We start from the raw sequence: 72089 nt of genomic DNA, 5'->3' as shown, positions 1-72089 counted from the left end.
AGTCACTATGCTTACTAACAAAGTTGTGTTCCTAAGATAGCTTTCTTAAGATAAAATAATGTTATATCTTCAGTATTTCTTAACTTTCAAGTCTACATGACATAGAAGAAAAAATAAACACAAAAACAATTCAGTGAGTCATTGAGAGGTATAAATAAGTATTTTAGAAAATAGATCAGGGAATAAAATTATAAATTATCTAATCAGATTATCACTGCAAAATATAAATAAAACAGAATTTACTGACATTAAATGACCAGATTTAAGAGTACTTGCTTCTTTTTCTGCTACCATTGTTGTTTATAACTTACATACTTTTAGATTGATACTGTAAATATCCTGATGATAAGGGATAAACCAGATATATGAATAATTTAATACAAACCCTAACCCATCTAATTTTAAAAAAATATGATCTGTTAGTAAGGCTAACATATCTAGACCAATTATCTATACTAAAAAGTTTCTATTTTCAAGTTTATATTACCACAAATTTATTCTATGTAGTAGAAACTGAATAAAATATAATGACAACTACTAGGAAAGGTGAAAATGAATATGTAAAATCCAGAATGCATGTATAGCAGGTACTGAGGCAGTGCTAATAATACATTAATCTTTTTTTCTTTTTTTAAGAAGATGTTGGGGTAGGAGTTTATTAATTAATTAATTAATTTTTGCTGTGTTGGGTCTTCGTTTCTGTGCGAGGGCTTTCTCTAGTTGTGGCAAGCGGGGGCCACTCTTCATCGTGGTGCGCGGGCCTCTCACTATCGCGGCCTCACTTGTTGCGGAGCACAGGCTCCAGACACGCAGGCTTAGTAGTTGTGGCTCATGGGCCTAGTTGCTCTGCGTCATGTGGGATCCTCCCAGACCAGGGCTCGAACCTGTGTCCCCTGCATTAGCAGGCAGATTCTCAACCACTGCGCCACCAAGGAAGCCCCACATTAATCTTCTTAATCCCATTTGTTTAAGAAGAATATTGGAGATTTAAAGTAATTATTTCAAGTCCTTAAAAGAGAAAACTTTCATTCTGTGTCTATTAAGGTAAAAGCTACATAGGATACTTATGTTAATAACACAGACTACTGAAACTCATATCAATAATACATTGTGTATTTCTGTAATTAAGAACCTGACTTCATAAAATTAATTTGCTTTTATAGCATTTCATTGGGACTTTTCTCAAATATGTAGTCATTTTGCATGGTTTAGAGGAATAACTAAAGTTTAATTTCTTGAGTTTAGACATACTCCTGATGCTTTTCTTCTGGAGAATGTTTTCTGGGATCTATTAATATACAAAGTAATAGCTGTAGTTTAATATTTATTACTACTATGGTTTCACAATTATATATTTTTAAGTTTTTATCATTGATACATTTTAATTTTTTCCCTTTTCCCCATAAGAGTACTATATCAATATCTCAAAATAGAATTCTGAGTATATATTTAATTAGTCATGAAGTGCTTGAGATGTTTCTGAAAACTTACTGAACATACAGCAAAATATTTAATTGTGCCAAGGAAAATTATGTTTCATCAAACTATTAATTTTGAATCAAGAGTCATTATATGTGCTGTTAGGTGAAACCTTTCTCTTTCATTCTTTTTTAACCTATATATGTCAGGGCCCCATTTCAAAATTATATGTGGCTCAGTCATGTAATGCTATTTCAATCCTAAATTTACTCTATAGCACTATCCTACTTGCAACAGCTGATCCAACCAAACTATAAGGAAATTAAGTCATTAAGAAAAAACAAACAAACAAAAAAAATTAAATATTCACATGAATAACATAATAGATCCATGCACTATTTGTAACAATATTTCTAAAACTTTCTATATATACTTTATGAAATTTTTGACATTATCCCATTTGATTTTAGAATTAATGCTTCAAAGTATATTTGTTAAGAATATGTAACCTCAGTAGTGTCTAAGCTATAACATTTAGTAAAGATATAGTATTATTATCTAAACTGAGTTGACATTCAAACTTCAAATTGTCCCAATAAGACTCTTTGAGTCTACACTCCACCATTCTGGCCCATTGTCCAAATTGTAATCATGTTATACTTATTTGCCATATCACTTTATTCTCCTTCAATTTGAAACAATTTCTCAATATTTCTTTGTCTTTCATGACTTTCATTTTTAAAGAGGTTAGGAAATTTACTGGGTAGAATGTCAAATTTAGGTTAGTCTATATTTTCCTCATAATAAGATTCAAGCTATACATTTGTAGCAAGAATACCACAGAAGTGGTGGTGTGCCCTTCTATGTGCAGTGTGTTAGGACCTCATCATGTCAGCCATTTCATTATTGGTAATGTTAACTTTGACCACTTGGTTAGGATGTTGTCTGTAAGGTTTTTTCCACTGTAAATTACAATTTTCCACTCTATAAACAATAAATTGTGGAGGGATACTTTGAAACAAATATTCTGTTTCTCATTACATTTTAATATCCATTGATGCTAAATCAAATCTAACTATTATGGTTGACATGTATTTTTTCACTAACACCGTAATTTCTTCCACAATTATTACACTGTTTATATAATACCCTTATATAACAGTTATACATATCCCTATATATAAAATAGATTTCACTTCCTATTACTTTATCATTTTATTACTCAATTTATTTATATCATGGTAGACTCAGAGACACCTATTTTATTTAATGGGTATATTATATTATCATCATTATTTATTTTTGATGATTTTATTATTCTATATTTGGCCAATATGAGTAACTTCAAGCTACTTCCACAGACCATATAGGGGTATCTGCTGTTTTCAATCAGCAATACGTTCTGGATATAAGTTGATATAAATTAACAAGATCGTTACTGTATTTTAGAACTACAGTGTACTTTATTGTCTGCCAGTAGCATGGCTTATTCAATCAATTAATTACACATAAAATATAGATTGTTTCTAATATTTTATAAATGGAAACAGTGTGCTAGTGAACAAGTATTACATTTAAGGTAATGTACTGCTGAATGTGTATTTTCAAAGTAATTTCCTAGAAGTGGGATTGCAGTTTCAAAGGTAAACATATGTATTTCTGTTACATATTGGCAAATTTCCCTCACTAAGGGTTGTACCAAGTAACAATCTCGGAAGCAATTCAGGAGAGTAACTGTTTCCCCACAGACTTTCTAAAATAAGCCTTTAATTTTTTAGTCAAGCTTTTAATCATTTAGAAGGACAAAATAGGTGCATCACTAGTTTTCATCTGTGTTCTTCTTATCCTTTTGTGAATTGCCTCTTCATGCAATTACTTATTTTGTATCTTAGTTGTTTTCCCTCGTTTCTAGCATTTATTTATATATTTGCTAATATTAAACCTAAATTAGCTCTGATTATCTTTTCCATGTGACAGTGCAACTTTAACATAGATGTTTTATAATATGTTTTAATTCCTTGTATGCTCTTCACCCCTCATAGGTTCTCCTAGATATTTATGGTTATTATTTTCAAAGAACTTTAGTATGAACTTTTGTAGCTACATAAACTGTTTGTATTTTTATCAGAATTATATTAAATATAAAAATTACCTTAGAGAAAATTGACATTTTTTGGAATGTTTAACTCCCTATCTAAGAATAAGAGATGCCTTTCTATTTGCTGAAATCTACTTTTTGTCATATATATATATATATATATATACACATACATATACATATATATATTTCACTCGTATAGATCTTGCCCATTTATTTTAGGTTTATTTCTGAGAATTTTATTTTCTCACTGGCTATCACAAATAGAGTTTTTATTTCAATGATTTTATCTTCAAACCGGTTATTGTGTGTCTATGTGAAGGTTATTTATTTCTGTATGTTAATTTTTGAGTTTCTACCTTATCAAATTGCTTATTACTTGAGTCAGATATATAACTGGTTTTCTGTTTCACTTATGCTATCATATCATCTGAAAATAGAGAGTGTTACCTCTTTTTGCTTAGTCTAAAATCTCTGACTTCTCTTGTCTAGTTGCATTGACTAAAACCTCCAGTACAATGTTTATAGTAGTAGAAGTAAGGGATATCCTTGTCTTATTCCTAATCTTAGTGGAGATATCTCTGTGTTTCAACTAAAATCAAGATTCATGCTTGAGGAATATGTTTAAGAACATATTTCCTATTAAGAAACAATCCTTCAATTACTATTCCCTGAGTGTTACTATAAACAATGTTTATTGAATTTGCTTACAGTCTTTTTTCTGTATCTATGAGAAAAATAATAAGTTGTCTCTTTTTTTTGGTGATTTTTTACTGTGGTAAAATATACATTACATACAATTTACCATTTTAACCATTTTTAAGTGCACATTCAGTGGCATTAAAAAATTCACATTATTGTGATACCACCACCACCATGCATCTCCAGAAGTTCTTCAACTTCCCCAGCTGAAACTCTGTACCTACTAAACAGTAATATCCCATTCCCTTATCCTTCCAGACCCTGAAAACCATCATTATACTTCCTGTCTCTAGAATTTGACTACACTATATACCTCATATGAGTGTATAAGTGGGATTATACAATATCTGTCCTTTTATGAAAGGCTAATTTTACTTAGTATAATGTCTCGAAAGTTCATCCATGTTGTAGCATATGTCCGAATTCCCTTCCTGTTCTAAGACTGAATAATATTCCACTGTATGCATATACCACATTTTTTAAATGCCATTAATCCACTGATGGACACTTGGTGTCTTCCAACTTTTAGCTGTTATGAAAATATGAGTACAAATATTTGTTTAAGTTTCTAACTTTATTTCTTCAGGGAACATACATGGAAGTAGAATTACTGGATCACACGGAAATTCTAGGTTACTTTTTTGAGAAATTGCCGTCCTGTTTTCCACAGTGGCTACAGCATTTTACATTCCCTACAACAATGGCAAATATTTCAATATCTCAACAACCTTACCAACACTTATTTTTTTTGTGTGTTCTTTTTAATTTTGTTTTTGCTTTTGTTTTTTGTATCCTGATGAGTGTAAAATATATCTCATTGTGGTTTTGAAGATGTCTTTCTTTAAATCTACTATTATGATGTATAATAGTAATGGATTTACTAACAGTAAAACGACCTTGAACTGCTGGAGTAAATTCCACCTTATCATGGTTAAAGACTTTTTAATGTGGTATTAGGTATTAGATCCTGTTTAATAATGTTTTATTTACTAATTTTATATTCTTTTAACTATGTTTTGGCTGAAAATTGAATTCAGCCACTGCAGCTGAGGTAAAGAGATGTTTCTGGAGGGCAAATGGCAGGAAAAATAAGCAAAACAAGAAGAATCAAATCTTTTCTCTCATCTGTTTACACCTAGTTTCTCCCTCATCTCCCTATTGATATAACCACATAGGAAACCATCTCAGGCAACATCCCAGCCCCAGTGTCACAGAACAGAATACAGAAGCTTGGTTTGGGAAGCCTTTTCTTAAATTATATATTTATTTTGCTAAGTTGCTTAATATTAATTGTACTTAATCATAAAGGTTATTATTAGTATCTGTATTTCTTCTCTAAGTTATCAAAGTGCTCTAATTGCGGTAAAAATAATGTTTACATGTCTGGTGGGAGGTGAGGAGGCAGTAGACTTCACAGTACTGAAGTGAAAAACCTGAATTTTACAAAGTTTACACTCAATAATATCTTATTAGTTGTTCATTACCTTCACTGGCACTGAAAACTTTATTCAAATTATTTTGATGGGGTTTTTTCGAGACTTTTTTTTATTGTATGTTCAAATACATTCCTATTATTTCACTGCTATTATATTGAAAAAAGAAGACTTCTCTGCTTGAAGAAATAATGATGTTACAATTTACTTCATGGAGGAAAAAAGAAATAGCCTGCTTTTATCAACTGCAGATATCCTATCTATGTTCCTTTTGATGTTATTTCTTTTACTAAGCAATTTTCATTTAATTCTTTAAAAAATCAGTTTTCTTCCATTCCCTTATTGAAGGTCAAAATGTTTACCTGAATTTCTCACAAATTTTAAATAGCAGCTCAATTTTAGTCATTTTCAGTGGGCAGAGTAAAGAATACTGTGAAATATCTTCAACTATGGATATTTAGAGTTAAATTATACTCTAACTGTAATTTAACAGGTTTTAGCCTTTTGGCATGACTTAACCTGTATAAAAACAATTCTCCATATTGTCCTCATGGCTGTGGCATTTCTGACTCTATTCTAGTATTCCAAAAATTACATCTACATTCTCAAAGGTAAAAATGAAAAGGTTTTCGGTTTTTCTCCAGGAGTAAAAACACCCCAACATTTTGCGTTTCTTTCTTAATTAAAATAGCCTAAAATAACATAATAATAAACACACACAAATATACAAGGCATGTGACTCACACTTAGTCTTACATTTAAGGAAAATATTCAGGTTAAAATTACCTTATTTTCAAGTTTCTTATATGCCAATATGGCTATACAAATAACTACTTTATAATGAGTGTCAATTAGAATTGTCAGACACAGAGAATGATTAACCTAAAGGATTCACTTGAGAGTTTAATGAAAGCAGAGTTTAAGCAGCTGTGTACAGGTTTAAAGAACCTCAAGGGTTTGATGAAACACTCAGGTGCCAGCTACAGTAAGAAACCATTACACCCATAGTCCTGAAGGGGAAAGGGGAGAAAATGGTGTTACCCAGACTTCACGGCTCCAAGGAAAAGTGACCATCTGACATAAACTGAAACTGTAGAATAAACTGAAATTGCTAGAATGATGGTAATGCAGGGAGCAAGAAGGGGAATACATATCTAATGTGTTTCTCTATTTGTCTTTTAATATCCTGTTGAGGCTTTCTACATGTTGAACCCAGGGAAAATCAAAGGGAAAGGAAACCTACCTTGGTGATGTAATATGTAGCGATCCGATTCAAACCTAAGTACTTCATTTTGGGGGATGCTAATGTAAATGGTATTGCGTTTTTAAATTCAAAGTCCACTTGTTCATTGTTAGTATATAGGAGAGTGATTAACTTGATTCAAATAGCCCTTCAAAGCTATGCATTTACTATTCTATTATATAATAAAGCCACCTCAAAACAAAAACCAAATAATAAAGCCACCTGGACCAGAATCTAGCATATAGGAAAACTATGAAACAATGTAAATGAGTGAGGTTCAGCTACCAGCAACAGTAATGAATAAATCTCACAAACAATACTGAATGAAAAAAGCAACACAAAAAATCGTATACTGCATGATACATTTACATAAATTTCAAACCCAGGCAAAATTAGCACATAATGTTAAAAAGTGAAGATTATGCTTACCTCTTGGAAAGATACTTTAGAGAGCAACTAGTTGCACATGTGGGGCACCCTCTGAGATATGAATATTCTGTTTGTTCATTTAGGTGGTGAAAGCAAGTTTGTATCTATATATGATACATGTAATTTAACGTATGTATATTATGTACATTTTAAAGAGGAATTCCATTTGATTTTATTCAACATTTCTGATATTTTTTAGTATAAGGGATTTTCAGCATATTTACCCATGGCATTTACCCATTTGATAAGATGATATAGACCTTAAAAGCAATGCATTTTTATTATAACCCGGAAGGTAAAATTCCTTCATATGTTTATCCCCAGCTCTCTTTCTCTCCATCTTTCTGTCTCTTTCCACCCTTCTCTCTGTATCTCTTTTACACACACATACATACACACACACTCCACAATTTCTTGTCTATTCCCTTCCAATAAAGGATTATTTTTCCTCATCTTTGTTTATTGTAAAATGTAAATTCTCTTTCAAGATAGGAGTGAAAAGAACCGTTTGAGGGAGTAATTATAGTAAAAAAAAAGAAATCTTAATTTTGCAGTGAGGTAATTTATAATCTTAATTAACTCATATTTTCATAATGTTTCTATTGACTTCTTCTGGACTCTCAGGAGCATAACACATAATAGTATTTCTAATTCACTTGCACATTTGCATTTAATAAAAATATACCTCTCCTTATATCACTAGGTAAATAGTCATGTTTGATTTTTATTTCAATGCACTACACTTTTCCAGGTAAAAATTGATGAAATGGGCTTGCTTGTATCAATTATCCTGATATGCACTAAACTGAAGTAACGTTTAATTTTTTTTCTTGCTGGCTTTTCATTTACTTTTAAAAACACGAAACATGAAATGGGGAAATGTATTCTTGAGATGTTATTCAGAATAATTTAACAAACATAGAATATTATTTTATGCTTATAAGGCACTACAAACACATGTAAATTCATTTTTAACATAGCATAATGCAGTTTAATCGCTGTAGTTAGAACTAGAAAGACGATAGAGAAAAGAAACAGCAAACAATTTAAAGTGTTAAATGACACACAAAATCACAGAGGCTTTTAAAAAGCATGATTCTCTCCGTGCCTGAATCTCTGGGGTAGGTTAACTTACCTACCCCAGGAAAACAAAATTTTAGAAGCATAAGAACTGCTAGTTTTACTGAAAAAATTTTTATGGGCCAGAATTTTTTATGTTATTTCCTCCCCTCTCCACCCCCAACCTGCCACAACTGTTTGAGGTTAGTATGTACTATCCTCTGTTCATGGAAAGGCAACCAAGACATCAAAGTATAAATTTTAAGTATGGCAGCACCAAGTCTGTCAGCTGGAATTCCAACCTCAGTATATTTTATCTTGAACCCACGCATTTTTTGTTTTTTGGTAAGCTATTAACAAATTCCCAATTTGTCCCGATTTCTGTCTTTGTCTGAAATTTGAAAGAGGTTAATTAATGACAGCGGCTTGCCTACCTCAAATTCCTGGAGAGCTCAGGAACGGCGCAGCATCCTCAAGAGGGAACGGAGAGCCTGACACCTGATGGAGGCCATTGCCTCAGACCTGAGACGTGAAGGACAGCGGAGGAAGGGCAGCGGATGGGGCCAAGGCCGGGAGAGGCCTGCCAGCACCGCCTCCTCTGCCCCGAGGCAGCAAGTCCCTCTAAAAAGTGTCCTTGTTCTTCGTGGCAGCATGTTTCTTTCACTGTCTCTGGTGCGGAGAAAGGCAGCTGGGAACCTCCGTGGCCCTGCCTACAAACGAGCGCTGAGCACCTTTCACGCGGTCGTGGCTCCTGGCCCTGCGCTCACCCAGGCTTGCCGGGCTGGGGGGCGGGGCCCAGGTCAGCTCCGCTCCCGCCCTCCAGGCCCCACAATCCCCCGCGTCTGCGAGAAGGCTCCGCTGCCAGTCTCAGCAGCGTGGGAATTGCCGGAGGAGGTCATGGCGGCACGTGACCGCAGGTCCACCAGGGAACTGGCCGGGACTGTGGAAGGCTCCTCACCGCCTCCCTGTCCTTGCAATATGCGTTCCGCCCACTATTCCCATAGCCTGGGCCTGTTCAGGGTCTAAGCCTAGGGAGAGCAGTGTGTGGTTGAGACCTTCCAGAAGGTAGAGGTGACTGAAACTCGTTAAGGCCTCTATATACGATGAGATGCTGGCGGGCAGGGGCAGACAGCTGCTAGTCTTGCAGCTGCTGAAGACAAGCCTGGTAAGTTCCTTTGCTGATTTAAGCTGCCACCTACCAACCTGCAGTGGGCTGCCTCTTTCTTAGGCCTCTCGCTGCCCTGGAAGCCAGTTTGTGAACCGAGTCCCCTCAGCTGTTCTCTCTTTCCGCCGGGGCCCAGGCCATGCAAGTGGCGCAGGCGCCCGCGGCCTCCTTTTTACCCTCAGAGCGCACCCTAGTGGCCTGTGACTGTCAATACAGGTTGTTTCGGTAAAGTTTCCAAAACAACAACAAAATTAAATTTAAAAAAATAAACTTTTTCAAACTGTTACTGTTTTCACAGAAAAAAATGAAAAAAAATATCAGTTACTTCAGAAGTGTGCAGAGGCCCAATGAAATAGGGTTAGTGATAAAATATAAATATTAAATTTATGGATCCTAAAGAAAAAAACAAATAACCAAAAAGCCCTTGCCGTAGGCCTGCTGAGGAAGGATGTGGACACAGGAGTCCCGTTCACACCCTTGTTCTGCTGCTAACAAGACCCGTGACACTGGATGAGATGTTTAACTTCTCTGGCGAAAGCATTTAATGATAGGGTTTTAAAAGCATGATATTAGTTAATATTTGCAACTTAAATTAGTGCCTGTAACAAGATAAGTGCTATATATTGCAGTTATTATTATAATTAGTTTGCTGTCCAAATATCCTATAAAGTAGGAGGAAAATAAACCTTGTTCTGTTCAGAAAGAGAAAAAAAATCATGAAAAAGACCTGAAATCAGGGTTCTTTAATCTATTTGTGCTGCTCTGTGACCTTGGTAAAGGCATAAATTCTCTGAGGCCTATTCTGTATCTATTTGAAAAGTGTAATTTCAGGGGGACTTTAAGATAATTATATTTAATAATAATATTTTTAAAAATGAAAGAATTAGAATGTTATTGAATTTCATCTCTAGTATCAATTTGCTAATTTTCTACATGTAAAAAGTTTTAAAAAATGGAAAAAATAAATGTTTAGTTATCCTATCAGAATGCTATTACACTCAATTTTCAGTTACTTTCCTAATTAAACCCTAATTTAATATAAAAGGGGAGAAATATAATTCTCATTATTTTATAAAATTCAGGAAACAGCCCAACAGTGATAATCAGTAAATTAATTATATTGGTTGTAACAAAAAGTGATAGTGAATCATAGCAAAATCATAGATTAAATACAGGCATACCTTGTTTTGTTGTGTTTCACTTTATTCAGATATTGTGTTTTTTTACAAATTGAAGGTTTGTGGTAACCTTGTGTAAAGGAAGTTTATTTTTCCATTTTTCCAACAACATTATTTTTTAGTTAAGGTATGCATATTGTCTTTTTAGTCATAACACTGTTGTACAGTTGATAGACTTCTATAGTGTAAATACAGTTTTATATGCACTGGGAAACCAACAATAACAACAAAAATCTGTGACTCACTTTATTGTGATGGTCTAGAACCAAACCTGCAATATCTCTGATGTATGCCTGTAATTAAAATCTGCCCGTAGAAAAAAGCGAAATATCTATAGATACACTAGTAGGAATGATATAAACTGTTGTTGGTTAGGCAGCTATAGTCAATTCTCATTTTTGGTAGTAGTCACCTTCTGTAATAGTGCCATAACACTGACAATGAATACTGAAACAATTCTCATACAGGAAATACCAGGGTAGGTTCCTGTGAGCCTCAGGTCACAGCATTTTATCAACTGATCAATACATAACCTGGTTTTATGTATGTTTCTCTTTACAAACACCTTATTTAATACATATTTTTATTCATTAACTTTGAATTAACTTCCAACAGCTCTATAACTCATGTCTGAACAAAACTTATTATAGACATCTATCTTCTCTGTAAGGCACATCACAGCCTTCTTAGGAACACTAGACAGCGCTTCAGCACTATGCTTGGGGACCATTTTAAAAAGTGAAATCATTTAAAAAGAAGCACAAAAATGTAAAAATATGTCATTTAATCGAGCACCAAAGGGACACTTGTGTACAATGTGAGAACTGAAACAAAAGACAGAGTACCACCTTGTTCCACCTCACCTGGGAACAGGTGACTCAAATTTTTCAGTACTGAGCATCTCTGAACAACTGTGAAAGTGCAGTAAGAACTGATTTTGGGGTTACCAAGACAGTTTTAACAAGTGGGCAGATTTGTAAATATGGAATCTGCTAATAAAGAGGTTCAACTATATTTTATGACATGTTTCAGGTTCTGACTTCAAAGATGCAGTTTTACCCATATTTCTGGCAGTTTTTGGCACACTCATAAACATAAAGCTGAGCCATAAACATAATATATAAACATATAAGCATGACTATAATACATACACATAAAGCTAAGTCAACAAAATACTCATTATCCTTATGAGCCATTTCTGCCCAGACCTTCAGACTTATTATTTGGCCATTTTACTAGGGTGAGCTATGACGCTCATCCATGAATTTGTTTTGGTTCACCCCTCGGAATTTCAGGATCTCAAGCTGCTTTCTATAGAATAACCCACCTGAGCTTTGACACCACTTTAGCTGAAGCCATGTGGTGACTTCCCAAAAGGCACAGCTTCTTTATAGCTGTTCCATTCAATATTCAGATGGTGGGATTTATATGATACTCATGTAGGCATTCATGCCATAGATTCCCCCTTGTCACTTATACCTTATATTATTTCCTGCATAATGCACTTGACCCTTCAGATTTACCATTATGAATCTGGAAAATAAACCCATTAGGCAGAGCACTCTGTTCATCCTCTGCCCACTTCTCTGACCTTGATTATTCTTGTGTATTATTACCCAGGAGAAATAAATAACACAAAGAGCCTGTATACACACTGAGAATTTCATGAGTCATTTTAATTATTAAAATTTTGTTATCTTGATTGATAAGGTTAAGTAAAAGGCTCTAGTCATCAATATCATTGAAGTGATATCATAAACTTTATGATTAGTTTTGTCTTAGAAAAGAAAAAACAAAAACAACAAAAAAATTTTCATTGAAAAGGCCTGAAAATAATCACCAACTCTATAAAAATAATATTCTTAGTGCCAAGATTATGGTTTCCAAAATGACATTGCAAGAAGAGATTTGCTTACCTCAAGTTACTGAGAATATCGTACTGTCTTAAGTTAGAGAATCTGTATCCATTTATGTCTTATATTTAGGCCTACAATCCTACTGAAATTGCTTTTTGTGTATGGTGTCAACTAAGGGTAATGGCATATTATGTTCTCATGTCAGTATTTAATTGACCATGCACAAGTTAATGAAAACACCAGCAGTCAAAAAGATGTGGTCAACAAGCCAAATCTCTTTTTGTATGACCTATGAGCTAAGAAAAATTCTACATTTTTAAATTATTGGAAAAAGTAAAAAACAAGGTAATATTTTGCGACATGAATATTGTATGACTCAATTTCTTTATTCATTAATACAGTTTTATTAGCGTATAGCCATGCTCTTTTGTGGACATCTTCTCTTTTGATATTTTCAGATGGAATAGAATTGTCATAGAGACGGTGTGGTGTGCAAAGCCTAAAATGTTTATTATTTGGCACCTCATAGAAAAAGTTTTGCTGGTTCCTTAGAAAGATTCACTTTACTATTGTGCTGCAGTGTCACCTCTGACAAAAATAAGTGACCATATATGGTCAGGTATATTTTTCAACTCTCTGAGTGACCTATTATTCTACGTGCCTATCTTTGCACCAAAAATACACTTAGCAAATTACTGTAACTTAATAATATATCTTGATATATCAAAGTATAATTTCTCCAGTTGTGTTGATGTAGTTATTTTTGGTTCTTCTTTCCATTTCGTATTTTTTATATCAATTTTAGTACAAATGTGTTATTTTTCCACAATATAGCTCCTGGATTTTTACTAGAATTGCATTAAAGTATAGATCAATTTGGGGAGAGTTTATATATATATATATATATATATACACACACATAATGAGACTTCCAACACATGAACATTAAATATTCTTTATTAAATTAGTTTTCCTTTTCAATTTATCTCAATGTTTAGAAATTTTGGTGTAGATATCTTTCACATCCTTAATTGTATTAGTCTATCTATTTGATTTTATCCTATTGTGAGAATATGTTAAATAATTTTTTTTTCTGCTGCTGGAGTAGTTCGGAAATTATTTTGAATTCCTGATGTACACAATATTATTGCCTGCAATATTGACCCTTTTTATTTCCTGACTCCAACACACATAATTTTAATTTTGTTTCCTTGCCTTTGTTGAAATAACTTTCTAGGCCCAAGACTGAGCTGCTCCTGCCTTGGGTACCACGTCAACAAAACAAAACTTAGATAACATTTATGTTCCTATAAATGCTTGCCTTGACCAGAAACACAGTATATCCAGTCAGCCCATCCCCAAACACCAAGCCAACTCTGGGCCTTCTCACCTGAGCAAGGCTGACTATGTGGCCCCAGCCAATCAGATATTTTCTATTTGTCTCTTCATTTTTCTTTAGCCTTTATCCTATAATAACTTCGTGCCTTCCATCCCATTTTGCAGTGCTTCCAAAGGAGACTGTCCACTTCATGATGTGTTAAGTAAAATTTGTTTGTATCACCTAAACTGTTTACTTTAATCATTTTTAACAGTTTTTGGAGATAAGAAGTGGGATCTGCAGCTGAGTATCAGTGGCTTGCAAGATAAGACACACAGGCCAGGTGCCACGGAACCCTTTGAGTTCACTGATCCTCTAGACCTTACTGAGGACCTTGGGTAAGTCACTCTTAGATTTGAGTTCTTCCTTGCATGCAACTCTGTGATTCAAAAAAACTTTATTTTAAAAACATATATATATATATATATATATATAGAGAGAGAGAGAGAGAGAGAGAGAGAGGGAGAGGGAGAGAGAGAGAGAGAGAGAGAGAGAGGGAGAGAGAGAGAGAGAGAGGGAGAGGGAGAGATTTTTTCCAGAAAGGTTCTGGGGTAGTTTTAGTGGGGTCCCCTGGGTGGCAGCCATTAGGGGACTCACAAAGCTTCGAGGTAAATCCACAGCATAAACAGCTGGGAAACTTGGGAAAATAAGACAAGAGATTCTCACTATTTTGACCATCAAAACTAAAATCTAAATAGTCACACAGTTAAAATACATTAGGGCTTCTGTCGCTATAAAGAAATCTTCAAGTGAAAGGAGCAATAGATCTATTCTATTGGGAATCTTGGAAGCCAAAGCCACAGAATTGGTGGGCACAGTTGGTAGTATGCTCTCCACCTGACTGAGAGACTCTTGTGCTAGGATACATTGGTCACGGCAGAAAGGAAGGTAAAATTTCATTTGTTCATTCCATTCCAAATCCAGACTCTTGTGAATCTGGCTTTGGGCTGCCTATTGGTTATCAATCCATAAATTACTTTCCCAAGGACAGCTATTGCCTTCTTTTTCGTCTGCTTTTATGTCCTGGGAACTTGCCTTGGCTTTCTGCTTGCATGGGGCACTCACGTTGTTGGTTCTTGTGTACACAGGTAGCTCAGCCCTCAGGTTGGGGGCCCAAAAATATGGTCGGACAGAAATGTGGGCTGTATTCTATTTGTGGCTAGGGTCTTACTATCTGTTGCCAGCTCTTAGTGGAGTCGTCTAAGTCCTTCTTTCTTTTGGGTATCTTTGAGAGTGTGTCTGGATCTTGGGAGGGATGGCATCTTTTTCACCCTCTTACAGTAAACCTCTTCCACCCATGGGGTTGTTCAATACTGCCAAAAACAGCCTCATAGAAACCTTGTTTTTAGGTTTTCTCCTCTAACCTAAGTGAGACTATGTACCCAGAGGGAAAGAAAAACATTTGAAAGACAAACAGCTTTAAATAAAGAACATAGGAATCATGTAATTTTAGTCAGCAAACTGAAAGTTAGATAACTTTTATGTTCCTGTAAATGCTCCCCTTGACCAGAAATGTAGTCTATCCAGTCAGCCCAACCCCAAACACCAGGTCAACTCTGCGCTTTCTCATTCAAACCAGATTGACTATTTTGCCCCAGACAATCAGATATTTTCTATTTGTCTCTTCCTTGTTCTTTTTTTATTATTATTATTTTTTATTTTATTTTATTTTTTTAGCTGAAAATCTTTTTTTTTTAACATCTTTATTGGAGTATAATTGCTTTACAATGGTGTGTTAGGTTCTGCTTTATAACAAAGTGAATCAGCTATACACATACATATATCCCCATATCTCTTTCCTCTTGTGTCTCCCTCCCTCCCACCCTCCCTATCCCACCCCTCTAGGTGGTCACAAAGCACCGAGCTGATCTCCCTGTGCTATGTGGCTGCTTCCCACTAGCTATCGGTTTTACATTTGGTAGTGTATGTATGTACATGGCACTCTCTCACTTCTTCCTTGTTCTGTAACCTTTATCCTATTAAAGCTTCCTGCCTTCCACTCCACTTTGCAGTTCTCCAAAAGAACATTGTCCATGTCAAGAAGTGTTAAAGTTTGTTTGTATCACCTAAATTATTTTGTTTAATCATTTTTAACACTTGATTATTCTGACTAATATCTCCAGGACATCATGGATATAGTGAGTATCCCTTTCTCATTCCTAATAAAGCTTTCAATATCTTGATATTTGTTTTGTTGTAGAGATCATTTTTGCAATTGAGAGGTATCCTTTCTATTCTTGTCTTTCTAGGAGCTTTAATCATAAATTGATGTTGATTTTAATATTATATTTCATCTATTTCTATTTCATATATTTCATCTATTGCTATGCTCATATGATTTTTCTCCTTTTTTACATTAATGTTGTGAATTATGTTTCTAAATATCACATACATTTCATGCAAGCTAACTTAACTAAACAAAAAAAACAAGCTTATAAAATAGTCAAGTAGGGCTTCCCTGGTGGCGCAGTGGTTGAGTCCGCCTGCCGATGCAGGGGACACGCGTTCGTGCCCCGGTCCGGGAAGATCCCACATGCCGCGGAGCGGCTGGGCCCGTGAGCCATGGCCGCTGAGCCTGCGCGTCCGGAGCCTGTGCTCCGCAATGGGAGAGGCCACAACAGTGAGAGGCCCGCGTATCGCAAAAAAAAAAAAAAAAGAAAAAATAGTCAAGTCAATGAGTGAAGAGAAATCTCTTAAATACTTCTAACCATTGGTACCTCATTGCATTACACCTTAGGAATAGTTTCCTGAAAAGATAGGAAGGTACCTAAGGTTTCAATATATACTCATTTTAGGTCTTCCAAAGGGAATACCCAACCTATGTGGCTAGATCTATCTCTTTCTCTTGTGTACTAAAGGTCACTTTTGCCATATTAGAGGGATGGAACTGTAAGCCCCACCCATCAACCTCCAGGAGGGGGAAGGGGGAAGGGAACTGGAGATTCAAGTCTGTAAACACTCTGGACTGACTGAAATTCAGAGAGCTTCTAGATTGGTGGACACATCAAAGTACTACCCCTGTACCTCACCCTATGCAGCTCTTCAGTTAGCTGTTCCTGAGTTGTGTCCTTTGCAATAAAATGGTAAACAGAAGTAAAGTGTTTCCTGAGTTCTCTGAGTCATTCTAGCAAATTATCGAACCTGAGGAGGGAGTTGTGGGAACAGCTGAATTTATAGCCAGTCAGTCAAAATATGGATGGTCCCTGGGACTTACTGTTGGAGTCTGAAGTGAGGCAGTTTTTTGGGACTGAATCCATACGCTGTGGAGTCTGTGCTAACTCCAGATATTGTCAGAATTGAATGCAATTGTTGGATATCCCATTGTTGTTACAGAATCGGAGAGTTAGTATGAAAAACCCACACAATGTGGTGTCAGAAGTGGTGTCAAGAAAAAAGACACCTCAGTATTAAATAATAATTAGCCTTACTGTTTTTTTTAAATTTCACTGTAAATGCACAATTGACAAAAGAGCTTTTAATATTTTGAGAAATATTTTAAAGGTTGTTGAACAATCATAATTTTTCTCCGGTGACTATTAATCTAGCTTTGTATGGTTTCGGCTTGCATAGTCATGTTTATATTCTGCCACTACCATGCAAAGTGAGGACAACCTATATAAAGTTTGTTTAGATTTTTTATTTGTTTGTCTTTGCCCTTTTATAGCAAGGCAATAAGCCTTAACGCACGTGTGATTTGGATGAAAAAAGAGTATACAAAGAAGAAGCAAAAGTAAAATCTGAAGCTTCTTAGACATTCCTCAGTATTTTATTATTCCAGCTATAGTGGAGAAAGAGGAAAGAAAATGTCATTCCCATCTTGTGCTGAGAAGTTTAGGCCCTGAAGCCCTGGGCTCTGGTTTTATTTTGTTTCCTTTTTGGTCTTGAGGGACTTAGCATTTAACTAGTATTTCAGTTTATAAGTGAATAGCTGAAAAATACAAATGTTCCTTCTAAAACTATGTTAATTACCAGATAAAGAACTAATTGCATATAATCAGTGGAACAAACCCAGTGTGTCCTATCAGATAATTAGTGTGAGATCTAGTAAAAATATTTCCAAGTTTTAGCTATATGGATTATTATCAGCAGACAACTTGAAATATATTCATGGGGGGGGGTGGGTAGGTACTCCAGAAATAGCATAAAAATTGCTATGTCATTTAAATAGATTAATATGCTTAAATACCCCCTACCCCATTAACTACTGAAGAGCTGAAGTAGTCTAGAAAATAATTGTGCATATGTTTAAATTAATAAAAATTCACATATAATAAAATAGAGATATTGTTTTCAGTCCTTATACAGTAACTAGCATTTCATATCACATATGATTCCAGGACATAGTCAAATAGTCAAATTGTCTCTTCAAGGACAATGATAGTATCAAAGTCTTTTTGACATATCATACTCAGTGTCTAGTATAAAATAATAAAATAAAATAGAAATAAATAAAGCATAATAAATATACATGAAAAGAAACATGAATTATAGCCCAGGCAATGGAAAAATGGCAAAAAAGACAACCTAAATGACTCAGATAATGAAATTAGCATAAAATACATTAAGCTAGTTATAATAATTTTTTTTAATACAGAGGAAAATATGATCATAAGGAAAGAATAGGTTGGGAATCTCAGTAGAAAAATAAACACTTAGAAAATTAACATTTTTATAAATGAAAGTTACAATATATGAAATGAAAAATTCACTGGATAGACTTAGCAGATTGTATATGATAGAAGATAAGGCCATTAAACTTAAAGATAGATAAAATTAAATTATTGAGCTGAAGACCAGAAAGTAAAATTTTGACAAAAAAGAAAAAGAGCCTCATTGTTAATTGGGCAGTATGAACCTGTCTAACATACATGGAATTTGACTACCACAAGGAGATGACAGAGAATGCAGAAGAAAAAAAGTATTTGAAGTAATAATGATGTACAATTTTCAAAATTGATTAATACAAGCTTGCTGATCCCAGAAGCTTAGTGAACTTCAAGCAAAATACATACAAAGAAAACCATACCTAAGCACAACATAGTCAAACTGCTCAAAACTAAAAACAAAGAGTAAATCTTAAAATGCTCGGATGATAAAACAAATTACACACAAAAAAACAAAAATATGCATGATGACTGGCATCTCATCAGAAGCAATGAAGACAAGAAGTCAGTTGAAAAACAGCTTTAAAGCACTAAAATAAAAATAAATATCAAACAATTCTGTATTCTTGAGAGTACAACTTGAAAATGAAGGTGACATAAAGATATTTCTAAATAAGTAACAACTGAGAGAATTTGTTGTCAGCTGCTTAAACATTGGTCTGGTTGTCAGCTCTCCTCACACATTTGACACTCTATCTTAGACATGCCCATCATAACAATTCGTTTGAAAACGTATTCTGCTTAAAGGAAAGTTTCATCCCCTTTCAGACAATAGTTACTGAGACAACTACAAAAACTGAGAGTGAAAGGAAGAAATGTGTGAGCATAATGGAAACTAGGCCATGCCTTAGAACTTTGACTGATTTACTTGGGAGATAAGAGTGTTCAGATGTGTAATGCTTATTAGTTAAGATTAAGCCTGGCTGTCTTAAGGCTTAACCTGCCCTGCAGTCTTTCATGCCAACTTTGATCCATTTGGAGATGATAGTAAAAGTTCTGTAAGTTGTTTGGAGTGTTTGGAGTGAGTTCTGCTTGCTACAGTGGAGCTTTAGTCTTCTTGAAGTGATTTCCTTTATGTCAGGTTCACGTGGGAAAACTTAGAAGAGACGTTGAAAACTTAGAAGAGGTTTGAAGGATCTTCCTGTTCTGGAAAGGAATTACAATATTAATGAAGGTCAACCATCAGAGACTGGCAAAATGACCCAAAGAAAGCCAGCTAAATTCTTGCAGTCAGCCCACCCCTTAAAAACAACCCTATGTCTTGTATTGAAATGGGGTGAAAAAAATTTCGGAGATGTAATCTTGATAATGGAATATTGGATACCCCATGTTAAAGTGCACACCTCAACAAAGATTGAGCCTGCATCAGAGGGCTCAAACCTGCTGAGTTAAAGAGTTCCCAAGCCTGAAATAGACTTACATCACTGCATGATATAGAGCATTGGGTGGGCTGAAAGTATTAGAAAATGGTCTGGTTGATCTGTGAGCTTCTGCCACACAAGTAACAACTGAATATATAACCAAAGCCTTGTTTAATGGCATGGAGCAATTCTCTCCCTTCATGCCTCCTGATTCCTTCCTCCCTTTCTATCTATATAACCTCCTATCATTTTTGTCCTCATTATTCTGCTTCTTGAGTATCCCTTTGGAGAATTAGCTCTTCAATTGATGCTAAATGAAGTAAATTTAATTTCCCTGCTTGGTTCATGAACATGGGATTCAAACTTAGTCCCTCAGACTCTGCCTTTTGATATTTAACTCATGAGGAATAATGTAAAAATAAGTCATTATGCTATTTATCCTGCAAACTGTTCAAGGACATCTCCATTAATTCTCGCTAATTAGGTCACATCTTAGATTTCATGTCCTTGTTCCCATTCTGAGACTTGAATATTCAGCTTTACTTTGAAATCTCTAGTCTTCTCTTGGTCTTTTCTGTGGCTTCTGAAATTAACCAGAGTTAGTGTCTTTCTTTATAATCAGAGCTAACTGAAACAAAATTCTTACCATCATTTTTTTCAAAGCAAAACTTATTTAATGACATAACCTAGAATACAATGATGTGCTAACATCAAATTATCTAATTATTCATAATTACTCATTCTGTATGGTATATTGTTTCATGAAAATATCAATTTGCCAAAATTATACAGTCTGAATAAAATTCTATTCCTTACACTCATTTTTGTCCTTTCCTATAAGAATATATTACATCATCATGAAACTCAAATAAATTCTTAATAGAAGGTGATTCATTCAATATTTACACTTTAAGAAAAACATTAAAATTAACTCTGAAAGAGCAGTGTGTTACAATTATATCATCATCACAGTGGTACAAAGGAGATATACAATGTATTTTCAGAACTAGAAAGTCCTGGGTTTGACTAATAACTAACCCATTCACTTACTATGTAACATTAGTCATTGAAATTAGGGTCTCAAATTTCTCAGCTACTAAAATGGGTAATTACAAGACTTACCCTTGTAGGATTATCATGTGAAAATTAAAATTATGTATTTAAAGAGCACTTTCTTTGATGCCTAGGCAATCATGAATAGACACTATAGATTGACTGCTTTTATTAAGAAGATAGGGCATTCCCCTTAATATCTCCATGTCATATGGACAGTGTGATTGATATCAACTTTATTACAATAAAATATACATGGAAAATGCAAATACCATGAGGTTGAGGCTACAAAATAAAACAACAGAAAATTGCTGACCAATTGTAGTTCCCTCATAGTCTACTCAATTTATACCACTCTTAATATTGAAATTAATTATAGATCTTCCTATTTCTCACTTTTTACTAATCCTGGGAATATGTGATATGATTAAATAAATTCCTTCCCTCACAAACTTTTCCTCTTGCTCCAGAGACAGTATGATTACTAAAAGTAGTCATTAGTGACTTTGGATATATATGTGGTGAAATGCTGATTATGAAAACCATATGACCCCTAACGTTAGTCACTTGGTTGCTATAGATTCTATATTTATATGTGGAGACTCTTTTGAAAAAAACAAATGTTTAGGCTCTATTTAAAGCAGAAAAAGTGTTTTTGTTCTTACTTTGATTTGTTTTTGTTATTTTTTAAAAATATTTATAACCATAGAAGAAAGTCAAATTTCTCATTAATACAATATCATACATTAATTCAGTTGATTCAGAGGCTGACTGCTATTACATATATTACAAGATAATTACATCAAAAGTGCTAAAATTCTCAAGGAATATAGTTTTTATTTCGAAATAAATAAAATAAAATTTATTTTTAGTGTTTTAGTATGAATATTTATATTTGTTTTTAACTGATGACTCGTAACTGAACATATATTTTATGAAACCTAGTTTATTTTGTTTACTTTTTAGAAATACTTCTTAAACACATTATAAAATAATATAAAATGTTTCACAATAAATTCCATGTTTGATATGTCAGCTTATTCCGTTTTATATGATAGCATTCCTGCTTAACATAACAATACTGTATTATCTTCATTCTACAAACAGCAAATATTAGCAGGAGGATTAAGTAATTTTCCAAAGGCAAAAAAGGGGGTCAATGTCAGCAATCGGATTAGAGCTAAGTACGCTTTGATTCCCAAGACTAGCCTAAGAGATTAAAAATGCCTCTTTCGGTCTGACTTCAATAATTAGTTAGAAGTTAGGTTTTTCAATTGAAACCTTAAAACCTGATGTTCTATTCATTTTAAGAAATACTAAGAATTCACTAAATATTCGGAAAACCAAATGGGAATTTTGAAAGATAAGTTAATGTTTTTATGCGTTTAAATATTTTATATCTGTATTTGTCTTTTCTCTACTTTTACTTTATCAACAAATCTTACATCCATCATCAAAATATTTTCTGAATAGTTTCACTTCATTCTTCTTCATGTTACCATCTTCACCCAAGCTTACATGCATCACTTACCTAACCTTCACTTTTGCCGCATTTAACAACAGCATGGGCTTTTCAAAAATTGTGCAACTTTCTACCATTTTAGACCTTGAAACACTCTAATTCTTCCCAGAGCAATTTGAATACTCTCACTTTAGGATTTATACTTGTGTCCTATTTAAATTGAACTTCCTCAGACTTAGCTGATGATTCTTTATTAACCCAGTGCCACCCTGAAATGCCATCTATTTAGAGAGACTTTCCACATTCATTCAATATCATTAGCATGCTTATTCACTTCCATCCTGTGTTACTGCTTTACTTGCCTCATAATTTATCACTATGTGAAATAACTGGTGTGTTTATTTCCTTGTTGATTCCTGTGCCCTCCATTCACACAGCAGAGCCAGAAATCAGAAATCATACCTGTATTCATACCAGTATGTACCATCTACATACCAGTATGTAGATGAGTATATGAGAAACATAATTATCCAAATAAATATTTTGATGAAAGTATAGATACAATCTGAGAAACACTAAGAAAATATATATTTTATCCACAGAAAAGTGTTTTCTGAGTATTAATCTCACTTTTATTTATTTTATACCACCCTTGACTATCTATCTTTTAAAATATTTAATGTTACATTAGAGAAACTGAGAGAAAAAAATAAATTGATAGATACCACAAGGAAAAATATATCAGCATATAAATTTAATCTTTTTTTTGAAATTAAATACCAAATCTGATAATCAGGCATATTTAAATAATGAAAAAGATAAGTTGTTTTCTACAACTCTGCTCTGGTGAACACATTTAAATTCTAAATGGTACTTTTACTAGACACATAGAAATATTTTTTTTAAAATAAAGTGTGAAGAAAGCTGGACATCATATATATTGAGGAAATACTGAGTAATAAGACACCACCGTTTTCTGACCAAGATGTGGTCACAAAAGATTATGATTATCAGCTTCTTTAGAACTAAGTTCTTTCACAATGCTATGGATTGTATAAGAGGTCAATATATATTTGACAAGTGAGATGCTTTATAATTCCCCCAAACACTTGTGGTTTCTTTGGAAGGAAACTTTGAAGTACGGAGAAAATTGAAGATATTAGTTAACACTTGGTTATTGTATGTATTAATCAAATATTTATTATTCTGAGATATGTAGTTGGTATGTTTTATTAAATAAAAGTAGTGTACTATGATGTAATATGGAAAATATATAATAATATTTCCACCCCCAAATTCAATACCAAAGTAATCACAGTATTCAACTTTATAACAGAATATTAGTAATAAATTGTTTGGAACAAAGAAAATTTTCCTAGACTCTAAAGTCATGTTTCCGTAAGAAAAAAAAAAAACAACAGATTGCCAATTTTCTTCTTTCATTTCTACCTGTATATCTAACTGAGATATTAATTGGTTTCCTATTCTTGTTTTAGAAGAGGTTTATATTAAATTTCAATAATAAACATTTTAGAGAGTAATTTTGAAATATCAAGGAGATATTTTGAAATATACCACAGAGAGTCTAAAATTTATTTTACCTCAGAAAATATAAATTTAGTGTGATGTTTCTATATAGATAACCTCAAAATTGTCTAAATTAATCATTACCAAAGGAGTATTTAAAACCCACCAGGGATTTTAAAATAAAATGTTATTATAACAACTATATAGTTCCTTCTAAATGTTTTCTCCCCCTTTGCTCATTTCTTTCAAACATATTTTTAAATTAAGTCATCTTTCTGGACATTTAAATATCTATTTATATTTCCAATTATGTATCAAGTAGATTCATCAGAGAGACTGATAGTTGCCAAGTTGAGAAATTAAATTTCTGCTTCCACGAAACTGCAGACAAAATTGACGTTGTTTGTCTTTTCAGTCACAAAAATAGCTGATTCTTTGGGGGAAAACAAAAGGAAACCTTTATTGTACGTTATGCCTTCAAGGTATTATTCTAATCTCTGTAAAATGGAAATTATAATACACATTACAGATGATAAAATTATGTTTTAGATGTTAAATAATTTGTCCAAAACTGAAATTTAAACTCATATTATTCTAACTCCAAAGGTTCTATTTTCACTCAGAAAGCTGCCTGGCTTTTCCTCATTAACACAGTCACAAAAAGAAGACATTTATGAAATTCCCAGTAAGAAAAGGGTAATATAGTGGGCCTTTAGTAATTAGATATAAGAGATTACTACCTCATTTCCAGAAAATGGATAGCAAAATCTCTCCCAGGTCCCAAACTGAGTCCTGTCTAGAGCCGTGCTACCTCTGAAAAGTTCAAGATCCTATAAAAATATTGTCAGAATAAACATTAGGAATGGGTTGACTGGATAAATAAATATTTAAAGAAATGACAAACTGGTTTTCAAACTGTGTTTACCCTTTGCTTCTTGTTTAATTGTAAACCTTTTTTCCATTCTTCCCTAGTTTCCATTGTCATACAATTCTTAGAATAAACTTGTCAGATTCTACCAAAAAGCCTGCTAGTACATATTTTTTTCCTTTGGGGGAGCAGAGATTGTGTTGCATTTATACACCAATTTGTGAAAAATTAAGGTCACAACAATATTGAATCTTCCAGTTTCTGAACAAGGCATATCTCTCCATTTATTTAGGTCTTCGTGAATATCTCCTATCTATGCTTTCTAATTTTTAATATGAAACTCTTGGCACCTTGCACATATTTTTGTTAAGTTTTTCCTGCATATTTTATTGGCTTTTGACATTGATATAAAATGAATTTTCTTTAGTATAAAAAATAATTGATTTTTTTTTATTGATTTGTATTCTGTATCCTTGTTACTGTAGTTATTAATTCTAGGAGATTGTTTTTATAGATTCCTTAGGATTTCCCATGTAAGCAATCATATCATCTGAAAATAGTCAGTTGTACTACTTTCTGAGCTATATGGGTTTTTTAATAGCCTTATTTAATGGTTAGGACTTCTACTACAATAGTGAATAAAGAAATGAGAATGAATGTCCTTGCCTTGTGCTAATATTAAGGGGAAAGTGGTCTACTTTTCACCACTAAGTACAATGCTAGAGGAGTCCACAGGCAAACATGAATTTTCCTTAGCAGAAAACAAAAATAATTTGGTAAATAATAAAGATATGCAGAGTTCAAAATAATTCATATAAATATAGCACATAATCCTAATTTTGTAAAGTAAATATACACTAAGATACTTATTTCAAACACACACACACAAAGGTACAGGAATATAAAAATATATACAAAATTTTCCAATAGGTTATGTATAAGTGATAATATTTGTGTTAATTTTTATTCATTTTTATTTGATAGTCTGTATTCCTGTGTTTTACTCCAATAATCAAGTAAAATATAGATACAGTTATAAAATATAGATTTTAAATGTTTATATGAAGATATTTCCTCTCTAGTCTGCCTTTTTTCCATTCTTCCCCAGACAGATCCAAAAGTGTTTCTACCAAGGTAGTATTTTCTAAAATATCTACATCTAAAACATTTGATATTGTTCCTCCTCATTTTGACAGTACTTCTTGTTTTGAAAACAAAATTGTTTATTGCTGGAGCAGAGATGGTTAAACTCCATCTCCAAGTTTGGTGGGTTTCATGGGAGACTATGAATTCTTAGAAAAACTGCAAGATTATATGGGCAGATGGATGCAAATAGTCAATTTCTTTAATTTTTGCCTTTTGGTAAGTTTAATGAAGATTAATTATGATTATTTTTATATATTTAATTTAAATTAATTAATAAGATTAATTCTTACTGAAGAATCTTCAATAAGATTCTTAAGGATACATTTATACTTTACACATTTATACTTGTGTCTGCTCGTATATATAGGTACACAGACAACTGATTATTTAAATGTAGCCTACTATGTACTCACCATGCACTTACTAAACTAAATGCTTGTTTAAGACTCGTTTCCTCACATCTTTGTGAATCTGAAGCGTCTATTTAGAGAATGATTTTTAAAAAAATTAAATAACACATTTTCTACAAAGTCTTCTTTGACTTCCTGTAGTAGAACTCTTTCCTTTTCTGTAGTGGAATTGAATGCTCTTTTTTATCCCTAGTTATCAGATTTAAAAAAACCCTCTTCCATCAAATAAATAAAGGTCTGTGCTACAAAGAGTAATTCTGTTTTATCGACTTTCTTTAGAGCAAAGTAAATGTCATTTTTAGAACAAAGTAAACTATTTTGTCAAACTTTGATCATATCACAAGAGGTAAAACAAAGCCTATACAGAAACATATACCTTATCTGATAACGTTTATCAAAATATTAGTAAAAGTAAAAACTCATATTTTATATTTTAAAACCAGGACATTGAAGGAGTAAGACTATACCCATCTCAATTAAATAGTTGGACACAGGAATAAGGATGCATAGTTAAAGGGTGATAGAAATGAAATATAAGCTATCACTTCTAGATAAAGCTCTGGACAATATTTTTAGTATTGTCTTTCTTGTACAAATAGCTGCGTTATGATATTTTAATCTATTTTTGATAAAGTAAGAATAGTGTAATTTTAAAATTTTTAACATGGATTTAACCACAGTTTCAAAAAAGAAAAATATATTTACTTATTTAAAATCTTCTTTTCTCCCTATCATCAGAAGAAAATAACTTCTTTGTCAAAATGTAAAAGTATCTTGTTTCATAAAAAACTCAGTTACAATTTGAAAGCATACCTGGTTTGATTTTCTTCACTTATGTGCACAATTAAATAGAATTTTACATAGGAGAAGCCACTGCTACTTTACACATCATGCTAAGTATTTGTCCTGTAAGGCTGAGTATATTTGATTGACCTCTCTGGCAACTTCTCTAAAATAGTATAAAACATCCAGGAAAGTACCCTATCATGTTAAAATGTACTACTTTAGAAAAACTTTACAAATGGCTGGAATAGTATAAAAGCTTATACATACATATATTTGTCAGAGAATTCAGGGACAGAGCAAATCAGTCTTTTTAACATTTCAAAATTATTTGCCAAAGCATGGAGAAGCAACAATGTCTTGCCAAAGCTACATTCATTTTGATCGACTTCACAGTAACATTGGAAAGCTGGCCTCACATTAAGTTATTTATTTATTTATTATTATTTTTTAAATTGGAGTATTGTTGCTTTAAATTGGAGTATTGTTGCAACTAACAATGTTGTGTTAGTTTCTGCTGTACAGCAAAGTGAATCAGCCACACGTATACATACATCCCCGCTTCCTTGGATTCCATCCCATTTAGGTCACCACAGAGCATTGAGTAGAGTTCCCTGTGCAATACAGTCTGTTCTCATTAGTTATCTAGTTTATACATAGTAGTGTATATATGTCAATCCCAATCTCCCAATCCATCCCACCCCCCTTCCCCCCTTGGTATCTATACGTTTGTTCTCTACATCTGTGTCTCTATTTCTGCTTTGCAAATCAGTTCATCTATACCATTTTTTGTAGATTCTACATATGAGGTTTTAATGGAGCCAAGACATTCAGTTTGCCAGATAAAGAATGTGAAATTAACAATCATGTCATCAGCCACTGTGTTAGATGTAGAGTTCTTTGACTTGTAATGATATGATAAATGCCTCTAGGACTTTTAGTTCTGGTAATAGGGCAGACTAGACATCTATAGAAACTTTACTTGTAGACACCAAAATAATGATAAAAATATTTTTTAGAAGAGAACGGAAGAGAAAAGTCTTACTTGAAATCATAGCTTAGCTTGTGGCAATATAAAAGAAACCCCAGATTTCAGTAATGACCTGAAAGCATGGACTGAAAAAATATATTGAAAACACATATTACAATTTTCTAGAGCTAGAAGACTTACAGGAGAAGAAATGCAACCATCAGTTTTTAGAAATGGACAAATTATTCAAGGAGTATGACCATGAGTGACCAATGCACATTAAAGAAGATACCTAATCTCATTAGTGATCAAAAACATACAAATTATAACAAAAATGAGATACCATTTTATGTCCACCAGATTTACAAAAATATATTTCTAGCTTAAATCTCTAATTGTGAGGTTTAGAAAAAAATGGGAATTCTCAATGTAATGTATTATATGATTCACTTTAAATTTGGAAATGCTCAGTGAAATTGAAATTTTTCTTAGTGCTAACAAAATGAAACATACTATAAAATGGACAAATAAAATGTTTTTGTACATCTAGATTCTATACAGTATTGAAAATTAATTTTACTCTAGCATCCACCTGGAGGAATCTAAAAAATTTAATTTGAGCAAAAGAAATAGAAGTCACAAAAATGCAATCAGAATGCATGCCTTTATGTAAGGGTCAAAAGTAGGCAACATTGTATTTGTTTTAGGGTTATACACATGTGTGGTAATATAAGGAGTAGTAAAAGAAAGTTTTAAAGCTGGAAGAGGGTAGGGGTTATGATATAGGAGGGATAAATAAATTTTTCCGAGTTTTTAATGTGCAGTACCTTATGTTGGCTGGGAGGTACATTATTATACTTAGAGTTTTGAAAACTGTATATATATGCTATCTCTTTCTCATTCATTGTATTTATATTTGTTGTACATAAGCAAAGAGAGATTTCAAATTATTTTTGTCAAAAATTATCTATGATGTACCAGTTACCTCCCAGTAATAGTGAAGGAGCTGGCAATTTTCATATAAATGGACACAGCTGGAATGATGTATCCACAAGACATTAATATCTTGCAATGTAAAACTAATGATTCTTGTTCAGTGGGTATCTCTCTCATGGGTCTCTTATATTTTTAATCCACGATGAGTTATGAAGTTGGAAATTCCTCAATTTTGACCTAATCCAGAATCTTAAATCTGGGTCCAGGTTCAGGGACTGTGTGCCATGCTGGTATAAGAAGCTTATTTGCTAGGTGTATCTGAAATCTTTATCATCTTTACATCATTGATCACCAAGAGGTTTTTGCCAAGTTTTATCTAACATGATATCATAGTAGAGAATTGCCCAGGGGTGAAACCTCCAGGGAAGATATTACCAAGTCCACAGCTCACTTCATACCTTTTATGTAGCTGTGTTTTGTATGGACGTTGCATGATTACTTTAATGTCTGTTTCACCCACTAAACTATCATCTTTTAGAGACTTAGCTTTATCTTAATCTTTGTAGTACTGGCTCATAAAAATGGTTGGCAGATTATATTTTTTTCTGAATGAAGATGTATACTGGATACATATTAATCAAACAGTATAATAAGCTTGGAAGAAGTCCATCTATTGACAATTGAATTCAAACTATATTTACTCCTTATACTATCTAATTGTATGCATTTACTGACCATTTTCATAAAGATAATATTATTTCATATAATAATATATGTCTAAAGCAAGATATGGTATAATAAGAGTAATAAAGCTTGCCTTCCACCTTCCTAGTTGAGAAGTTTAATTCTTTTTAAGAAGGAGTTAATTTTTCAATCAACCAGACAATATATCACATAGAGTTTTCTCTCCCTGTATATTTTTATTAGCTAAAAACTCAAGTATATGACTTGGACTTTGCCTTGTTGCAAATTGTAAACCAACCAGAAATAATATTGCCCTGTATTTAGGCTAACACTCATTTTTCTTTTCATGGGAATTTAAAGTAGGGATAATGACATTAATGAAACAATTTTAAAAGTAAAATTTTCAGTAGTAATTGAAGTCTACAAGTATCATAATAAGGTTTTAATTATAGCAAATGGAAAAATTACCGATGTTGCAAAATTGTAAAACCTTGCAAATACATAAATCATAGAAATAGGATTTTCTGTTGTATAGGGTTGTCAGTGATAAGTATGTTAATGCATTGGAAGTGTGTTTACTATCGGTGCTGAAATCTCATGAAAATTCAAGAATTAAATTGTAACTTTTAATTTCAAATTTTATTACAAAATCATAGAGGATATCAGTTATGTTTAATATATAATATACATAAAATTGAGAATAAGTGCATAGTGTAATGATAAGAAAACAAATATACACTTATGAGAGTTCTAACACAGTATATGCATAGGTAGTATATTTGTATAAGATAGTAGTAAAATAACCAGAAATTATGAATACCAGGGTATTTATATAATAAAGGTGAAAATATAGGCCTGTAACTCATGACTTTATTCCTCAGTAATATGTGGATTTATTGTGCTGACTTTGGAATTTGTATTACTTTGACTATTTCACTTCTATACTATTCCAAAGGTAATGATGCTTATCTATTATCTATTTTCTTAAAATACCATTTTCTGACCTAATTCAATTTGATATTTAAATATAAAAAGACATACTCTAGGAATGGTAAGTGCAAAAATTTATGCCCTTCATATTTATTTAGTCATTTATTTAACCAGTGTCATTAAGCATGTAATAAACACCAGCTGTAAGTTTAAATAAGAAATTGAAATGAACCATCTTTTGTTTTTATATATATAATGGAAGAAAAAAGAAACATTTACTTTCATTGTAATCTCTAGTCTATATCACAGTGTTTACTGTAAATACAAAGTTGGATACAAATAGGCAATAGAATGAGTACAGTTCTATGACACAATTTCATTAATGTGTTGCAGAAAGATATCACATTTTAAATGGTTAAATGCTTGGATGTAAAGTAGAGCTAAAATATGTAAAATTGTTTTTCTGTTATTTTGGATGAGAAATTAAAGATGTTGCATAGTAAAACCAGGCACATGGTTTTCTTTTTAATTCATGTAATAGATAAACAAGGATTGATGATAGGACTAATTAAAATATAATTAAGGCATATAGTGAAGATAAAACACAAATATTAGAAGTAGAGAGCACTATGTGGATACAATGGAGAGAAATATAAAGTACTTTTAAATAATCTAAATGCCTTCAGAAAGAGTAACTTTTGGGTTAACGAATGGCAGATGAGTAATGTTCTTAAAAGAGGACAAAAATGAGGTATGGGTATGATTCTGCACAAATGACTATATCTATCACTTAGAAATATTTTTTCCATCTGTTCATTCATTCACCAAATATTTGTTGAAAACTATTGATAAAATGAAATGGAGACATGATAAAGAATGAAACAAAGATGGTTTCTGACTTCATAGCAGCATCTTCTAGTGAAGAAATTAAGTAATAAACAAAAATGTAAGGATTAGAGATATTATATGGGCTAGGAAGGAAATGAAACATGGATGCTATGACAGGGAGTGAGGTAGACGTTAGGAAGTAACATAAGTAATTCAATTAATTAGGGAGAGCCTTTCTACGGAGGGAGGGTTTTAATTGAAAGATGCTGTAGGAAATGATGCCAGCCAAATAAAATCAGAAGGAAAACATTTTCATCAGAGGGAGTTGCAGATTCAAAGCCCAAACAATTAAATAAATGGTTGGTGGATGGTGGGAGCAAGCTTTCTCACTGTTGGAATGGTAATTTGTCAATAAGAGAGACTAAAATTATCCATGTGGTCATTAGAATTATGAGTTCATATTTAGCTTAATATGGATGCAAGAGTTACATATAGAAATATTTATACATCTGTGTATATCAGCAAGTTAGCTGATATATTGCCTTGCTATATGAGCTGGGTGGGCTTAAACAAAACAACATCCCTTTAACAGTGAGCACACCTAGCATCCAGATCTTGGTTTCTAATATCATTACCCGATGAAAGCGAAAAGACTCCTTGGTAAGTGATTGATTCTAATAATGGAACAAGAAATATCCAAGGTGAGCCTGGAACATCTTGTAGTGTCAGAAATTGTCAAGAAAGGAAGGAAAGAAGGAAGGGAGGGAGGAAAGAAGGAAGGGAGGGAGGGAGGAAAGAGAAAGGGGAAAAAAATCTACAATGATGCTGATACGTTAAAGGAAGGGACACAGAGCCAATGAGTTTCCAATAGCAAAAGCTGGAAAAATTTGAGCAGCAAAACAAATTAACATTGTTTTATTACTCAAAATACAAAATAAATATCCATGAGTCCATGCTGATTATAAATAAATTACTGAATAAATAATAAGTGGAAGAGAAAAAAACCCTGAATCATTCTTGTTGGAAAATTCCAAATTTGTGTAGATATTTCAGGGTGGAACTTTCTTCTAAAGAGTACAGCATGGATATTAGGAAAAAAGAGTAAGTTTACAGTGGAGAAGACTGACAAACACTCCCTCAGTCAGGTGATCAAGGTCAATATCAGCAGCAATAAAATCCTATTGATAGTATGTATTTATGATATAATTGATGAAGATCACACTTTACCTCTTTGGTCTTTGTCCTGAAAAAACATAAAGCCACTCTAAATGTGGGGGGAAAAATAGACAAATTTCATTAGAGGGACATCCTTCAGAATACTTGACCTATGTACTCTCCAAAATTTTCAAGGTTAATAAAAAAACAAGGATTCTGAGAAATTGTCACAGCTAAGAGGAGCATGAGACATGATAACCAAATTTAAAACAGTGTCCTAGAATAGAAAAAGACATTAAGCAGACTGAATAATCTGATTTAATATTTGATTTAGTTTTTAATAAATATTGGTTTTAATACTGATTCATTAATAGTAATAAGTTCACCATACTAATGTAAGGTGTTAATAATAGGGGAAACTGTGTGAGTGGGTTTATGAAAGTTCACTGTACAATCTTGTAAACTTTTCCATAAATCTAAACCTATTCTAAAATATAAAGACAATTAAAAGAAAATTCACATGCTCTGCAGCCTCCATTGCAGTTAGTGGCAAGTATGTGGCGTTGTTCTTGCCAGAGATGAAAACTAAGGATTTGCAGGAAAACTTGTTTCTCTAAAACAGATGCTACCCTTTCCTGCTTCCCTTCCATTTCCATTCTTCACTCTGCCTGGAACAAGGCTACAGTGCCTGGAAGAGCAGTGGTTACATCACATATGAACGTGAGGTGACATGCTTGAAGACAGGATGATATTGCTGAGCATGGCAGTGTAGAAAGAATAAAAAGGAAAATATGTGTTAAACTACCATGGAATCACTGTATGCTTAGACTGCCACTGCAAACATTCCTTTGCACTGAATTCTTAGATATAAAAAAGAAGTAATGAGAAACAATTGCCTTGACTAAAAATTTCTATTTTAATAAGGGATGTATCTCAACATATATTGAATGGTATATATTTTCTTCTGGTTCATGTATTTACTTTATAAAATATGCCATAATACTGATATGTCATACTACAGCACCACATTTTTCACTAAAGCACTTTAATATTGATTATATTAATTAGCATACCAACACACAATTTGGCCAACAGATCATAGTGCTTGTGAAACACACATTTTCATACTTACGACTTCAATTATTAAAGCAGAGAATCATCAGCAAATAAACAAGATTGGTGGCGTAACTACAGACTCAAATACCCTAGTATGCAACTGGATTATGAAAACAAGCAGCTGTACCAACAAGATAGGCAATCAAATTGACAGAGTGTGTCTCTGAATTAATGGAATATGTGCCACTTGACAAATTTAAATAAGTGCTGAAATGGTGAAACAAGTTGATTTGGATTATCACATTCGTTCAGAGTAGACATAATTTAAATGAGATAATTATGCATCTACATCAGGCAAATACATAGTTTTATAAGTAACAGAGCATAAAAATTGATCTAGAAATGTATAAAAAGCAAACTATTAAATATAATTAAATACAGCAAATAAAAATTGATATTTAAAGATAATACAAGAGTTAGACTACAAATTAGCTGATATTTCAAACTTAACTGTTAGAATGTATTAAAAATACGTAATTCTCAGTAAAGATACAATCCAGTTCACTTTAATTTTATGATCAAGCCCAGGTGAAAGCCAATACACTACAACAATTATCAGTAAGTATATGACCTTATTTGATTATTACTTTGCTTGATCTATTACAGAATGTACGTGATGGGACTTTTAACATATGATCATGAAAGAAAGCAAGGCGACTCCAAATAAATTATTTTATTTTTAATAGCTATTCAACAAGTTTGACATAGATTAGCAAAAGCAATATAAGTAAATGGGCTTGCCTTTATCATATCTAGTACTGCTCAAATGGAGTATGTATAAGTGTGTGTGTGTGCTATTAATAGTCAATTAAGGACCCATCATAATTATTTACTATTCAGTTAACAGAATAGTCACTTATATTTATTATATTTCACCTACTGTAAGATTAAAAAAAAACTTGAAATAATTTTAAGACTACAGAAATATGACTGAGAATGAACCACAAAGAGAACTGCATGTTTCTTATCTTTACCCCTAGTAGTTCGAGAAATACTACCATCTCTTACCTGTTCAATGCATAGCTTTCAAATCCATCTTTTGGCCTTCATGTTTTTCTTCTCTCCAGTAAATATTACCAAAATTGTTATCTAAAACACAACACATATAATTCTCCTGAAAAACTTTTTAATGTTTCCCCACTATGAAGTTATTTTTTATCCTTTTCATAGTATAATCTTTGGAAGAAAGTCACTGTGCACAGCTCAGATAGGAGGAGTGTGGAGTTATGCCCCACCTCCTTGAGGAAGGATCTACTTAAATTACTTTAATTCTTCAGCACAGGAGATTTGCTCATTCTCCCTGATTTACTTATTTATTCAATCATTTATTTATATGAGTATGGACTTATACTGTCTTCATGGTAAGGATTAAAATCCAATACTACTTTATTTATTTTGTTGCTTATATTTATTTTCAGGTTTGGCCATTGGCCATTGTTTCTCTTTGCTCCTGTCTCCCCTTAACATACCCCATTTAGGAGATAGTTTGTTTGCTTGCTTGCTTGCTTGTTTTTGAGCACTTCTTTACTTTCTGGCAATACATGATGCTTCAAGCTTATCTTGTATATTTCTTCTTCTACTCTAAGAATAAGCCATTTCTCCAAGGAGCCCTGATTCCTTTTACTGAATAATGGTATTAGGAACCAAGATCAGGGTTCTGTGTGTGCTCATTACTATTGAGGTGTCTTTGCTTCCAGGCACTCTCAGTTGACAGAGCAACAAAATATATGAGGTATACCAATCTGTGCATATATACCTATTTATAATTATTTCTATATTCCTGCATCTATATCTATATTAAGATAACATAAATTCATTCTTATCTCCCCAACTCTAAAATACTGCTGCTTGGATAGTTATTGCCTTCTCCACTTGCTTGTCTACAATATCTCACTGCAAGAGTGAGAAATCTTGCTTCCAATCATGAGACATCCATTTACTAATTTTTCAGTTCCAGTATACATGTATAGTGAGTTCTGAATTATTAACCCATATACTCATAGAAACAACTATCAACTAAAGTACAGCTCTTATGTGCAGCTGCTTTCCCACTCATATCCAAAGTTACTTATAGCAGCACCTCCCTTCCCCACAGAACCCTCGTAGATGAGTTTGTTTTATACATTTAAAAACTGTTAAATTTTATTGTCACATTATGAATTCTATCCTGGGATTTCCAAACTCTTAAATATATTTTTAAATTTGTATACATTTATTTTCATTTTCTGTGCTTTATAGTTCTATAAGTTTTAACAACCTCGTAGTGTTATCTACCATTATAGTATCATATAAGATAGTGTTATCACCCTAAAAAAATCCTCTTTGTACACACATACACATATTAAAAACACATAATACTTTTAAGGAAATACAACTTATGCTCTCATCCCATTAGAATGTTGCAGTGAAAGTAAAATTTTTATTTTGCCATCTCATTTATACTTAAAAATTAAAAGCAAACGTATGCTTTTTTTCTTGTTTTCCTGCTACCTCACTATGTATTTATGAATTAAATATAGTACAACTGAATGAAAATATAGGAAAATTTTGTTTGGTGATTATGACAACATGTTAATGAAAATTATATTTTTATTTTCTTTTTGTTTCTTGTTTTATATTAAGCCATTTAAATGTCTCTTTGATTTATAATGAAAACTGTTCACATCATGGATAAGTTGAGTGAATACTAGTCTAGGTACAGGAAACCTCTCTTTAAACTGGTTCCATTAATAATCAGCTTGGTGATCTTGTTTGTGAATTTCACATTAATACAACTTTGGAATAAGATATTGATGATGCCTAATATTAAAAAAGCAAATATTTTTTTCTCTGATGGGTAATAATACATTAAGCTATCATCTCATGGTATTAATTTTATTAATTTAATGACTATCTCAGGGAACCAGATTTTGGTTCCATTTAGTCTGTGTTTTTATCTATTTTTTTCTTCTTTTTTAATTTAGTTGATTTTTACTTTTATCTTCATTATTTCTTTTCTTACACCTAGTTTGTGTTTAATTTGTTGTTATTTTATTTTATTACATTGGAAAATGAGGTCATTCATCTGAGACCTTTTATTTTTCCTAATAAAGGCATTTAGTTCTACATATTTCTCAGTAAGTACTAATACAGCAGCAGCTCAAAATTTACATGTATTTTGTTTTCATTTTCATTCAATTCAAATTATTTTCAAACTTCTTTATCTCTTCTTTGATGTATGGCAATTTAAAAGTGTTTTAAATTACTTTGCACATAGTTACTTCATATATTTTTATTATTAGTTGAATAAAACTTTAGGATTGTTACACCTTTTGATAAATTGACTCATTAATCTTTTAAGGGTTCTTTCCTCTTAAATCTATTTTCTTTTTCTGACATTAATACAGCCACTCTATCCTCCTCTTGATTATTGTTAGCCTTGAGTAACTTTCTCCATCCTTTTATTTATAATCTATTTGTGTCTTTATTTTCAATCCCTTTCTTTAAGGCGTCATATAGTTGAGTCTTTTTTCTTAAATTTTCTTAAATCCAGTTTGAAAACTCCTACTTTCTAATCAGGTGTTTATACTATTTATACTTGATTGATCTAGTTATGCTTACTTCTGTCATGGTCCTATTAATTTTTCTATCAATTTTTTGTTTCTCTTTCTTCTTTGGCTTCTTTTATTAACTAAGTATATTTTTGTTATTTCATTTAGGGGGAGTTTTATTACTACAACTATTTGCTATGTGGTTGCATTCAGGTATACAGAATACATCTTTGACTTATCACAATCTACTGTGACATTATACCATGTCACATAATGTATAAAAACTTTACAATAGCCTACTTTCTTTTTTTTCCCTTCTGGGCCTTTATCTTATAGTTACTTTTACATATTTTAATTTACAAAAACATATATTTTTTATTATTTTTGTTTCAAGTTGAATGTCTTGCAATGAGATTTAATAAAGAGAAAGCATTATTGTATAATTATCCACACAGCTGACAGTTCCAGTGTTCTTTGTTTATTCATACACATCCATAATTTCTTCTTCCTGAAGGACATACTTTTATAATTTTTGTATTTCAGGTCTGCTGAAGATGAATTCTTTCAGCTTTTGTATATCTCAATAGTCTATTACTTTTTTGTTTTTAAAGATATATTCTGTAGATACAGAATTCTGGGTTGGCAGATTTTTTTTTTGTACTTTATGATGCTGTTCCACTGTCTTCTCACATAGATTATTACCATTGAGAAATCTTCTATGAATTGTATCTTTGTTCCTCCACACGTAACATGTCATTGTGCAAGAGTTCTATTAAGATTTTCCCTTTACCACTGGTTTTGGACAATTTAATTACAATGTGCCTTTTTGTAGTTTTCTTTATGTGTCTTGTGCTTGGGGGTCGTTGCAGTCTTGGATCTGTGTATTTATACCTATCTCAAATACAGAAAGTTTTCAGGTTCACCTTTTTCAATGTATTTCTGCTCTACTCCCTCCTTCAGAAACTAATTACACATGCTTTGTTTTCCTTCAGTTTGTCCCACATCTCAGTATGTCCTTTTAAATTTTCTAATTTCTTACATTTAAAAAAAATTAGTAATTTTTATTACTGTTTTCAAGTTCACTAATCTTCCAAAATATCTGTTATTAATCCTATATGGTGTGTTTTTCATCTCATTTATTTTGCTTCTCATCTCTGTTGAAATAAATTTCTAGGCCCAAGATGGCACCATTCCTGCCTGGGGTGCCACTTCAACAAACCAAAACTTAGATAATGTTCATGTCCCTGTAAAGGTTCCGTTTCACCAGAAATACAGTATATGCAGTCAGCAAATTCCCAAACATCAAGCCAACTCTGGACCTTCTGATCCCAAACAAGGTTGTTATGTGGCCCCAGCCAGATATTTTCTATTTGTTTCTTCTTTGTTCTTTACTCTTTATCCTTTATCCTGAAGGCTTCTTGCCTTCTGCCTCATTTTGCAGTTATTTGAATTGAAAATGTCCATTTATTGAGTGTTAAATAAAGTTTGTATCACCTAAATTATCTTCTCTAATTATTTTTTATCATCTTTCAAAGTTTGATTTGGGTCCTTCTTTTTTGTCATACATATCTCTACTAACAAACAAATGACATACTTGTAAAAGCTGTTTTAGCATTCTTACCTGCTAGTTCTAACACCTCTGTTACCTCTAGATCAGTTTTGATTGATTGATGTCTCTCGTCCTTGAGTTGTAAAATTCCTGTTTTTTGCATCTCTGGTACTTTTTAATCAGAAGCAAGATAATTGTGAATTTTACATTTTTGGATGCTGAATATTTTTACTCACATAAACATTTCTGAAATTTGTTCTGGTGTTCAGACCATTTATTAATATTTGTTAGGGGGTAAACAAAGCTGTGTTTAGTATAGTGTTAATTATGCCCCTCAAAAGATGCTTCTAAGGACTCTACTCAATTACTCATAAAAATTTTTCAATATGGCTGGTTGGAACATGAATTATTCCCCGTACTGCATATGTGCCAGGCACTCTTATCTTTTGAGTGGTGTTTTCCCAATCTTGGATAATTTTCTCATGTGTACCATTCATTATTCTGCTGAATACTTGTGGAAAATTCTCCAAAATCTCTGTGCTTTTTCTTCCTGTTTGATGCCTATCTACCTTTGTTTCCCTGGATTCTGAACTCTATCCTCCCACGACTGGATCTATCAGTATTTACTGAGGTTCTTTCTCTTGTTCCACAGTCTGGTATCTCTCTCAAGGCAGTCAGCTGGGGCATTCATAGGGCTCAACTTGTTTGCTTCCCATCTCTCGTGGATAACTATCCTTTGTTTTTCCTGATACAGTGTGTAGAAAACCATTACAGGTCCCTCCCCCCATCTGAAAATAGAATGTTTCTTTGAAACGTTTGAAATAATGCAGGAGTAAGGGGGTATACTGAAACACCATTGGCCATGTAATGATGATTGTTAAAGCTGAGTGATGAGTCACTCTTCCTTCTATTTTTGAATACAGATCTTCCTTGACTCACAGTGGGGTTATGTCCTGATAAACACATCATAAGTTGAAATTGAAAACGCATTTAATACATCTAACTTATCAAACATCATAGCTTAGCCTAGCCTATGTTTAACGTGCTCAGAACACTTACACACTTACATTAGCCTACAGTTTGGCAAAATCATCTAACACAAAACCCATTTGATAATAAAGTGTTGACTATCTCATGTAATTTTTTGAGTACTGTACTGAAAATGAAAAACAGAATGGCTGCATGGATACAGAATGGTTGTAAGTGCATTGTTTGTTTACCCTTGTGATCGCATGGCTGATGGGAGTTGCAGCTCCCTGCTGCTGCCCAACATCATGAGAGCATATCTTACCACATATCACTAGTCCAGGAAAACAATCAAAATTCAAAATTTGAAGTACAGTTTCTAATGAATGTTTTACTTTTTCACTGTCAAAAAGTTGAACCATCGTAAGTTGGGACCATCTGTACATTGAAATGATTTGGTAATACTAATTTTCAAAACTCAAAATGATAGAGAACTAAATGTGTTGTGTCTGTTGTTTTAATGAAGCACCTGAACTTGAAGACTTGATATTGGGTTAGGAGAAAAGACATAACAAAATTTCTGACACTTGTCCACATCTTTGGTGACTGAATCTTTACAATTATCTATTCGGTGATCACATGATACAATGAGATGAGTTTCTACTTCTCTCTTCTTTTCTCACCCCAGACCAGCAACTTGGAGTTGCCTAATCCAGTTGTTTTCCTTTCCTCTCCCCTCCTCCCACCTCCTCTCCTCTCCCCTCCTCCCACCTCCTCTCCTCTCCTCTCCTCCCCTCCCCTCCTCTCCCCTCCCCTCTCCTCTTTTCCTTTCCTTTCCTTTTCTTTCCTTTCCCCTTCCTTCCTTCCTTCTTCCCTTCCTCCCTTTTTTCTTTTTCTTTCCTTCTTCCTTTCTTTCTTTCTCTCTCTTTCTCTCTTTTTCTCTTTCTTTCTTCTAAGTCACTACATATATATATATATATATATATGTATATATATATATATATATATATATGTTGTCATCCACACAGTGGTAACTCCAGAATATTTTTATAAAAGGAAGTTAGAAGCAGCTATCTACTTAGAAGTATGACTAAGTGCCTTGGGGATGTTAGGAGGCTTATGATGAAACTGTGTTTAGCAGGCTTACTGTTTGAAAGGATTTACAACAGTGGTGATGAAGCTTATAGTTTGGCTAAGACCTGTCCACCAACCCCATTTGCCATCCCTTGCCCCACTGCTGCCCTTGCATTTATTTTATGAATACCGAAAATGTAACAGTATCTTTCCCTAAAGGAAATAGACTCTGCTTTATTTTCCTCCACACTACTACTCAAATAAATATGTTTTTCCTTAAGAGCTGAGGTGCTATGTCTGTCTGGTTTGGCTTACCTACATTGTATATGTTATGGAATGTGAGAAAATTACCTCATTCTAGTGCTTCTGGTTTATAAAAGGAAAGAGGTAGAGGTGACTAGAGCCTAATGGTCTGTCTCCATAACCTGGTTCTCCTTACTAGCTCTATGACTATAGAAAATTTAGTTAATTTTCGTTCTTTAGTTGTATTATTGCAAAAATGAAAATAGTATTAGTATTTTCCATTTTGGAGTTTGTGGCAAGGATAAAAAGAGTTAATTAGTAAAATATTCTGACACATAAATATTAGTCATTGTCATTGTAAGTTGTTAGAAAGTGCCCTAAGAAGTTCAAGGTTGTGAGCACATGAGATGGAGAAAAATAAAGAGGAAACTTGAGATCTTGCAGAGAAGTCCATAGCCTTGGTGACCTGATAAGGACCTTGGAAAGGATGGCATGCATGCAAAAAGTTGTTTTTCTCTGGTGTCTCCCCAAGTGACTTATGCAATTCAGACTTTGTTTAGATCTTGCATCTTTAAATCAGAGATTTCTTTCTTTTCCCTTATATTACTTCAAAACCACCAGAGGCCTAACATGAACAATAAAAAATTGAACAATTTATCTTTTAAGAATGAACATTGAGGAAATGTAGTTTTCAATTTAGAAAAGTAGTCATTGTACATTGTAAAATGCAGTGTCACCTAGAACATAAAATTTATAGGTTTCTTTTTTTATAAAATGGGAAAATTTCCATATACTTATATAGTAATTATTTATACATGATAGAAAACTTCAAATTTATATCTAATTCTAAATGTGTTTTAATTGGCAAATAGCTGTATCTAAAATGTGTCCATATCTCTCAATCATCTGTGTTTAGAAAGAGAATATTTTATAATATTCCCCATTCTAAATGTAAGCTTATAAATAGAACTGTAAGAGGCAATTACAATTATTTCAATTAACATACCCAAATCACTTTGCAATATAATAAATTCTACAAAGCTCTGCATATATTACCATAGGATATGTACATGTTTTTTATTATTTGAACACTAAATTTCCTCATTTTCATGCTGCAGATTTGCTGACCATGGCTGTAATTAATCTCCTAATGATTAACAAAGAAAGATACTTTTTTATGTCAAACAAATGAGAATAATAACTTCCATGAATTTTGTGAAAACCAATTTATTAGATTGGTCCTTAACATCTTGGATAACTTCCAATGGTATAAATGAACGAAATCCAGCAGTGAAGTATTTTCTTTGAAGGCAAGATTTATACATAAGAATGCTCTGGAAAGAAACTTATCTTTTTCACAGTGGGGGTGATTATAAAGTTAAATTGTGTAGCATAGTTTTAAATGGAATTTTGAAGAATGAGGTTAAAATAAGACTAAAAAAAACTGAAGGACATATTTGATAATGTGAGATCACTTTCAAACATAGGATATTTAACTCCCGGAAGCCACTTTAAAGAGAAATGGTTGGGCTTCCCTAGTGGTGCAGTGGTTGAGAGTCCGCCTGCCAATGCAGGGGACATGGGTTCGTGCCCCAGTCTGGGAAGATCCCACATTCCGCGGAGCGGCTGGGCCCGTGAGCCTGCGCGTCCGGAGCCTGTGCTCCGCAGCGGGAGAGGCCACGACAGTGAGAGGCCCGTGTACCGCAAAAAAAAAAAAAAGAAATGGTTAATGGTCTTTAAAATTCACTTTTACATAGTGTTACATTGTTATACAATTTACTGTAATACCTTTTTTTCCTATTAATGTATAACAGAAGATAAAAATGTTATATGGTGCTATTACACAGAGTACTAAAAGATACATACAGAGTAACATCAAAAGGTAGAGTTTTATTATATAAACTACTATTCTGTTACATGCATGTTCCTGCAGGAGTAGCTGTGGTGTTTTTAGTGATTATTTATTAGTAACTAATGTGGGCCATAGAGAAATTCAAGGCTCTCCATGAGTGTGTCTTTGTTTCATTCTCCAGCTTCAACTTGCTTATGTGTGGCACACACTTTGAATTGCCATACTCAAATATTTTCCATTTTCTACACTTGTCATTCTTTACATACCCTTGGACTTTGTTCATGCTTCTTCCTTTCGCCTGAATGCACTTCTTCCCTCCTTACCTGTTCCACAAAACAGAAGTAGCAAATAGCTACTCCATTTTTCAGATTCTATTATAGATATTATATGTCATCTGCTCCCCACCAAGAAAGAATTAATCATAATCTCCTCTGGGCTATGACATTTGTAAAACATTATCAAACTGATATTTAGCAAATTTGTCTCCTCATTTCAAACATGATCATTTTTTCCCATGTTGCCAGTATTGAGCCAAATGACTATTGAATATGTTCTGTGGTTTATCTAGGATTGCCCATTAGACTATTCTATGCTTATTAATTTATTATTATTTTTTTAAGATTCAAATGCCAAGACCCCCAAATTTATGTAGTTTAGGGATAATTTAAGATATACCAGTACACGGTGAAAACTATGGATTTCAACGATGTCAATCTTGAGAACATATATAACAGATAATGTTAAAATGCTCCTCTTGAGAAGCACTATCCAATAAGACATTCCACAGCGATGGAAAAGTCCTATATCTGAAGTGCCACGAATATGATAACCACTAGTTATACGTTGTTATTGAGCACTTGAAATGACCAGCATGACTGAGGAAGTAAATATGTGGTTGTATTACATTTAATTGATTAATATTTAAATTTAAGTAGCCACATATAACTAGTTGCTCTCTTTCAGACAGCACCACTCTTGAGTTAGAAGATAGTTAAAATTCAGATATTTTCAATGCCATGAGATATACTAACCAAGCATCCTATACATTGCCATTTAATTAAACAACTTCATTAATGGGTGTTTTTCTAGCTCCATTGCTGTGCACTGGGAATTCAAATATAGTAGATAGTCTCAGAAATACAGACATTTTTACTTTTCTAAAAACAAGTTGTGATAATATCTACTGCAAACTTCACACGTATTTGAATAATAAATGTTTGCCCCTACCTATTCTCCCTCACCCAAACACAATAGTTTGCAGAAAAAGGAAAGAAGAGTAAGAAAAACAGAGTAGGCTTTGTGGAGCAAGAAGACAAATATGAAAGATAGAGTGAGGATATAGCTAATAGAGTAAAAAGATTCAAAATGAATTTGATAGGAGATTCAGAAGAAGAAAACCTAGAGATAATGCTAGAATGATGAACATTCGGAAAAATAATCTTTTAAAGTTTTCTAAATTTAATAGAAACGCTTAAGATTTCAGATTTTATATATTTTGATATGTTGGTTTATTCAGTGCTATTCCTTCTAGACTATGTACATGGTGAGAATCAGGGATAGTCTGCTTATTCAGAATGCTTTTTCACTTAGAGTAGCGCTTGACCTATAGGAAGTCCTCAGTAAATATTAAATGAAAAACTGAATTAATTACTGTGTCCTGAGAGATATCACACAAAAAAGAATAAAACCACATTAAAAAAAACATTGATGAAACTAAAGAACATAAAAGACAATATTGGAAGCAACTTGGAAATTTCATATTATATGCATGGCAGTAATAGGAACATAATTCTCATTAGCACCAGGAGATAAGGGTAGAAAAGGAAATACCTTTCAAGTGACAGGGTAAACTAATGATGACAAATTAAAATTACAAGAGAGTAATAACAATTCATGCACACCCAATAGAGTCTGACAGCCATTGAGGATCTGGTCAGACACATCTCTGCACCACTGAGAACCTGTACTTTCTTTGACATGTACTAGCCCCAAGGACACCACCAGTCATATTCAGAACAGTATCTGCCAGCTGTAACCTTATGGTCTCAAGGTTTCCACTTGTAACTATGCAACAATTTCTTACCCCAACCAATCCTTACTTAGCAAACAGCCTTACTTCTTGCCAGTTCCAATTAAGATTCTTGATAAACAACTCATATAACTAACTGTAACCTTGAGGTTTCTGCCTTTATAGGCCTCCCCCATTTTGTATAAAGCGGAAAACAATTCAAGTGCTTCTTAGATCTGTGGCTCCCAGACTATAGTTCTATAAAACCCCAAATAAACACCTTTTAATTTCGATCAAGTCTAAAATTTTGGTTAATGCTAACAATGTCACTAGGTTGTTTTGTTGATACAGAAGGTAAGCATTCAGCAATCTCATTTCCTTTTCCTTTCTCAGGGGCTACTTTCCTTTTTGAGTTTCATGTGTTTTATTTTTTCCTGTGTTTTAATACATATGATATTAGTGTGTATGTGTGTGTTCACATGCACGTATACTTATGTGTGTTTTCACAAATTATCTTTTGGACAAAAACAGAGCAAATTCAGAAACATGATGTTCTCAATGGAAAGAAAGAATAGCAAACTGCTTAAAACTGTCTTAATATTTTATTTCATTAAAAACATCTTGAATGAATTGTGACAATACATAATCTATGAAATCTGAATGGAAGGACATGGCTCTTTGTATGTCATTAGTCTTTACATTTAATTTGTTTAGAATATTTCATAATTAAAAAATTCAACCAAAATTATATCTATGATATAAACCTGAACTTGTGGCACTTTTATATATTCCTAAGACATGAAAAAAGTATTAAATAAACCAATTATGTATGGATTAACATGAATCCACAACTTTTATTGCACACTAACTGTGATGGATCCCTGAAAATATACAAGTTATTTAAAGGTATTCCTTATTATTAACTCCATAGTTTGTCACATACTTATCATGACACTATTCTTATGTAAGTAAATACTAATTTACAGTTTAAAAAACAACTTAGAAGTATCTAAAGTGCTGTTTCTAATAACTTTCATTAGCAACTGCATTTTAGATAAACAGATCTGCATTTCTTTGAGGTTAGAAATATATTGACTTGCTCCTTAATTTATATTTGAGCAAAACATAGAAAGTAATTAATTATAAATTTACTCCATGTTCATAAAATGTATACATTTTTATTCCTGATGGTTGTTTTCACCAGCTTCACAAATTTCTTTTTTTTACCCTTTTCAAAGGAGATCTTGCTGAATTTTTTCCATGAAAGATTTTATTCTAGTATTGAGTCATATTAAAACATGAAAAAGTTGAAGTTGGCAGGAAATACATGAAATCAGCAAAGTTAAGAGGAACATAGTAGTATTGGGGGAATTTGAGAAAATGCTGCTTATCCAGCATCACCACTGTTGCTGCCTAGAGGCTAGTTTAATTAGGCTACAATTCGTATGGCAGAAAGCAGTTTTGTAATTACCTTCAAATGACCAAACCATATAGAACTCTAAGGAGAATTGCATATTCCAAGTAATGAACCAATTTGCAGTTGACTGGATTTTTTATCTAAGGCATTTATTGGGCAAACAATATTTAAATATATGTTACTTCAATTCTATACCCATGTAAATAGTTGAATTTTAAGACCTATTTCAGAATTTATAGAAGTGATAAAACATATGTTAAAATAAATCCTATCAATTTTTAAAAACCTGCTTTGGTAAAAGTACTGTATCTAAAACCTAGAAGTACTTACAACAATTTAACTAAATTTCAGATTATACTAAAAGAAGTTTAATTAGTAAGGAAAGTATATTTAATTAAAATCTATGTTTCTTAATGGTGAGGTGGTATAAATACTTCATTTTCTGATTCAGTGTCTACCAGTCAATTCTTCTTTGATATCAAATTGACTCAAAAATCATAGCTTCTTCATAACACTTTTTCCCTTTATCTGTATTTGTGTCTTTTCCAAGGGATAAATGACTTTAGTGTACAGGCATACCTCGGAGATGTCGTGGGTTCAGTTCCAGACCACTGCAATAAAGCAAATAGCACAATAAAGAGTGTCACACAATTTTCTTTGGTTTCCCAGTGCATATTAAAGTTATGTTTAGACTATACTGTGGTCTATCAATTCTGCAATAACATTATGTCTAAAAAAGCAATGTATATATCTTAATTAAAAGTACTGTATTGCTAAAAAATGCTAACCATCATCTGAGGCTTCAGTGAGTCACTGTCTTTTGCTGGTGGAGGGTCTTGCCTTGATAATGATGGCTGCTGACTGATCTAGTGGTTGCTGAAGATTAGAGTGGCTTTGGCAATCTCTTAAACTAAGAACAATGAAGTTTGCCACATCAATTAACTCTTTCTTTTAGGAAAAATTTCTCTGTAGCATGCAATACTATTGATAGCATTTTACCCACAGCAGAACTTCTTTCAAAATGGGAGTCAGTCCTCTCAGACCCTGCCCTGGCTTTTACAACATGTTTATGTAATATTCTAAATCCTTTGTTGTCATTTCTATAACCTTCACAGCATCTTCATCAGGAGTAGATTCCATCTCAAGAAACCACTTTCATTGACCATCCATAAGAAGTGACTCCTCATCTGTAACAGTTTTATCATGAGATTGGGGCAATTCAGTCACATCTTCAGGCTCCACTTCTAATTCTAGGTCTTTTGCTCTTTTCACCACATTTGCAGTTACTTCCTCCACTGAAGTCTTGAATCTCCCAAGTCATCCATGAGGGTTGGAATCAACTTCTTTGAAACTCCTGTTAATGTTTATATTCTGACTTCTTCCCATGAATCACTAATCTTCTTAATGCCATCTAGAATGATGAATCCTTTCCAGAAGGTTTTCAATTTACTTTGCCCAGAGTCATCAGAGAAATTACTATCTATGGCAGGTATAACCTTGCAAAATGTATTTCTTAAATAATAAGATTTGAAAATCAAAATACTCCTTGATCCATGGGCTGCAAAATGATGTTGTGCTAGTAGGCATGAAAAAAAAAAAAAACATTAATCTCACTGTACATCTCCATCAGAATTCTTTAGTGACCAGGTGCATTGTCAGTCAACAGTAATAATTTGAAAAGAATCTTTCTTTCTGACCAGTAGGTCTCAATAGTGAGCTAAATATATTTAGGAAAGTATGTTGTAAACAGATGTTCTGTCATCCAGGCCTTGTTTTTCCACTGATAGAGCACAGGTAGAGTAGACTGAGCATAATTTTTTAAGGGTCCCAGGATTTTCGGAATGGTAAAAGAGCATTAGCTTCAACTTAAAGTCTCCAACTGCATTGGCCTCTAACAAGAGAGTCAACCCTTCCTTTGAAGCTTCGAAGCCAGGCATTGACTTCTCTCCTCCAGCTATAAGTATTAGATGGCATCTTCTTCCAAGAAAAGCTGTTTAGTCTACATTGAAAATCTGTTTTTTAGGGTAGCCACCTTCTTTAGTTGTCTTAGCTAGATCTTCTGGATAGCTTGCTGCAGCTTCTACATCAGCACTTGCTGCTTCACCTTGCACTTTGTGATATGGAGAGGGCTTCTTTCCTTAAACCTTATGATCCATCCTCTGCTAGCTTCACACTTTTCTTCTGCAACTTCTTCACCTCTCTCAGCCTGCATAGAATTGAAGAGAGTTAGGGCTTTGCTGTGGATTAGGCTTTGGCTTAAGAGAATGTTGTGGCTGGTTTGATCTAGTTTTAGACTACTAAAACTTTCTTCACATCAGCAATAAGACTGTTTCACTTTATTTTCATTTGTGTATTCACTTTTAATTTCCTTCAAGAAATTTTCCTTTGTATTCACAAGTTGGCTAACTTTGGTGCTACAGGCCTAGCTTTTGGCCTGTCTCAACTTTCTACATGGCTTCCTCACTAAGCTTAATCTTTTCTAGCTTTTGATTTAAAGTGAGAGTTGCACAACTCTTTCTTTCACTTGAGCACTTAGAAGCCATTGTAGCATTATTAATTGGCCTAATTTCAATACTGTTATGTCTCAGGGAGTAGGGAGGCCTGGGGAGAGGGACAGAGATGGGGGAACAGCAGGTCAGTGGAGCAGTCAGAACACACACAAACATTTGTTAAGTTTGCCATCTTGTATGGGCACAGTTCATGGTGCACCAAAACAGTTAAAATAGTAACATCAAAGATCACTGATCACAGATCACCAAAACAAACGTAACAATAATGAAAAAAGGTGTGAAAAATTGAGAGAATTACTAAAATGTGACACAGAACCATGAAGTGAGCAAATGCTATTGGAAAAATGGTGCCAATAGACTTGCTCCATGCAAGGATGGTTGCCACAAACCCCCAATTTGTAAATACCACTATCTGCAAAATGCAGTAAAGTGAAGTGCAATAGAACAAGGTATGCCTGTATTAAAATATAATCCCAAACATTAAATATATTCTCTTTGTTACATAGAAATGAAATCAGCAAGTTTCAGGCAAATAATGTGGTATGGGGTTTTTGTTGTTGTTGTTAAAGTATAATTGATTTACAATGTAGTGTTTCTGATATACAGCAAAGTCATTCATACATATATACATATACATAGATATACTTTTTCAGATTCTTTTCTATTATAGTTTACTATGGGGTTCTTTTAATTAATATAAAATGCTCCCTTTTCTAGATATAGAAACATTATCAAGAGAAAACTTGGCTCTAAATACAGAAGTTTTGAAATGTTATGAGGAATTAAGGTTATCTAAATCAGTATATTTTCATATTTTGAGAATGGAGTTATAAGAGGAAAAAACAACAATTTCTTATAATTCAAAAAATTACAAAAATATAATTTGGGGATGAAAACATAGATATGTTTCATATATGCTGAAAAGTTGTGTATAATTAATTTTTACAGCTCAATAAAATTTTGTTTTAATTAAAGCAAAAAGCTGAAAGAATAACAGTTCTTATTCAACAACAAAGCTGTTCTTATTCAACAGTTCTTATTCAACAACAAAAGTTCTTATTCTCAAACAAAAGCTGAAAGAATAACAGTTTTTATTACATTTTCTATTAAATACTTATAGTAATAATTACTTATAGACTTTAAGAATATTAATTAATTTAATTCTCACAGCTGAGTTAACTATTATTATGAATTTCATTCAGCAGACCAAGAAAGCTGAGATAAAGAAGTTGAATGACTTGCCAGGGCACACATGAGTAGCATTATTGGAGACAAAATTTGACTCTAAGCAAACAATTAATTTGAAAATCCATTTTAAAACATGACAAATGCAGTCATTATACAAGATTAATTAAATTAGGAAAAATACATGTGTGAGGAAAAAAATGATATTCTCATCTATTTCTTTATCCTGAATATTTTTTGCTGTGAACTTACCACGTATTTATTAGTGAGAGAAAATATACAAAATTCAGACAAAGAAATAATGGTAACAAAACAAAATAAACACTAAACTTGAAAAGTTAAAGGGGACTTCCCTGGCGGTCCAGCAGTTAAGACTCCGTGCTTACACTGCAGGGGCCATGGGTTCTATCCTTGGTCAGGGAACTAAGATCCTGCATGCCACGTGGCACGGCCAAAATAAGATAAAATAAGTAAATAAAAGTTGAAACTTCAAGTACAGGTATTAAAAAGGTTGTTAGCTGGAGCTGTCACCCCAGAAGGTGGAATAACATATTGAAGGGGTCCATGAGGAAGGTCAATTTAAACAAGCTTTCTGTCTAAGGTGTTTGTTACAGTCTACAGCTATCCATACACAATACAAAAACATTTTATGTGGGATCCTAACATGAGCCTAGAGGTGAGAAGAACTGGAGTGCCTATTTTAATAATTTTTTACTTATCAATCAAAATTACCCAGATAGAAAATAAGTCTACAATAGATAGAAGGACAAGGAGGAGGGAAAAGGGGATGGGGAAGAATAGAAGGAGGGGAAAAAAAGAAAGAGCAGAGGAGAAACGGGAAGAGAAGGGGGAGGAGGAAGAGAAGGAGGAAGTGAAGGGGGAGGAGGAGGGAAAAAAGGAGGGGAAGTAGGAGGAGGAGGAGGCGGAGAAGTGGGAAGAGGATGAGAAGGGAAACACAATTTTTTGTGGTAACTAAGCAAGAGGCCCTTCCTTCTATGAAACACTCTCTCAATTCTTCAAATAAAGGAAGTCTCCAGCTTCCTTGTGTATTCCTTGAACCAATATAAAGGAAAACATGACTAGCAGAAAGAATATTTCTCACATACTCACTACTCTTTTAATGCAATCTCAATACTCACAAAAGGAAATCATCTAATGAAACTCTGTATGATACTAATAGTCATCAGTCTAGTCCATTTTGATTGTTGAATGCAGAACCAGGAAACATAGTATATAAGGAAAATATGAAGAATAGAAAAACATTAAAATTATCTATGAGAGAATAAAATCCTGATTAAAAATAAATATATAAGGGATTTTTATATACATATATTTGTGAATGGGTATTTGTGTGAGGTACACACACACACACACACACACACACACACACACACACACACACACAGAGTATGGAGTGGGATATAACCCTTTGCATAGGCAGGCATCTATCTTGCCCCTTCTGGATTTGGTGGCAAGGGGAACTGAAACAAATATGCTGCTCATGCTGGCTGCTTTGCCATAAGATTCTTTTTGCCTCTGATGCAAGAATCTTGTGTTCTTGACAAAATCTGTGAAAGTCTGGCAGGCTAACATTTTCTTGCAAGTCAGCTAAAATCTCAGGCCCTTTACTGTCTTTACAAATATATTATAACTGTAGCAGTGATACTGGATCTGAATCCACCAACCAATCAACAAACAAAAAGAAAGCACTGAAAATATATTTTAACAATTGAAGTAGTAAAAAAATAAGCTAAATGGATTGTATATGTTTTTTTAAATTTGTCTCAGAAAGAAGTTAAAATTATAATTAGAAGTTATTCAAAGATGATGGCATTGATCTTTACATAGTAAAAATTATGTAGATAGGACAGATTTGGAACACAAATATACTCATAGAGAAAAATGAATAAAAATAACAAAAATTAAGTATTAATCCAAGAACTGAAGAAAGTTAACTAACAAGATCCAAGGGCAGACCTAAGAAATTATAACTGATAAACAGAGTTGTTCTTTTTTCTTTTGAAGGCACAAAATTAATTGACTATTGGAAAATCTAATAAAGAAAATCAGTCAGGAAGAAGTCACATTTACAATATCAGAAGTGGAAAGCTGAATATAAAGATTGACAGATCAACAATTTCATTTGTGCCTGAGAAATTATTTATTTCCTGATCTAAATCATCTGATAAGAGAAAATAAATGATAAGTCAAGAAATTAAAAATCTGGAACAATTTCAAGAATTATAAAAGAAATATTCCTACATTCTTTTCTAGTAAATGTGGAAATCTGGAGGAAATATGCACTCTCTCAGGGAAATATGAATTAGAAATTGCCATGTAGGAAAGAGAACACCTACACTGAAAAAAAAAACATGGGTATTAAAAAAGTTTAATAGTAAGAATAATCTAAGACAAAATTAAAATGCTCATGAAGGAATAAGATACTGAGAAGTTAACCTAAGTCTGGCATTGTGATTTATTATCAGGTTGTATACAGAAGAATTAGAAACAAATGTTTATGTAATTCCCTCCTGAAATCAATTCTACTTTGTCTCACAAATAAAATATAAGCTTATTTTGAGTGAGTACTTTTATGTGTTTTTCAAAGGATAACATATACACCCTGTAATGAATATTTTTAAATATCTGAATTAATGAATAAATGGATGAATGCATTTATTTTCCCAATAATATTCATGAAATATAAACAGAAATTTAATCACATAAAAACAGTGAAGATAAACCTTGTAAACTATTTTGCTTTATGCTTAAACAGACATACAATAAAGAATCATACAAATAGTTATAAAACAGATTTAGAAATTTAAAAATGCATATATCATACAGGAATGCTTGAATTGCTGTAGGTTAGACTGTGTCAATAAGAAAATGAATGGCTCAAAAATAATTTGGATTTTATTTCTACAGTAATATTGATAGACCAATTAAATAAAGCATTTGGCCTTCAAGCATTATATTTATTTATTCATCCATCCATTTATTTAATAAATATTTATCAAGTGTTATCATGTTCTAAGCTCTGTACTAGAAAGAAGGACCCAATTTGAGAAGAAGCAACAATATAACACAACTCATGAAACTTAGCAATAATTCTAATGGATGTATAATTCAGTAACAATTTTCTTGCAGGAATAAATGCAATAATCATAAAAAGTACTGAAAACAAGTCCTACTGAGAACTAAGCTTTAATATTTAGCAGTTAGTATTTTATCAGAAACATCACAGCATCCTTACTAGACGACAACAGCATGATGAGAAGGAATAGTCATAGGGACTGCCTGATTAAACAATGTTTGAAAGGCAACCCAAATGTCAAAGACATAACCTAAATGTATACTAGGTGCCTAAGAATAGAATAAACAGTATAGAAAAGCAAATAAACAGTGATTTAAAAGTAAACTCAGAAACTCTCCCACACCATGGATAAGGACTACATTGCAGAATCTTGTTTCGAGGACAGTCTTCTGATATAAATGAACTCATGTTTCACAGAGTGATATTGAAATGCATATTCTAAAGCTCTCTGTGTTATTATATGTTAGGGGCATTATCTTCCTGAAATAACATCAAAATTTGAAGAAGATTTTGAAGATGCCTCATCACATTTGTCTTCCATAGTTATCATTGCAGTCCCATTGATAAATGGTAACAGTTAACAGATATTTTTTTTTAGAAGTCAGCAATTCAGAATCAACTTTTTAATGAAATGACTATGCAGTATTTGTCTTTTCATTAAAATGTGTTTCATTTATTTGAGGTCATTTCTGCTGAAAGTGTTTATTGCAAAAGAAGAGTGTTATGAATCAATGGAAAAACACATTTGCTAAATAAAAAGTGTTTAATTTATATCATACACTTGAGGAAGAAGTTGATACTAACATAATAATAGTAGGGGACTTTAACACCTGACTTACATCAATGGACAGAGCATCCAGACAGAAAATCAATAAGGAAAGACTGGCCTTAAAGGACATATTCTACCAGATGGACTTAATAGTTTTCCATAGAATGTTCCATCTAAAAGCAGCAGAATACACTTTTTTTTTAAGTGCCTATAGAATATTCTCCAGGATACAGCACATGCCAGGATACAAAACAAGTCTCAATAAATGTAAGATTAAAATCATATCAAGCATCTTAATTTTAACTACAGTGGTATGAGATGAAATTAACTACAAGAAAAAACTGGAAAAAATACAAACACAGGAAGCTAAATGATATGCCACCAAATAACCAATAGGTCATTGAAGTAATCAAAGAAAAAAATTTTTTTTAAATCTGGAGAAAAATGAAATTGGAAACACAGTTATCCAAAATCTATGGGATGCAGCAAAAGCAGTTCTAAGAGGGATGTTTACAGTATACAAGCCTACCTTAGGAAACAAGAAAAATCTCAAATAAACAATTTAACCTTGTACCTAAAGGAAACAGAAGAACAAACAAAACGCAAAGTTAAAAGAAGAAATGAAATAATAAAGATCAAAGCAGAAATAAATGAAGTACAGACTAAAAAGCAATAGAAAAATAATCAGGGAAACTAAGAACAGGTTCTTTAAAAAGATAAACAAAATTGGTAGACCTTTAGCCAGATTCATCAAGAAAAAAGAGAGAGCCCAAATAAATCAGAAATGAAAGAAGAAAAGTTGCAAATGACACCACAGAAATACAAAGGATCATGAGATCACTAAGAATAATTATATGCTAATGAAATAGACAGCCTGGATGAAATAGATAAAGTCCTAGAAATGTACCATCTCCTACCACTAAATCAGGAAGAAATAGAAAATATGAATAGACCAATTACCAGTAATGAAATTGGATTGGAATTAAAAAACAACAACAACAGCAACAACAAAAGTCCAGGACCAGAAAGTTTCACAGGTGATTTCTACCTAACATTTAAAGAAGAGTTAACATCTATCCTTCTTAAACTATTCCAAACAATTGAAGAGACAGGGATCCTTCTGAACTTACTCTGTGAGGCCAGCATCACTCTCATATCAAAACCAGGCAAAGACACCACATAAAAAGAAAAAAAAAAAACAAAAAGCAAAAAAACAAAAACAGTAAAGACCCTGAATAGCAAATTAAACCTTGAGAAAGAAGAACAAAGCTGGAGGTCACACACTCCCTGACTTCAGACTATAATACAAAACTACAGTAATCAAAATAGTATGGGACTGACACAAAAAACAGACCAGAGACCAGTGGAATAGAATAGACAGTCCAGAAATGAACCCATACTTATATGGGCAATTTATGACAAAGGAGGCAAGAATATACAATGGGGAAAGATAGCCTCTTCAATAAATGCTGTTGGGAAAACTGGACAGCTACATGGAAAAGAATTAAACTGTACAACTTTCTCATACCATACACAAAAATAAATTCAAAATGGATGAAAGACTTAAACGTAAGACCTAAAATCATAAAACTCTTATAAGAAAACATAGACTATACATATTTTGACATTGGTCCTGGCAATATGTTTTTGGATCTCTCCTCAAGCAAGGGAAACAAAAGCAAAAATAAACAAATGGACCTACATCAAATTAAAAAGCTTTTGCACAATGAAGGAAATTATCAACAAAATGGAAAGGCCTGCTACTGAATAGGAGAAGACATTTTCACAAATGATACACCCAATAAGGGTTTAATAAAGTATACAGAGAACTGATACAACTCAATATCAAAAACAACAAGCTGGGTTAAAAATGAGCAGAGGACCTGGGTAGTCTTTTTTTTTTTTTTTGCGGTACGCGGGCCTCTCACTGTTGTGGCGTCTCCTGTTGCGGAGCACAGGCTCCGGATAAGCAGGTTCAGTGGCCTTGGCTCACAGGCCCAGCTGCTCCGCGGCATGTGGGATCTTCCCGGACCGGGGCACGAACCCATGTCCCCTACATCGGCAGGCGGACTCTCAACCACTGCGCCATCAGGGAAGCCCAGGGTAGACATTTTTACAAAGAAAACAGGTGGCCAACTGACTTGTGAAAAGATGCTCAATGTCACTAATCATTAAGGAAATGCAAATCAAAACAACAATGAGTTACTGCCTTACACCGTCAGAATGGCAGTCATCAAAAAACAATAAATAACAAGTGTTGACAAGGATGTGGACAGCAAGAGAACCCTTGTGCACTATTGGTGGGACTGAAAATTGTTGTGGCCACCATGAAAAACAGTATGGCGTTTCCTCAAAAGACTAAAAGTAGAACTGCCGTATGATCCTGCAATTACACTTCTGGGTATATACCCAAAGAAAACAAAAACTCTAGTTTGAAAAGATATATGCAATCCAATGTTTATTGCAGCATTATTTACAGTAGCCAAGTTATGGAAGCATTCTAAGTGTCCATCCATAGAGGAATGGATAAAGATGATGCGGCATATATATATATATATATATATATATATATATATATATATATACACACACACACACATACATATATACACAAAATAGATTATTATTCAGCCATTAAAAAAAATCTTTCCATTTGTGACAACATGGATGAATTAAGAGGGCATTATGCTAAGTAAAATGTCACAGGATCTCACTTATATGAGGAATCTAAAAATCAAAACAAACAAACAAAACAAAACAAAATGAAAACAGAGAAATACAGAGAAAAAACAGATGGTTTCCAGAAAGGAGGGAGTGAGAGAGTGGATGAAATAGCTGAAGAGGATTAAGAGGTACCAACTTCCAGATACAAAATAAGTCACAGGGATGTAAAATTCAACATAGGGAATATGGTCAGTAATATACTAATAACGTTGTATGGGGACAGATGGTTACTGGATTTATTGTGTTAATCATTTCATAATGTATACAAATGTCAAATCATTATGCAGGACACCTGAAACTAACATAATATTGTATGTAAACGATATTTCAATTACAAAAAACAAATTCGGTAAAGGGATGAGTTCTATGTCTTCTCTGTCCAAGTGAATTTACTTTTATCCAAGAACAACCAAAATACACTTTTTGAAAGGGAGATTCTAGTTTCTTTACATCATAAAACTGTGTAAAAAAGAGAGACTAGCTTGTGGTACTATTCTTTCAGATTTGACTTCTTAACTATGTGAGAAATGTATTCATTGCTTATGTATGTGAGAAATGTATTCACTGCTTATGTATCACAAAATACCATATTAGACATTGATAGAATCTGGAAAAACAAATTGGAGGTCTAACATATTAACATGCTTTATTTTTTAATTATTATGAATAATATACTTTGTCAAAAAAAAAAAAAACTAAGAGAAATGCTAGATTAAAACTGATATTGGGCACATATGAAAACCAGGAAATACAGGCACACTAGGAATAAGTAATTTTGAAGAGGTAATGACTAAGGATTTTTCTACCATGTTCAAGAAGACAAATATTACTAAGTCCATACATAGTGATACCACATTTGATAACATCAGAAACAAAGTAGAATTCTCAACAAAAAAAACAGAGGAAAGAGAAGCGATTACCTGGAGTGGAAAGAATGTTAGGTCACAGCAGATCTCAACAGCGTCTGTGCAAACAGGAAATTAGTGGAAGATTATCTTCAAATTTCTGAGAAAAAAATTAAGTTGACCTATTATTATCAATTCTTCTCTGCTAATTTTCAAGAATATTAATAAAATAAAGATACCATATGCAAACAAAAATGGTAGATTTTACTATTAGCAGGTTCTCACACACAAAAAGAAACATGTAGAGTAAATTTTTCATGAAGAAGGGATTGAAATTTATAAAGACTGCATTGGGTTGGTGATGGTCAGTTTATGAAGATAAAGATTCATTTCACAAAACAGCATTACAAAACTAAGAGATAAGTGTTATTTAAACAATTGGTAGGATTTATAGAATTTGAAAACTATGTCCTGATTTTTTACTTTTTTTGAGAAATTACTTTGCAATAAGTTCATTTAAAGAAATAAACTAAGTATTTTCTATTTTTGTTGGAACAAGTATACAGTTTAAATTATGGTTAAGTACAATTTAATAAAGGTAGCTGAAACAGAGTTAGGATAATTCAGAGGAGACAGAGTTTGGCATGTATTGAATGAATGAGTAGATGAGTATAAAATGTGCGTTAGACTGTATTTTGAATTCATTATTGCAAATTTAATAAATAATAATTGATAATCAGGTAGACAAACATTCTCCTTCTTTAGAAGATTAGTGAAATACTAATTTTTAGTACTAATACTAAAAAATAGTGAAAATTAGTATTATAGGGGAAGATTTCTAAGCAGAGCAGTGGTAAAGTTCTAGTTTAACATAATATTTTCTTGAGAGTAATGGCTACAAAAAAAATAAGCAATGATTGAATCAATTGTGTGAATATAAGATAGTAGAAAGTTTCTAGGAAGAAAGTGTTTTTTGTTTTGTTTTGTATTGTATTGCATCATATTGTATTTTTGAAATAATAATACAGAAGTCACCCTTTTGCCTCTCTATGGCATTGGTTGAGTGAGGATATAGGGTGATTTCAGCTACCTTGTGAAGGAGAACAAGCCTAAGATGATGAGGCTATAAAATAGAGAGCATCAATGAGTTGCTGAATCAGATATACTTTGATGCTAATCTAGCTTTAGAATTTAATTTATATGAGTCAATTGGTCATCTTTACTGTTTAAGGATTTTAACTTGTCTCCGGGCCTAGGGTGTTCGTATGCTTGTGACTGTCTGAAATGGAATGCATATTAGACAAATAGAGTTGAGCCCCTCATGGAGTCTAAGTAACCAGAGGTTTAAAAAACTCTCTGCAAAGATGTCAAAGTAACTGAAGATATGTGCAGAGGAAACTGATGTGATAATGTTGGTGGTGAAATGAGGAAGCACAGAATTTGGAAAAAGGACATTTAATTCCAAAGGCTCATTTAAATGGCTTGATGTTTGCAATATGAGTAGGTTTGTTTGTTTACTTTTTAAGATTGCTGTCCTTTTACTAAGTTTAGCACCCATAAATGAAGTCTGCATAAATTTACCTTCCAAGAGATATAATTTTTGCTATTAATTTTTTGAATTTCAGGTCAAGAAAGGGTTATGTAGGCATAAAATACTGAGAGTATAGACTTGTTGCCTGTGGTACATCTCAGAAAAGATATTGCTGTTTACCATACAGTTGAGTATTTCTTTTGTTCTTCTAGTTTTTTCCATCCTTCTTACAATTTCTTGTTTCCATTGTCAAGGCAGATATTTCCCCAGACAAAGTTAAACAGGCAAGACTTTATTCAAGGCTCTTGCAATAGAGAGAGAATCCTAAACTCAGTCTGAGCTCAACTCCACTGAAAAAAAAGGGCTGGAGAGATTTTAAGAGCTGGGGCAGAGGGATCTTAGGCCATCTGTGTTTGCTAATCGGCTTGACCCAAAGGAAAGTAAACATTCTCTTACTGTCATAAGAGGCAGTTTTATAACTTGGAGCATGTCTGTTTCCTAAATTAGTCTTTTGTTCTGCCCCCCCCCCTCCTTTCCTAGCTCCCAGGTAGACTGAGAGATAGGGTCAATATTGTCTTTGAGGATTACATTTCAAAGGAATGGCTCCCAGCTCCTTGAGAAAGACAGTCCTAGGTTATAAGAGCCTTTCAGAAAGATTTATATCTCAAAAAGGCAAAGAAAGAATTTACAATTATAAGTTTTCTGAAATAAATGCTCTCTTTTTGGGAGGTCCAGGGCCTAGAGGCTTGTAGAAGCGAAGTTTTGTCTGAGGGAATGGTAAGGTTGTCTTTGACACTATCTAACAAGTAGTGACCAATAAAACAAGGAAAAGTCAGTGTGTGATATTCTGGTTCTCTTTCTTCACGGCTCTCATAGCTGAAGCTTTCAGAAGTGACATGGTGGTATTGTAACTTGGTGGGGTCTCATACAGCCTTGGACTCTGAGTAACTGTGTAGATCACAGCTCAGCCACCTACCTGAGTTGGACATGGAGACTAAGCAAAGTGTGTGTTTATTAAACCACTAATATTTGGTGTTTCTTTGATACTGCAGCATGATCTGGCACTGCCTGACTAATGCGGACATTGGTTTTGAGAGTAGAGTGCCATCTCAACAAATCTAAAATGTGTGACAAGATTATCAGTTGGGAGTGGAGGAAACAATTAGCAGAGACTGAATAGATGTCACTTTAAAGCAGTGGGAGAATATTTGGTAACACCATGTCTGAAAAATCTTCTGAGTCTGATTGCATGTCCAATTATTTTGTAGCTCTAGGGGAAGAGGTCAAAAAAAAAGTATATTAGTGTTTTTGGTTGTTATTGACTGAATTTTATCAGGTATTACCAGAAAGAGATAAGAAAAGAATTTGCTGAAAAGCAGAAATGAAAGGAAGTAAAAACTTTCTGGAACTTTGGACCTTGATGCTATGAGGCTCAAACAGTAAGAGATAATTGATAAAGGTTTTGAGAGGCAGCACCCTATCAAAACTCAGCATTTTGACAAAGATAAAAATAAGAGTGTAGTCTTCCCATTTATTTCAAAAATTCTCAGAGGATTCAAGTGCCTCAGGGACAAAGATCAGATTAAGGATATGGAGGACAGTTAAACCTCAAAATCAAATTAACTGATTTAGAGTAAATTGGCCCATAACTTTTCCCCAGAAGCCCAAGATTTCATCTTGAGATATATATATATATATATATATATATATATATATATATATATATATATATATCCTCTGAATATATATATATTCAGATATGAATTATGATACATATCAGATATGAAAATTATGTCTTAATAAGGACTGTAGGTATGAATATTTGCTAACATATACAATGGGCTAACATCAAATAGATAAAAATTTTACTCTGTTTTGAGAGAGTAATATTGCTAAAGCAAGTACAAACCTGGAATAACAGTAGTCAAAATGAAATTGCTGTTACTATTTGAGACTTTTGCCCCTTCCCCCAAATTCTTTAATTGGCCGTGAGTTTAAAAAGTTGAACCAGTCTAGCAAAGGTACATTCCCTCATGAGAAGCCAAAAATAAAAAGGAAAAAGAAGCATCTCCCTGAGTGCAGGGCTAGGATCATTGAAGAAAATTCACCCTGGTACAAATCCTATAGAGCAGAATCAGGGACTAATCAATTAATATTCACCAACACTATTTATTGTAGGGCCTGCTCACAATGTCTATTCAGCAGGATTTCACAAATGCTACAGTCCTATGACTGTTCAGGGTCTTTTACTTCTTCCTTTCTGAGGAGTATTTAGTGCAGGTAACCAGACCTTGTTTCACCATTGACTATTGGGAGTTTGTGTGTCCTTTAGTTCATAGCTTTTTCAGATTAAGAGCCACCACAACTAGACCTGTTGTTGAAATTACTACACAGCACATAGACATTCTGGAATTTGAGCTGGATACAGTGACAATGGGTTTTTAGATTGTTTCCTTTGGGGATGATTGATGTGGTAAAAGAAAAATAAAATGTACAAAAACAGAAACAAAGTGGTATTTGGCAACAAAAACATGAATAAAAATTAATGTTCGTCAGATAATCTGACACCCTACATTAACCAGTCCTTTCGCATTTGAGTGCAGAATTGTCATATGAAAAGTCTGACTAATGAAGTATGAGACAAAGTGGTTGTATGCTACTATAAAGCTTATTGTCCCCCTGACACAGTGTATTCTGAGGTCACATATTGAGATGCTGCTATCATAATGAATCCATCTGAGTATCTGGGTGACTTCATGGAATAAAGGACCCTTCACCTATGGCCCACAGTTCCTACATGGGACATGCAATTTGGAATAGAAATGAGCAATTAATCCACTGAGAGTTTAGGGAGAGTTTTTTCACAGCATAACCTAGATTATCAGTAATAATACACGCTTGATTGACTGAAAAGAAACATATTGAAAAGATCAGTGATCCATGCTCATGTTCTCTTATGTTCTGAAATCAGTGCTTTCTTATAAAACATGTACATGGATAATCACCACATGGGTACTAGTATTGAAATCTGAGAAAATCATACAAAATTTAGCAGGAATTGTGAACTAATTGGAATTATGAATTAATTTAAAAATGTGAACTAAATGTCAGGATGAGGTACAGATCTGATAAATGATAGTTGGTATCTGTTAGCCTTAAAAACCATCAATTCTGTGTAATATTTATATTTTATTGGAAATAGTGTAATATAAATTAATATAAAATACTACTCTAAAAATTTAAGAAATATTGAAAAAGTCACCTAAAAAAAACGTTACCCTAACACAAGTGAAACTATTCTGTATTTTCCCTGCAGTCTGTTCGTATTTTTGTTTTATATTTTTCATATTATCAAATAATTTATCATTTATCAAAAAATATTTATACTGATAATTCTGATAGGTATTTAATATTACACAAACCAGAGATATAATAATTTACATAAATAATATACTTTTTCAGAGATAGCATAAATTGTTCAGATATATATATATATATATATATAAAAATAACCTCTGCTAAAAACTGCTATGCAAGAAACATTCCACATGATTCATATTATCTCCTTAAAATAATTGAGGAATATTACTACTGTTTATGATTATTGTAGTATACTGATAAACTGCTTTCTGAAGAATGAAACTATTATGTAGCTATTCATGAGGTACAGCTTCTTCAGTTTCACTCTTTTTTTGGCAATATATTGACACGCTTATTGACTATAACATTTCAGTAGGTCCTAATAATCTGAAATTGAATTCTGTTTGTCCTTTTCTGGCTCTTTCTGTCTCTGTATCTGTCTCTCTTTACACATACACACACAGGCACAGAGACACACACACACTCTCCCTCATTTTTTTCCCCTCCTCCCTCCCTTCTTTCCTCCTCCCCTCCTCCCTTCCGTCCTTCTTTTATTCCTTCTTCCTTCTTTGCCTTGTTTTCTTATTTCTTTCACCTATTAATGCAAATAATCTTCTATTCTTTTTCCATACATATATATATATAAGAAGCATATACAGACATCTTGTGCATTGCTAGATGCTACCAATCCCAACCCTACTCTAACCCTGATTACTATTATGGTAGTTTCTAAGAAGAAAAGGCAAAGCATATATTTTTAACATAGTACCCCATTGTGTGTGTGTGTGTATATATATATATATATATAAATATATATATATATATATATATATATTTTTTTTTTTTTTTTGTGGTATGCGGGCCTCTCACTGTTGTGGCCTCTCCTGTTGTGGAGCACAGGCTCCGGACGCGCAGGCTCAGTGGCCATGGCTCACGGGCCCAGCTGCTCCGGGGCATGTGGGATCTTCCTGGACCGGGGCACAAACCCATGTCCCCTGCATCGGCAGGCGGACTCTCAACCACTGTGCCACCAGGGAAGCCCCCCACTGTATATTTTTAACTACAACAAAACTCATTATGATTTTGTGTTTTGTTTTGTTTTTTCTGTTTGCCTTAATTAGGGTTCCATCCAAAACAAGGCTTGGGTTCAGATAATTTATTTAGAGAAGCAATCACATGTATCAGAAATGGGAGACTGGGCAGAATGAAACAAACCAGTAGAGTCAGGCAATCCAAGAGTCAGGTATTGGAATGGATACTGCTCTTAGTTCCCAGGACTCAAGCTTGCAAAGGAACCTCTCAGGAGCTATGTGAATGCCTTCCAGAAGTGTCCACTGAATAAATTTGGCTCTCATCCTCCACTGGTCAAGAATTGTCTCTAAGAGTCAAAACATAATATTTATGAATAAGTGCAAAATAGATTTAAAATATATCTTTTTCATTAATATTTTAAAATTAACTCATGGAAAGATTGAAATAGCATATGTGACTATGATATAAACTTTGTAAACAAGATGAATAGTGTTTTAAGTTGAAAAAATGTAGCCAATGAAAAAAATTCTTTATTATTTCAGAAGTATTCTACCTGAAGAAGTCAGAGAAATTAATAAACCATTCCTTTCGTCAGTGATTCAAGGGCTATACTATTATAAAATGTTATTTAATGTGCATAATAAGAGATTTAGCACTGTTAATGACCATAGATTTTTTTTTGTAAAGAGAGCAGTATTTTCTTAATCAATTTAAATTTAAGTTCATAACAGTTTTCCCTTGACATATTTATTGGCTTGCAGTTTCACTACTAATATAGAAAATCAAAATGGACTGGACCACAGATTCAGAGTAAGTCATTCTTATCTCACATTAGTATAAATAATTCTGTTTGCTTTAATATCAAAAGCAGAGACATCTAATTATGATTCCTAATGTTGTGCAATGATTTGAATTAGAAAAGTAATTGGAGAATTATGTCTATTGAATTCTACCGTACCGTCCATGAAATAATTCAAAAACAATAAGTATGTACATTTCCCAGGTGTCTAAAATGAAGTCAGTGTGGATAAATAATTACTGGAGAGATTGGTAACAAAAGGAATGTTGACTAGTTGAATGTGATTAAAAATATTTAAAGAAGGGCTTCCCTGGTGGCGCAGTGGTTGAGAGTCTGCCTGCCGATGCAGGGGACATGGGTTCGTGCCCCGGTCCAGGAAGATCCCACATGCCGCGGAGCGGCTGGGCCCGTGAGCCATGGCCGCTAAGCCTGCGCATCCGGAGCCTGTGCTCCGCAACAGGAGAGGCCACAGCAGTGAGAGGCCCGCGTACCACACACACACACACACACACACACACACACACATACACACACACACACACACACACACACACATATATATATATATATTTAAAGAATATTGTGTATGCAATTTGCTACAAATCATGTGGTGCTATGAAGCCCAGTTCCAAAACTATGAAACTAGATTTGTAAATGATTAATGTGTACAGTAGATCACAGGTAATACTCAGTCACATTATTCACAATAACACACATGTTCTGTACTTGCCACTGTCTTTAATAGACCTGTATATTTTCTAAAACAAAATATTAATACTCTGAATTATGAATTTTAAATAATAAGCCCAAATCAGGTAAAAATTATGTTTGTAAAATTAAAAAGATAATACAAAATACAGCTCTTGCGAATATTTAAAGAGGAGTCTCCTATGAATAGACGACAGGGTGCAAATTTATCATGATCATATTACATCCATTTACTTGTAAGAAATTTTCAGAGTATACAGTAGGAAAAAAAAGCTTGTTTCAGCGGTATTTAATACATTTTGAATAACATGTTTAACTTAACCAGTAGGAATATGAAAGCAAGAAAAGTAATGGCTTTTCTTCACATAATAAATACACAGTTATTACCTGCATTTATAGAATCTTGAATCCAAATTCTTATTCAGACATTTCTTGGACAAGATGCTACCTTAAATTAATGAACTTACACATGATGTGGAGTCAGAATATACTCTTTGGATTAATAGTAGTAATGGAAGATACAACACACCAATGAGAGACGACCTGACTTAGTCTAGTTACGGGCAAAAGTAAAAGGTTGATGCCCACTATTACTGATATGATTTAATTATTTCCTGTAAGTTTCACTAATTCATACTGAAAGAGGTAAATATTTCCATTATCAGTAGTTGACATAATAGTCTACTTTTAAACCTTAGAGAAATCAATTGAAAAGCTATTACATCTAGAAATAAGATTCACTAAAGTGCCCACTTACAAAGTGAAAATACAAAAATCAATATTTATGCAAGTTAGTCATCCTTTAAGCATCAGTTTAAATATCATCCTCCAGATTAAATTTCAAATAAGCTCTTGTATCATTCTCACACATTGTAATTTTCCTTCATAGTTTTATCACCATGGTAATATTGTGATTATTTATGTTAGAGTTTTATAAAAATTATAAATTTAATATTTCAAACCAAATACTAAAGAAATGTTTAAAAGTAATTAACATATCCTTCATTTCACATAGTTACCTCTGTGTGTGTGTGTGTGTATGTGTATGAGAACACTTACAATGGGTATTTACCCAGAAGTGGGATTGCTGGATCACAATGCAGTTCTATTTTTGATTTTTTGAGAAACTCCATAGTTTCTATAATAGTTATATCAATTTAGATTCTCACCAACAGTGTATTAGAGTTTCTGTTTCTCCACATCCTTGCCAACGCTTATTATTTGTCTTTTTGATATTAGCCATTCTAACAGATGTGAAGTGATATCTCACTGTGGTTTTGATTTGCATTTCCTGATGACTAGTGAAGCTGAGCATCTTTTCAAGTCAGTTGTTTCTTTGTTGATGTTATGTCTGGGTGATCTATCTATTATTTTAAGTGGGGTATTGAAATCCCCTATTATTATTATATTGCTATCAATAGAACTGCCTTCGGTTCTATCAGTATTTGCTTTATATATTTAGGTGCTCTGATGTTGGGAGCATATATATTTGTAATTGTTATATCTTTCTGTTGAATTGACCCATTTATCATTATATAATTACTTTCTTTGTCTTCAGAGACAGCTTTAAATTTAAAATCTATTTTGCTTCATGTAATTATAGCTATCCCTGTAATATCTTTTTACAGATTAACAGAATTGATAAGGGAATCTTCATGCTAATGTCAATGATCTGTGCTTAGGGAACTCTAAGCAGTGGGAGTTATTTGGGGTGGCTTGAAATATTACCTATTATATAAAACTATAAAAATAGCTGGTACCCAGTCTGTGGCTCCTTGTATCACCATCAAATTTTATAGTTCATAAATTTGATGGGAGTTAGTTTGACTAATCTTCACCAGTTCTGATTCTTCTAGCTCTATATAAGAAGATTAAGGGAAGAATAGTGTGTTTCTTTAAACCTATTATTAATTGGGTCCATAAATGGATGATTGGCTTTGCTTTCACTTTAAGCTTATATGTGACTTGAAAACGGTCAGAGAGCTTGAGTTTTTAAGTTTGAAGATAATTTCAGACAATCATTATAAAATCTCTTTTCCACCAAGTTCTTCTGGGTTGATAGCATCAACTTAGGAGGTGTTTTTCAATGTAACTAATTAGGTACACCAGGAGATTTTGGTTCTGTTTCACATGTGATAACATTAAACATCTGGAGTCAATATTTCTAAATGAGAAAATTTTAAAATAGCATCGTTAGTATTATTTACACTTACAAAAACTAATAGAAATATTAAAAATGGAACAAAGATATAAATTCAAAATATGTATTTTTTCTCATCATGGTTCATTTTATGTATTTTTGTCTCAAAACTTACATCTTAGTTAATATTCTTATCTTTTTGTTTTATCATGAAAGTTTTAAAATTGCCATAATGCTTTGAATTTTCTTTCACAACCTCAAACAGTACCTGAATAAATAAACCTTATCTTTAAAAAAGCTTTCTGTTTCTACTGAGGCTATAAATTGGAGACATGCAAAATCATACTCTGTCCAATATTTTATTTGCAGGTACTGATACAGCTAGATAGATGGAAAGATAGAGATAGAGATATAGAAAGAGAGATAAAACCCCCTGAAAAACTGATAGCTAAAAATGCATTTGCAAAAATAAAGAATATTTAGGGCTTATGAGGATTGTTTTTTGGAATCTTATATTTATTTTCCACTTGAGGTACTTGCCTAAATATTAGCAAAAATATTTCTTTATCATACACAATTTATGAGAGATAATTTACTCTCTTTAATAAAATAATGCTGATTTTCAGATTTTACATATTATTCACAAGCAATATGCCCGTCTTACTATTGATCCAGTCATTACAAAGTGCAGGTAATGTGGGCCAAATCAAAGATGGGATAAAAAAATTTTTTTGTAGACCAAGAGTAGATTTCAAACCCTGTCTCTACCATAAAAATGATCATCCAATACATATTGTTGGGGTATTTGCTGAACAATCTGGAAAATATATAAATTTATAACTTCTACTTTATACCATATACCTATAGCATATTAAGCATGTATTAAACTAATTTTGAATGTCTGTCTTACCTACCAGACAGCCAAATCTTAGGAGAAAGGAACTATACCTGTTTATATTTCCGTTACCAAGTGTACGACCAGGAATATAGAATGGGGGAAAAATATGTATTCAATAGAATTAAAGTCTTTAAATATAACTGCAGGTAAACATGACTGCTCAGTAGCAGGATGAAATATATTATCAAGAATTATCATACTAAAATCTGTCTCACCTGTAGCGGAAAATGAAACAGAAACAAGTACTGTAGGGGAGAAATTAATAAAGTCAGTTTTGCAGAGTTCAGGTTTTAGTGAGTGATAAACTAGGTTTCAAACTGCTAAAAGGACAACTTAACCTGCGCTCCCTGCAATTGAAGCACAGAGTCTTAACCAGTGGACCACCAGGGAAGTCCCAATATATTCCTTTTATATACCTCATTTTCATCATATTTTTGAGCATAGATAACAATATTTACTCTTAAGAATGTCGTGATAAGTAAATGAATCTATGCCTGCAACCTCCTCAGGCATCTCTAAGACACAGCAGAAATCAAACACGTTGATTTTACTACATTATAAGGCTAAGATAATTACTCATATTTTTATAAAACCTATGAATGCTATACTATATTAATTCTATACTAATGTGTATGTTCAAACAAATGTAAACTGTAAATATATTTTCAAAACATGGAATAATATTATTCACATGCCATTTGGTTTGCTGACATTTATTTCCAAAAGAGCAATTGAATTTGTCTTTCTCATTCTTAGTTTCTATGAAATAGCTATAGAAGTGGAAAAAGAAAGCTTTGTAGTTGTCATTCAAACCTTCCTCAAAATTAATTTAGGAGTCATGGTATGCCTGAGAAACTTTGTGTCTTTAAGGGATTTGCATATATGTTTCAAATAGAAGTATTTGACATAGCATCAAATCACAAATTGTTACAGATTTTGCTCCTTAACTGTAACAAAGGTAGTAGATACATTTTTTTTGAAACAGTCACTAATCTTACTAATATAACCTGTTTTTAAAATAGTTTCTGTTTTAAAGTTACGTTTCTTAATTTTTGTATTCTCTCTCAGAAAAGTAATGCAGTGCAACAATTTAGTATTTTTTTCTTTAGTAAACTGAAGTTATACTCCCTAAATTAGAAGTAGTTTCAAAACTCACTAAATAAATAAAATTCTATATTACTTATATTACTACTATTTAACCGGCATTAATAATCATTACATTTGTGCAGTTTTCTGATTATGCTAAATTAAAACTTTTTTTTTTTTTTTTTTTTTTGCGGTACGCGGGCCTCTCACTGTTGCGGCCTCTCCCGTTGCGGAGCACAGGCTCCGGACGCACAGGCTCAGCGGCCATGGCACAAGGGCCCAGCCGCTCCGCGGCATGTGGGATCTTCCCAGACCGGGGCACTGGCAGGCAGACTCTCAACTACTGCGCCACCGGGGAAGCCCTTTTTTTAATTTTTTTAAATTTTTAAACATTTTAAAATTAGATATTTGTTGTTTCTTTAATCATATTGGGAAACTGATACCCCTGAAGTAATTCATATTAAAATGGCGTACTAGAAGATTTCTCTAGCACATCATTTTCTGTTCACCATGAGCATTTTACACTGAGAAAAAAAAAATTTTCATGTATATTAAATAATTGGATTGATCCTGTGCAAATAAAATAAATTCTACCTAATATACTAGTTCTAAAATACATAAAATATCACTTTATTGAGTCATGTTTGGGCATTTATTGAGAAGTAAAATTATTATATCTTGTCAAGAAGAGTAGAAAGTATATGAAACATAGAGAAATGTTAAGCATTTAGAATATCTTCTTCCAAATATACAGACAGGATCTGTAATGTGTGTGTGTGTGTGTGTGCATGAGCACATATGCATGCTTGATTTTTATTTATATTAAAGGAAAAAATAGATATAGTTATCAAGAAATATTAAATATTTTAAAATTAGTGAATATGGAACTTAAGACTGGAAATATATATGTACATGGCTGCATTATTTATTAATTTTTTTTGTAAAATATGTATATTGTTCTTTTTCTAAGTTTGATCATAACACAGAATAGTCTTTTCATCTTTAATCATATGATCTGATCTTCTAATCATATTTTGAGTATTTACCAAAAGAAAAAAAAAAAAAGAAAAGAAGGCAAAGTGGTTAAAATGTTTTACTGAAAAACGGCCTGAGACCTGGGAGATAGAAAAATATTTACCCCTTGTTTTTTCATCTCCTAGCCAGCAAATTTAAAGTTCTATACAATGTCATTGGGCATTCAAAACCATTTTAAAACTTCTTTTTTTTTTATTACTTACACAAGCTATGCCACTCATTCATAGCAGAAAACAAGTAGAAAATCCAGAACTTGCAACCAAGATGCCCTTCAGTAGGTGAGTGTATAAATAAACTCAACATCCCAGCAATGGAATGTTCATCCCAGCAATGGAATTCACACTAAAAAGAAATGAGGTATCAAGTCATGTAAAGACATGGAGGAAACTTAAATGCATACTAGTAAGTGAAAGAAGCCAGTCTTACAGGCTACATATTGCATAATTCTAAATACATGACATTCTGAGAAAGGTAATGGGGACAGTAAGAGATCAGTGATTGGGAATGGGGAAGGGATGACAAGAAGAGCACAGAGGATTTTTAGTGCAGTGAAAATACTCTGTATCATGTCATGATGATGGACACATGTCACTATACATTTGTCCAAACTCATAGAATGGACAACACAAAGAGTGAACTGTAATGCAGACTGTGGACTTTGGGTGATAATGATGCATCAGTGAAGGATTCATCAGTTATAAAAAACGTACCACTCTTGTGGCAGTGTTGATAATGGGTGGGGAGGCTATGCACATGTAGGAGCAGAGGTGTATGGGAAATCTCTATACCTCCCCCTCAATTTTACTATGAATCTAAAACTGCTCTGAAAAATAAAGTCTTTAAAAAAAAACAAAAAAAATTCCAGGAACTCTGGGTAATTTTGGACCTTAGTGTAATGCCTAAATCTCAAACAGGTTAATTTCTGTCCCGAACAAAGGACTGAAGAAATTTGGTTAAAATGAATAAAATTAGAGAATTAGATAAAAATAATGAAAACTAATGTTAATGTTCTCAATAACTCATGAGATCTTATTCAGCTTTTGCAGAATTATGAGAGTATGAATTATGTTAATCATCACCTAAAACTGTAAAATTAAAAAATATATATTTGCAAAGGACATTGCCTTAAAATAGCCAATTATTATTTAGAAAATATTTGATGAAATTGATGCAAAATACTGTAATAATGTAAACTGTCTACTGATTTTCAATTCATACACTCTAAGGCTTATGATTATTATCCTGATTAGGTTTTCTTTATTTTTATAACTGCCAGCTCCACTTCCTAAGATCCCATTTGCTCCTCAAAACATCTACCTCTATATGCTTCTAAAGTAACTCTTGTTGAGAACAACCCAATAACCATCACTTTGAGAATTTCAATATCACCACATCTATGTTCTCATTTTATAGTCCCTTACCAGTTTTCGTCCAACTGGCAAATTGTTTTATTTTCAGATTTCTTTTACTCTTGATCTCTGTGTTGTGTGACTTAAACGTAATTTTCAAATTGTTTTCATTCTAATTATTCTCAATGAATAGTTAAAAATCTAGAGTGGTAAGAATCTGATGCATATACACAATTGATATTATTATTACTGGCTATTAGATATTCATTATGGTGTTTTATATCCATTATATTTGAGCATTATGTGACATCTATTAGTATACTGATACTTATTGTATGAACTTTCAATATACTGTGCAAAGGAGATTTCTTATAATAATGCAGCACTTTTTACAAAGTAAGTAGTCAGTAAATAATTCTTGAATTGAATGGATTAGGCTACTAAATTTTAGGGTCAGTCCTTTAGTACCGTTTTATACTAGATTTTATTTACAGAAGTGTGGTTTATTTAGCACATAATTTTGCAAACA

This window comes from Leucopleurus acutus (genome assembly GCF_964270905.1).
Source record: "Leucopleurus acutus genome assembly, chromosome: 18".
Taxonomy (NCBI): Eukaryota; Metazoa; Chordata; class Mammalia; order Artiodactyla; family Delphinidae; genus Leucopleurus; species Leucopleurus acutus.
This window is presented reverse-complemented; position numbering follows the sequence as displayed.